Here is a 70,337-nt window from a genome sequence, read left to right as displayed (position 1 = left end):
AATAATTTTTGCAAGCCTGCATCTTATGGTTGATTTTCACCACTCATCATCAAAAGAGCCTATATATATAAAGTTTATGAATGCTTCTGTGTGTATTGAAACCTTATTGCATTTCATATATATTGCATTCATATCTAAAATTGGCTAACTTAACAAACATGCAGGTTGTCAACACAGAATTAACATTCTAAGGATAGATCAGATCCATGATATAATTTTACATGGATGGTAGGCTTTACAGAATATAAACCAAGCTGAGGAACAAACACCTGCAGGAGTTGTGTTGACACTCACATGATGTGAGATTCAGTGGATTTATAACACAATATAAACAAAAAGCATGCATCAAATTGAACTAGTCAAACACCTGCTGCCACATTCATCAAATTTTATATGTTCACTAAAATCAGAATAAAAAGTGACACATACGGTAAATCACTTAGTTACCATAACATTATTTATTGATCTTCATTAGTTCAACAGTAAAATTAGTTGGAATATGCGAAAAGCCGCAACACTTCTAAAAGAAAACAGGATGTCAGAAATTGTTTATCAAGCTCATCCAAAGACTTTAACTTGAAACTTCAAATCCAAAATCTTTCCTTTATCCGAGTAACAATTATATAGTACGATAGAATATGGTGCACTTAATAATATATAGAGAGTGTCCTATGATGTTGCAGAGCAGGACACTGAATGCCAAAAGACCAAAGCCAAAGGTCTAACTCAATACTCAGCACCTGAAAAAGAAACCCCACAAATAGAACAATCATATTAGGAAAAAGGGACTGAGTAGTGATGGTAGAGAAAAGGAAAATGAAAATCTACAGATTCAAGAAGATACAAGTTTATCCTAGTTTCAAATGCAGAGGAACAAAATGGCCCAAACACAATTCACTTTGGTGGGAACAAAACTGATGCAGGACACTTACAGATAAAATAAATAATCTGAATGTTTTATTACATAAATGTAGCCATGAGAAGAATCTAAAATTCATAAATAAAACATAACACACTAGGACCACAACGGAAAATAAGCTAATTGGAACTGCTCCAGGAAATAGTCTTTAATCGTACCTGCTTCCCTGATTTCATGCTGATCAACTCCTTCATTTTCTCCACAGCATATATGGAGCAAGCCCGTAATTCAACTTCCTCCTCACTGCCTGCATCTATTTGACTATTAGCCTCAATCGTGCTGGCAAGGGTCGCACTATATTTCAGTACACCAAGCTGCCGAAGCACAGCTGGAACAATATAATCCGCCATAATAGTAATTGAGCCAATGTCATAAAATTCTCCATATCCTTGGCCACCAAATGCACCCCATAAATCTGCTGCAAATATCTGCGCTCTTTTATACAAGAATACTTGGTGGCCTTTGTATACTGAGTGGTCTCGGAAACCTAGAAAGTTTAACTAATGACAGTCAATATGCTTGTTTCCTGGGGAATAACCCCTACAAACTGTGCAGCCATAAAAAAATATTTTCAACCCTAAAATATACCAGGAAAGTGACGAGTAACAAGAGCTACAAGCTTAACAGCTGATTTTCCACAGGACTCTACAAGATTGGATGCCTTGCCATCAAAGCTTCTCTCCAGCTCAAACCCAACCTAGGCCACAAAAGTTAACATTTTGGATATTAGGTTAGGTCAAATTATTAGTTCCAGAACCAGACTAATCAAGAAATCAAACAACATAAAACTTGAAGAATAAAAACTTCTATAAATGTAAAGGTAAATTTCACCTCATGCAACAAACGAACTCTCTCATCCTCCAGAGGTAGTGGCCTAGGCCATTTCAACAGCTCCCGTAGTTCAGGACCTTATAACAGAAACGATTTCAATCAAATTACTATTCAGTAGAAGAGTGTTACAGGGTCAAAATATAGGATTTAAAAGTGCCAAAAGGCCATTTCAACAGCTCCCGTAGTTCAGGACCTTATAACAGAAACGATAACAATCAAATTACTATTCAGTAGAAGAGCGTTACAAAGCCAAAATGTAGGACTTAAAAGTGCCAAAACATGTTTACAAGAGCTCAATCCTTGTCCATAAATTTGAATTTTTACAGAGTCAAGAGTCTACCTATTATTTGATCTCTCTGTCCTATTATTATTAATCGTTTTTCTTCTACCAGGGACCACGAAGTAAACTTGATATATATCGCAATTTGTGTGCACCTCACATTGGATGTGAAATAATATCTGTATGGGCATAAGAGATATGCGTTCAAGAAAATAAGTACCAGTGTACTTCTGAAGACGATCCACATCAAACACAGATATGTCATTTTGTAGAGCTGCCTTTAGACCTGCGGCCAAATTATCGTAATTTAAGTCCTTATCTGTCAAGAGAAAGTAAATAAAGAAAGAGTCAGCACAGAAATTTAGTAGATCAAACTACAAATATATGTACAAAGATATGAATAAAATGAATCTATAACTCGCCCAAACTTTCATACTAAGTCTTGATGTTTGGAAACATTTTCCCTCTATTATAGTTTTATTTTGCAGCCTTGAGGATCCATCTTCTTCGCTTTTACATTCTTAATTCTAGTGCTTAAAGTAAACCGAAATTTTTGTTTGCTTACAAGCATGGGTACTTTCAATTCAATATGATAAACACAAGTCATGTGTAAGCTATTTAAGCCAATGAACAATCAGCTGCTTGTTTTCAATGCATTTAGTATTTGCTGAAAGGGATATAAAGTTATTTGATATATGATCTTTTTCTTCAACTGCATACACTGCAAGCGACTAAAATATGGTTCCATAAGTAACCATATGAAACTGCACAACAAAGGACTCACACGGGGATGGAAACACACATTGAAGTATTACTTTGACATGAAAAGACTTCAAATCTTTATAACATGGGCAGCAAGGGAAATTAAAATACTCTTTTGTACAATGAAACAAAAGCAGATAACTTAAGTACTTAGTTGCAACACAATGGCCAACAGCTTGGCTCAGTCATAAAACAAAATTTGGAAAGGTGGAAAAGCATAAATACCTCTACAATTTATGCTTTGATATGACTACCTCTACATTTTGTTTAGAATTGAATCCACTATTGTAGGTCATTATACTTGACTTAATCATAGTTTCTTAAACCAACAAGCAACAAAGTAAAAGTAGTAAACTTGACAAGGAATTAGATTGGCATGTTCAAAAAATGAAAAAAAGCAAAGGAACCCATAGTTTAATTCAGTCTCATTGGCATCCATAATTAGAACAAAATGATATACGAGACGTGGTTGGTACCACCTACCAGGCCAAAAGCAAAAATTCAAAGCATCCAACACAAACAGGTACTGAACGGTGAGAGGCCCATTGTCAAAATAGTGAATTCCTTCGAAATCCCAATTCACCTTCGGGATTGTGTCTATAGTCTCCGCCACTTTCTCAATCCCTTCATCCCCAAAAAATTATATTTAGAAAAAACAGTAAATTAAATGAAAAAGTGCACCAAAGCTAAGAAGCATAAAACGGGACATGCATTTGCTCAGCTGAAACAGAGACACAGTGTGGAGAGACCTGAGGAGTCGACGACGACATGAGAAGAATGGCTTGCGACCCAAGCCGAGCTAGCCCTGACATCGTCCATGACCGCAACTCAGTGAGTCAATAAGTCTGCGAGTGCCTGTCTGAGTTGAAACCCTAGGAATTTTGCTTTATATATGGGCCGCCAGAGAGAGAGAGAGAGAGAGAGAGAGGGGTGGCTGTGGTGTGGGACTTGTGCTGGTTTTTCCTCGTTCGAAGTTTCCCGCTTTCGTTGGGGGGGCGCCTTTTCGTGCTCCTCAACAGGATAATAACAAATTAATTATAATAAATATATAAATAATAATAATGCCTTTTTTATATTGGTGGATTTATTAATTTTATATGTTTTTTCCCATTTTAGTACTCTCTGACCCTGCTTCTGAAATTCCATTCTGGGCCACAGACTTTTCCATGTATAGCCAGAGACCAACTCACGTGTGAAAGACCCTATGGGCTACAGGTAGCCAGCGAGACTTTGTGCACGTTTTCCATCTCTCTTTGGGTTGGGTTGGTTCAAAAAAATTATTAAATAAATAAATTCCGTGTGTTGTGCCTTTTTCTGGTCAAATTCATGAATAACTGAACTGACCACTCTCTGTCGACTGACCCAGGGTTGGGATTTGGAATGGAGACCAATTGTGGGGGGCCTGGTTGTCTTTGTACTATGGTCCAATTAAGGTCCCCATTTGTTATGGTCCAAGTATGGTCTGGTTGGATTTAGGTCAAACGAGGGATAAATTTGGTCTCATGGGGTTGGGTTCGCTTAAATTCGGGGTTATTATATTGAATTCAACTAATGTCATGCTTGTTTATTATGAATTGGATTAACTACTACTTTAGTTAATTCTATATTGAATTCTAACGTATATTCTATATAATTCATTTTGTGTTACACAAACACATAAAAAATTATAAATTGAAATTATTACAATACTTAATCATGATAAGTAAATATGTCATAAATTTAAGTGTTATAATTTGAGTGGATCTTATGCGCCATCATTATGTAATGTGGCACTTAATTTGGTCAAATGTGTTTATAATATATATTTATTCTCACCTATAGGAATGATTAATAATAAAATATATAATTACCTTGTACAGGTTTATAAACTATGAAACACAGAATAATGAGGGACTTTTTGAAAATGATGCAAGCACAGTCAAATTTGATCCTCTTTTTGGCTTGAGAGAATAAAATATGTTTTGTTTAATAACTCTTGCAATAATAAAGAATTTGATTGATGATTACAAAGGATTTCATTTGAAGGTTGGATTAGGTGATTGTTAAATTTTAAAGAAACGGGTCAGCAGGCCATTACTAATAGATGATACAGTTTCAAAGAATTACTTATTCTAGGGCAGATTCTTGAGATTCTTCTTTCTTGCTCCTGCTCTAATATGAGTCACTTTAGTGAACCAAGACTTTGATAAAATAGCCTAAGATTTTCACTTATTCTATGACATGTTTACTAATCCGTAATCGGATTAGAAAGAATTTCTCTCCCTTTAGGGCTGGTAAGTTGACCTTGACTCTTCAAAACATTTAATTTTACTTTGGAAAAATAAATCCTATCTTGAAAATTTTAACAACATGCATTTTTTTCTTTTCAAACAATAAATACATAGCCATTTTTCACATGTTTTCATATTTTTCATTATTTTCCATAACATTGCATTAATTGAATTGAAGAGTCTGCTTGGGCACAAAATATTAAAGTAGCAAACAAAGCTTTTCAAATTACCGCGTAGGTCAAACAAACTTCAATTTAAAGAGTTTTGTTTGATACTACTGTTGGAGATGCTCTTACCAAAGAGATACACAATTAATTAGTTCTCTTTCTTCTGTGTGTTGTTTTTTGTTTTTACTTAAATACCAAAATGTGCTAAAATATTAAAACTATGAGAGAATATTTGTTTGTGGGAATTTTCTGTGTATTCTTCTCCTTGTAGGAGGTTATATTTATAATACAACGAAACCTGAATGGGCAAGTAAATAATAAATTCCTAAATCTATTTGCAGTAGGAAATCAGGAATTAAAGTAAATCAATTACAATTATAATAGGAATTCTTGGTGTGTAAGGAAAGTAAGTCAATATCCACAAGTCACGCCAACACTCCCCCTCAGTTGGTGCATAGATGTCGCCAATGCCCAACTGATCTAGTGAATTGTGGAATGCTTTACTGGAAATCGCATTTGTCAAAATATCCGCCAATTGATCCTCGGATTTCACAAAATGCGCAATCTGGTCCATGTGTCGGGGTCGTTAGTCGAAAAGTCATAATCTGTGCAGCGGAAGAAGCATAGGATACAGGTTGAGTAGGAATTTGGATCGGAATCTGAGCCTGAGTCGGGGTCGGAGTCGGAGTCAAAATCGGGATCGGGGTCTGAATCATAGACAAATTCGAGGTTGGGGTCATCATCGGAGTGGGGGTCGGGGTCATCTTCGGAGTCGGGGCCAGGGTCGTCGTCGTCATAGTCGGGGTCGGGGTCGGGGTCGGGGTCGGGGTCGGGGTCGGGGTCGTCAAAAGAGGATCCTGATTCTGGATCGGGTTCGGGGTAAAAGTCTGCATCTGTAGGAGCGGAGCCATCTGGGCACTCAACTCAACGATGGTTGGTGGAGAATGAGAGAATGAGTCGATGGTGCTACCTCTATGAGGGTTGAAAAAATCATCAACCCCCATAACACTAAATAAAATAATCTCTATTACAATAGGACGAAATATAATTGGTAAGTAACCAAAATTCTAATGAAATAAGGACTCGCCAACACTCCCCCTCAAGTTGGGCAAAGATATTTCGCAGACCCAACTTGACAAGCGAGTCACAGGACACCATACTTGAGAAACACCAATTGTAGAGAAGATCTTTTAGTCAACCACGAGTGAAACAAGTGACAAACTAAAACAAAGTTCACAGCGGAAACACAAGAGCAAACCCTAAAAAATAGGGCACATAGCAAAACACAGAAACCCTGTGAGCACGGCAATAGGTAAGGCAGAACACCGAAACCCCATGAGCACGGCAGTGGCAACAATAAATTCTTCCATATAAACGTTAGCTAATTCACTCAGACACAACTTCTCTTCAATCTTCCTCTCCCCTTGAAGAGAAGGGGTCGTCGGAGTCAAGAAATAAGCAACATCTTCATAGAAATATGTCAAGGTAATTGGGATAGGTCAATAAACATATCCCTTTCACTCCCCCTCCCCCCCTCTCAAGGGGGGAGAAGAGCACTTAAATTTCAAGAAGAACACAAGCACAGGTCCCTAGATCGAACCAGGCTCTGATACCATGCTAAAATATTAAAACTATGAGAGAATATTTGTTTGTGGGAATTTTCTGTGTATTCTTCTCCTTGTAGGAGGTTATATTTATAATACAACGAAACCTGAATGGGCAAGTAAATAATAAATTCCTAAATCTATTTGCAGTAGGAAATCAGGAATTAAAGTAAATCAATTACAATTATAATAGGAATTCTTGGTGTGTAAGGAAAGTAAGTCAATATCCACAAGTCACGCCAACAAAATGAACTATATATTTTATTCATTTGACCAATTTAGACAATGGAGCTTTAGTGATATACCCAAAATAGAGGCTGAAATTATAAAAAAACCATACATGAAATACACTTTAGAAACATACCCAAAAACCATTTACTACATACAAAATGAGTGTTGAATTTCCTATAAATTACATGACTGCCACTAACTAACTTTAAAAAAGCCCAATACAAAAAACCCAAAACAAGCCCAACCTAGATTTTTTTTTTATAAAAAAAAAAAAAAAAAACCAAGGGCATGCCCCTACGACCCTTCCTTCTCCATCGAACCTCTGGAAACCATGTCATAGAAGTACATTGTTAATACCATGTCATAGAAGTACATTGTTAATACCATTTCATAGGAAAACATTATTAATACCATTTCATAGGAAAACATTGTTAATACCATTTCATACAAAAACATTGTTAATACCATTTCATACCCAAAAAAAAAAATATTTTTAATACCATTTCTTACAAAAAGATATTGTTAATACTATTTCATACAAATAGAACATTGTTAATACCATTTCATACAATAAACCATTGTTAATACCATTTCATAGAAGTATATTGTTAATACCATGTCATAGACGTACATTGTTAATATCATGTCATAGAAGTACATTGTTAATATAATTTCATAAAAACCATTGTTACTACCATTTCATAGAAAACATTGTTAATACCATTTCATACAAAAAAACTCAAAAAAAAAACCCAGCAAGACATCCGATATCCTGTGCAGAAACCACCTCCAATTGTCCATAGTTTCACCAGAAATAATCGCAAAGGCAAAAGGAAATATATCTACAAGAAAAAAAAAGTACACTGTTAATACTATGTCATAGAAGTACACTGTTAATACTATATCATATAACTATTTGAAAGTGTTACCTTCATTACCTCAGTGATAGTCAATGGTAGCATGATGTGAATGGCCGGGCAATGGCTATGGGCACCTTCTTTCACTTGAGATTAAAGTTGATCAGTATTACAAATTTTTAACCACAGCTCAAACCAAAACACAAGATCAAATTCACAACCAAACCGAATCTAAAATCAAACCAAATTATAAACAACAAAAAATTAAAATCACAATTCAAAACTCAAATGAATATCAAATACAAATTACCTTAGTGACCTAAACCGAATCGTCATCGAGACGCTATCCCCACCGCTTTCACGATGACCGCCACCTCAGTAGCCAACGCCGCTAGATCCATATCCTCCGCAGTTGTAACCTCCATTACCACCACCACCATCGCCGCTTCCACCAGATTGGGCCTCATTGATAGTGATGTTACGGCCGTCGAGGTTCTAGCCGTTTATGCCTTCGATCGCGTCCCTTATGGCCTTTTCGTGGTTGAAAGTGACGAAGCCGAAGCCCCTAGACCTCTCGGTCTCACGGTCGTTGATGATCTTCGATTCGATGATCTCACCGAACAGAGAAAAGGCCTCTGCAACGCATCATTGTCGATGGAGGAAAGAGTCGGCCTCATGGATCAGGACCCGAGTCCACCTCCTGAGTTGTAAAACGACCTTGCCTATGACTAAGATGCTAGAGATTGAGCTATGAGATCTGGAAATAGCTACAAGATCTGTGAGAAAGCAATGAAAATTAGAGATGCGGCTCCGATGGTGAGGTTAGTTAAATCAGCAGCTCATCGATTTCTCACAAACCAGCTCCGAGATTTTGAAGAAGCAATCGTCGATTATTTTAATTGAGCCTTGGAGCTGGGTTTATTTTGGGCTAAAGGGCAAAAAAATAATTCAACATTGCTATTAAATTTAAAAAAATCGACAGTTGTTGATTTTTGGGTTTATTTTGGGTGTGTTTCTATACTTTAAATAGTATAGGGTATATTTATTGTTTCATGTCTAGGAATGGGTATTTCACTAATTTTGTATTTAGACAATGTATTTGTTTTCACTTTGGCCAATTTAGTCCATATATTTTACTTGGCAAGGCATGGACTTAGGAGCGTTACTCTGCCAGACAAACTAACGTAGCAAGTGGAGGGAGTAAGGGGGGACCATTGGGTGAAGGACATCGTTGTGGGAGGAAAGAGACTTTGTATATTTGTGAATCAATTATAAATTTTTTTAACATCAATTTTCATATTATTTTAATAGTAATATGGCGGAATAGACTAGAGCATTTAATAGTAAATTGAAAATACACGAACTAAATTGGCCAAATGGATCAAACATATGAATCATTTTGACATTTTAGCATATGTCGTCAATTATCTTTGCCATGTTCGAGGTGGTGATTTGGCGTCAGTTCGAAAATTTGCTCCACTAACAGCATTAGTTCGATGGACAATTTCAACCTATCAGTTCGACTTAGTTTGGTACCCTCAATAAAACACATTATTTTTATTTGTAGTCAATTAAGAGCATTTACAATCATGCTCCTTATTTTTTTGGGTTAAAATTTAGCTCAAGACCCACAAAATCTATTTTATGAGAAAATATTTTTGCTCACTACTTTAACCCAATTTGTACCCTCATCATCCTTCTCAACACTTGACATGTGTCCATAGGCATAACCATAGTTAACTATTTATTTTGTATTTGTGGAACCATGGTTATGCACATGGACACGTGTCAAATGTTGAGAAGAGTGGTGAAGGTACACCTTGAGTTAAAGTGGTGAGCAAAAATTCTCTTATTTTAGGAGCTCTCTTTAACAAATTCAAACTCCAATTATACTCCCTAGTTTAGTGAGTCATCAATACTATAATTATTTTTTAATTCAATATAAATGGTCCATTTCTATAAAATAAATAAGGTTAATTACATTTTTTGTCACTCGGGTTTGGCTCAAAATCAAATTTAGTTATCGTGATTCCAATTTTTTCAATTTCGTCACCATATTTGCAGCAGTTAACAATTTCAATCCAATGCCTTAATTCCGTCAATTTGTTTAATTAAAAAATATTTAATATTAAGTTAAGCAACAAAGAGATCTCCAAATGTGTTGGGTTTTTGGGTGAGTCTCTCCCACATGTCTTTTGAGATCTTCTACTTGTTGGAGGCCTCAGGGGTTAGGTGGTGGTGGGCACATGGAGAAAAGATGGTAGGGTTAGGTATTGGGTAGGTGGGGAAGGGGGACTGACGTCGGAACAAGGGGAACATGGTAGGAATTTTTTTTCAAAAAAAATTAAATTCAATATTGAGGTTAATTATTAACTTAATATTAAATATTTTTTAATTAAACAAACTCACAGAATTGAGGCATTTGACTAAATTTGTTAACTACTGCAAATAAGGTGACAAAATTGGGAAAATTAGAATCATGATGACCAAATTTGATTTTGAGCCAAAGTCAATGACCAAAAATATAATTAATCCAAATAGATAATAGCATTAATTACAAGGTTAAAATATTGGCAAAAAGTCACTTTTGGTCCCTATAGTTTGTCACTTTTACCACTTTGGTCTCTGTCATTTCAATTTTGTCAATTTTGTCTATGTGGTTTCAATTTGAAGCAATTCAAGGACAATCCTCAATTTCTGTCAATTTTTTTAAACTTATGTTAGTTGTGGAGGGGCAATTTGGTCAACAATTAGTCAACAAATTATTAAAAAATTCATTCATTTAAAAAAAAAACTCTCTCCACCTCTTTCTCTCTCATCCCCTCTCTCAACTACCAAAAAATCATAATATGTTTACTTTTTTTCTACCACTTCCCATCCTTATATCCTCACCACCATTACCACCGCACCCCACCGCCCCCACCTCTTCACACCCAGCCACCCTATAATTCAGAATTTGCGTAGCCCTCAGATATAGTAACAAACACACAAAGTTAGAGAGAGAGAGAGAGAGAGGAACAAACCCCCCACCCCAAAATTCTTATAATTACTAAGTTCTCCCGATATATTATCGATTCCTCATAGACCTCAAATCGTTTATCTCCTTCACCACCTCATCTAATTGCTTTAGAATCTCATCCCTCTGCTGCAAAGCCTCTGTGGAGATTTCATTTGGCGATGGAGTCTTAATCACGACCGGCATTGGATCGTCGCCCTAACGTCCCTGAGCACCGCATTGTTGTCTTGGTAGCTCGTGCTTCTCATTCTGTTCCTACTCTCGAAATCTGACTGCGTCACATCCACTCAGATAACAGATAGATCGTCTTCGTCATCGCCAACTCAAGTTGAGATCTAGTGTTGATGGTGGGTGGGGTAGAGTTGATAGAGGTTTAAGAATTGGAAGGGACTAAAGGAGATCTAGACATGGAGATGGTGGATTGTGGCTTGGAAGCAGGAGATGGGTGCTAGTGCTGGTGTCGTTTTGCACGTGACATTGCCATCAGTAGACTAAGAAGGCGGCAAAGTACTTTCAATGTTGGGCATAGGCCTGGAGGTGAAGGACGATGTTGTCCTGCGGCTAGGCGTTAGAGCATCCACAGTGGGAAGGTGTAAATTAGGAGGTGTAAAGCCACTTTTACATTTCCTTTACACCTCCGGGAGATGCAAACGTTATTTTTGCTCCAATGAGTTGGATGCAAATATGATTTTCTTGTATTAATTCATTTTTTGTGTTAATTTTTTTTTATGTTAAATTTTTTTTTTTTTGTGTTTGGTTTAATTATTTTTTTTAACAAATCGACCTAATTTTTTTTTTTTTGAAATTTCGATAAGATATAATTTCATACAATATGATGTAAATAAAATTAATCTGAATCGTCAACTTTGATATGAATTTATTATTCATCATTAATCAGTATAGTTGTTAGGGCCAGTTTGGCATTGCTGTGCTGTAAAAATAATCATTGTCTGATTTGCTGTGAGATAAATCAACTGTAAGATAAAGCAGTTTGGCGTTTGGTAAACTTTTTGTTAAAAGTGTTGTTGGTATTGATTCAAGCATAATCAGAAAATGATTGCCGCATAATCATTAAACCCAGCGCCTCTTCAAAACTGATTCCTGCATAATCAAAAAATGAAAGTACCTTATTAGCTGCTTTCGCTTATAGCTTTCTCTCACAGCAATTTTTAACGATAAGTGATTTTCTCATGGTTTACCAAACTGGCTGGGCTTCTCAATATTTTTCAAAAATCACTTATCACCCCAAATAAGCAATGCCAAACGGGCACTTAGTTTCATATTTCAATTTAAATGAAATTTGGCCATACATTAAAGAGTTGTTGAAGAAGAACTTTGTACATTTGCATCATTTTAATAAATCTCAGCCATGCCTTGGGCTCACCATTTTAATAACTTCCCCATCTTTTAGGCAGCTTTCCTCTCTCCTCTCTCTTGGCTTTTCTGTTATGGGACCTACTTGGCTGTGTGTAAAACGGGCACCATTTTAGATGTATATTTGCACCTTTTTTCTAATCTCACGGTTGTGATGTACATTTACAGCTGTATACACCTCTCCATTGTAGGACATTCCAACAAGCAAATGTGTATATTTGACATACACCTTCATATACACCTTACCACTGTAGATGCTATTAGGATTGGGAGAAGAATGGGATATAGGTTTTTTTTTATAAAATTTTAAATTAATTTTAAAAATTTGTATTTGTATTATTTTATTTTAAAAGGAATGTATTGTTTTAATAATTTGTGGACTGAATTACCCATTCACAATAAACATAAATTAAATTTTTTTGATAAAAATTGAGGATTATATTTGAATTGCTAAATTAAAATCACAGGGACAAAAACGATATAAACCAAAATAATAAAAATGACAAATTATTTATAAAATAAAATAGAATTAAATTATAAAAAGTCATTAATTGCATTCGCAATGACTGTCTTTTGCCTATTGTGATGTTAGCCCAGGAAGATTGCAATCGGGCCTCTCTTTTGCCTATTGTCCTTTTCGGGATGTGCCAGGCCCCTTTATTCTATCCGCCAATTTTAGGTGCGCATGTTATCTATTTTCAATCCATTCATCCATCTAATATGTGACTTACAGTTATTAGAAAACTATTATTCTCAAAGTTCATCCATCATCATTACTCATCGTTGAGTCATTAGGCAATCAGAGTGTTATTAAATATACATACTTAGCCCAGCTGCTCCAAATCCCCATTTATGAAAATTAAAATAATAAATTTAATTATAAAAATAATAAAAACTAATTTGGCTTCTGATATGAGAAATGATTGTCTTAAAAAGAAAATACAAAATAATAATAATGTGAATAAAAAAAGGAATAAACAAAAAAGGAAGAAAAGAGAGAGAGAAAGAAAAGGGCAAAGAAGGACTGGGCATCGGTCCTTCTTCTACTTTTTGTATTGGGCGATTTGATTGATGGCCATAAGGCCTTCCTTGGAATTCACCGTCTCTCACCACCACCACAACCTACTCTCTCTCTTTCTCGCACGCCCTCACACTGCTTTCTTCTCCCCTCACCTCCTCTCGGTTTCTCAGTCCTCGCGCCCTCTCGTCCGCCGTATTGCGTCGTCGGCGACTCCCGTTCCTCACCGCCATACGACGTCGCACCGCCCACCGAGGCCGCTTCATCCTTTCCCAGAAACCCTGGCGCAGAAGATCTGTAAATCGATTCGCCGCCCTGGCGCCGCCTCCAAGGCTAGGATTTACTCCGATGTCAACGTGATCCGACCCAAGGATTACTGGGACTACGAGTCCCTCACCGTCCAGTGGGGGTAATGAACTAACAACCCTTTTCTGTTTCTTGTTTGGATTGCGAGAAAAAATAAGGAAATTTTGGTTTGGTTGGTGGGAAAATTGAATAATTTAGGGATGTTTTATTGTTCTTGGATTAATTGTGGTTGTACAGGGAGCAGGATGACTACGAGGTGGTGAGGAAGGTTGGGAGAGGAAAATACAGTGAGGTGTTTGAGGGGGTTCACTGCACAGATAACGAGAAATGTGTTATCAAGATTCTCAAACCTGTTAAAAAGAAGAAGGTGAGTTCTGAATTGCATTGCCTTTCCCTTCTTATGTGTGTATATAGGTAGGAGATTGACGTTTTGTTCTTATTATTTGGTTGTAAGTAATTGTGCTCCCTTAGTAACCTTCTTTGGTTATTTCTATTTGTTTCTTTCTTGTTGTCATGCGCGTCTGATTTAGAAATCTTGTAGTTGTGGGATCTTAATGAAGTTAGAGCTGAAATCTTCTTACAGTTAAGTAAAGAAACCAGTATTATCGCATCCCCCCCACAAAAAAGAAGAAGAAGTAAAGTGCTTTTCTTGTATGGCAAATTTCTATAGAATCAGTGAGACTTACATTTTTTATTTGGCATTAAATGCAGATTAAGAGGGAGATTAAAATATTGCAGAATCTTTGTGGAGGACCCAACATTGTGAAGTTGCTTGATATTGTCAGGGACCAGCAATCAAAGACCCCTAGTCTCATATTTGAATATGTGAATAATACAGATTTTAAAGTGCTTTATCCGACGCTCTCAGATTATGACATACGATACTATATCTATGAACTTCTCAAGGTAAGCTTTGGCATTCTGGTTCTGAAATTTTAAAAAAGGATGACTTGTGATTATATTTTCATTCTCTTAGAAGAAGCATGAATTATATGGCCATAATGATATGAGATTTAAACTGAGTTAATTCTTTACATTTGCAAGGTTTGAAATTTCTTTCTAAGGCCATAATAAGGTCGATTTCTTTCTCTTTGTGCCTGGGAGTGATGGTGGAGCTTGTAGCTTCATTCCAATTTTCTTCTTTGCAGTTTTATTTCCCACTCTACACTGGAAAAGTTCAAATTTTGTCAACCAATTTTATAAATAATTGAACTTCAGGCAAACTTGAAGTAACGATCAATATTTTTGAGTTGTAGTATGGATCAATGATATATCAGGCTGGCTGTTACTTAGTTTATGCAGCTTTGGGGAATGGCCTAGGTGCAATTTAAATGTTTCAATAGTCCTACTAGAAAAAGGTGTAGGCTGGGCTAGTGCTGCCATTGCCACTTCTATTTTTGATCCTCATCCCGCCCCCATCATTGCCTTAAAAATGTGGACAGTGGAACTTCTTCACCCCGCCCCACGAGAATATTAGCCCCCTCAACCCTTCCTTGCCACCTTTTTTATTTTTATTTTAAAAGAATGTAAGTAATAACTCTACTTCAAATATGGACAATAACGCTATAAAATACGTTTACACAGAACATTTATATAACAATATAATTTCATAAAGTAACAAAAAAATTAAACATTAGAATTAGTCATGGAATTTTACCTCCCTGCAGCAGTTGCCATTTATTATCCCAAATCCGGCCCATTAGGGGCATGTCCCTGTGCGGACTTGGGTTCATGGCTCTAGTCTCCACTTGAATTTGGTCGGGAAGAAAATATTGACAGAGGCTGTACATGGTCCCCCTAAGCAAGGTGAGAGCATGTATCTTTTGAGGTGATCAACGCTAAGAGTTTCTATGGAATTTCCATGACAGGGTTGACCTTTCTGCTTGTAATTATGAAAATATTGTAGGAGAACATGCAGATAGCTAGAACTCAGGATGGGGTTGAGGGACCTATAGGACTAATATTTAGGCAGCTCCCTTTCTAGACTTGTTTCTTATCTTGAATGTTCTTTATTGTTTGATCTTGAAATCTACCGCCCTTATACCATTACCAAATGAGAAACTTATTGAGACACTTATGTTTCAATGTTCCCATACATAAGGTGCTGTTGGGAGACTGAGAGATGGAACAACTCAATTACACAGGATTTATATAGGACATCTCATAAGAAAAAGAAAAGAAGGGAATAATCATCTCTTCAGGCTTGGAGAAAATCAGACCTTAATTTAAGGCAATTTAAAATTTAAAATGTGGAGGTATTTCTGTTAAATATTTTGTTAGTTTCTGTTTGAGCCAACTAGCTTCAAGAGCCTGGTGCTTATATACATGGATACAGGTTTATGTTTTGTTCTCAATGCTCAAGTGTGGACTTCCATTTTCCAACTCAAAATTTTAGTTCTTCAGCTTGTAGGATTATTTAACTTGGTCATCTATGGATCTCTTTGTGTAGGCTTTGGATTATTGCCACTCGCAAGGTATTATGCATCGAGATGTGAAGCCCCATAATGTTATGATCGATCACGAGCAGCGTAAGCTTCGCCTTATAGATTGGGGCCTTGCCGAGTTCTATCATCCTGAGAAGGAGTATAATGTTCGTGTTGCTTCAAGGTTGTTTTCATATCTTCTGCTTCACAGAAGACAATAATATTTATTCACATTTCATACATTCTTATCTGAAACTGTGATAACTTTTTTTAAATTTTCTGTCGCAGAAACTGTTGCTCTTGCCTAAAACCTTCTTGTATATAGAGAATTTGATTGTGTGGGAAGTTTAAAATTACAATTCTATATTTGAATGTAGGAATGTGGGAAGACACTTGCTGGACATAACTTACCTTATTAAAGCTACATTGTTTTAGGAAACAAGTCCTCTTATCCCTCCACGTCCACCCTCATTTTCTTTATTTTGAGGACTTTTTCCCCAAAAACTACATTCTTTCAACCAAAAAAAAAAAAAAAAAAATCTTTATTCTGACTTGAGGAGTGATATTGGAATAGACCGGATCTGGTATGGAAATTATGCAACGTTAGTGCAAGATCATACCTGCAATATTTGGAGTTATTTGGGAACAGGGGAACCACAGCAAAGCAGAAAATAGGTGCAGGATGAAGGGGATACTTTTAGTTTATACTATGAAATGATGGTTATTATATGTAACATAAATTTTGTGTGTTCAGATTTGTCTTACCGCCCCCCATTTTATTGCAGGTATTTCAAAGGTCCTGAGCTTCTTGTTGATTTACAAGATTATGATTATTCTTTAGACTTGTGGAGTCTTGGTTGCATGTTTGCTGGAATGGTGAGCTTCTCCCAACCTATTTTGTTCTATTAAGGCACCTTATATATCACATACTCCTGAGCTCATTATGGTTATGCTGGTATTTGGCCTAAATATATCAAGTATTGTGTATCCTCTTCCCCATCTAACCCAAAATCAACCCCTGATATGATGAAATTTATGCATTTAGCGGGGGATGCTTGAATATATGCAATAGTTTTTCTATCCCGAAATGAGTACTTAAGATGTGATGGATAATCTTAGTGATGCTTGGACAGTGGATCTTGATCTGCTTGCCTATTTATCCATGGGTGGCAGATGGCAAGGAGATTCAAAATTTGATACCATGTTCAAGTATGTGATGCTCTCTTGTGATGCTTATTCTTGAGCCTTCTGCTGTACAGATATTTCGTAAGGAGCCATTCTTCTATGGACATGATAACTATGATCAGCTAGTCAAAATAGCAAAGGTATGCATGCTAGTTAAAAAGCTTCTTTGTCTTTTATTGTTGTTCTTATTGTACTTCAACAGTTAATCTTTTGCCTCTACTTTGTCAAATTGATTCATGTGCCCATCGCATTGAGAGAACCAATAATGTGGATTACTTGTTTTTTAATGAGTGGAATCCTTCATCATATGCCTATGTGACTGCATTTGACACTTGTGCAAATAAATGTATTTGTGTGTGTTTCTTGTTGTGGTGTATATTCAATTCATATAACAAATGATGTGGCTTTCGAGAAGAAAAGAAAGCACTGTGTGTGTGTGTGTGAAATATGCTATATCATGTCTAGTGTTGCTTTGAAAAAGAAGAAAAAGCAATTGAAATCTAATTCAGTGTCTTGGAATCTTTTCCTCAAACAGGTACTTGGGACAGATGAATTAAATGCTTATCTGCACAAGTACCGAATAGAGTTAGACCCACACCTTGCAGCTCTAGTTGGGAGGTAGGTGGTTTTCTCATGATTTGTTCTTTATTCCCTTGTTACCAGGCACGCTGACTTTTCCCCCCCATAAAAAATTTCTGATGTAGGCATAGCAGGAAACCATGGACAAAATTCATTAATGTTGATAATCAGCACTTATCGGTTCCTGAGGTAAATTCTTTTTCATTGTGTTGGATCGTTTTGTTTTGAGTTGTTCATAGTCTTTAATTACTTGTGATGTCCTTTCTGTAGGCTATTGACTTCGTAGACAAGTTGCTGCGTTATGATCACCAGGAAAGGCCAACTGCAAAAGAAGCAATGGTAAAATCCTAGTTCTTAATCCGGGACTGTTCAAAGCATGGACCTTGAGTAGGGGCAAGCTCTGTATGGGCACCGCCCCACACCCAAATAACTGGCTCTTTCTCCTTCTTACTGTCAGAACCCCACATGTATGCATCCCAATTCGTTACACCTGAACCTCTTCCTCACATGATAGATGATCAGAAGTGAAAAGGCATGATGTTCTTTTCCCAGTAATGGACAGGAAAATCATCTTAAAGAGTACTGCTTCTGTCCATCTAACCAACCATGTGAGGAAGAAGTTACAGTGTACCAAATTGAACTCGATATACATACGAGGTTCTGATTCCCTACTTCTGTAAGAAGTAGAAAGAGCCAGTCTAGATCTATACAGTTAATGGGGTGTGGGGCAAGGCCCATGCTTTGAAAAGTCGGGGGTTAAGAATCCCTAACCATGGGCACTATGCTTATGGTGTTGCAATAATAATATGTTTCAAACTCAATTGTAAAATGAATTGAACTTTATTTATGTCATGCAGGCCCATCCTTACTTCTATCCGATCAGAAATGCAGAAAGCAGCAGAACTCGCACCCAGTAGATTTGAGTTCTAGATGCTTGTCTAATCATGGTGAGTTCTTGGTTGGATCTTCCCTCTGTAATCTGCCCTCAGTTTTTATGGCTTTGGTTGAGTTCAGATATAGGGTTTGCCAGTGTTTGGTTTGTTATAAGACTCTCAGTTCTTTTTATTTGTTAGATTTCTGTGGACTTGCTTTGTCAATTTTTCATGTGTACCCCAAACTTGTGAATGGGTTAGTAATTTGATGTCAGGCTGGGTTATGTAATTTGATTTCCTCCATTCCTCTTTAATCAATGGAAATGATTTGTATTCTGATTCTGACAGGAGTGGGTGCTTTCTTTCTTCCTCCATTCTTCAATCATATGGAAGATTTGTCACTTTGATTGTACTCGCAAATGAATTTTACAAGAAAATGGCAGATAATGTTACTTATAAGCAATTTACTGGCTAATTCTAGCTGATAATTTACTTGAAGCAAACTTTTAACTGGTGATGTTTAGTTGATTGGAATGGAATTGGGATCGGGATCTTGATAGTTCACTTGATCTAGAAGCTTCAATTTCCGAACTTGGACTTGAATTGGGATCTGGTAACTTTGTCATGTGATGATAGAGATAGATTCATAAGAATCTGTCAAGGACTGGTCCGCTATCAGTTCATTTTCAGATTTTAGAAAAAAAGCATATCATGCATTATGGAACTATAGAACAAGATCTCTTTCCCTTTGGAGCGAGCCCTCACCCCGCATGCATGGTTGAATTATTGAATAATACTTGAATTGAGTTTGTATATATTGAAAAATATTAACATATATATATATATATACCAATTTCTTTTCTTCATTTTTGTTATTCCCATACTGATTTATGGAGTATTTATCGTTTCCAACCATTTATTTTTGGTACATTTTGCAATTTGATTTGATTTTAATTGATCAGATCAAGTGCATGATCTTTTTTTTTTCTAGGGATAAAACAATCGAACAATTTTGGCCTAGGGCTGTTGGTATAAGAGCATTTCCAGCAATGCAACCAAGGGGAGGGCTAGGGGGGTGTTTGGGTCAAAAAGCTGTTTCTAGCAACAAAATGGAGCCCGGGTGCAAGGTGGGATTCAGCAACCTGGGCTGGCTTGAGCGCCAGCCCGAGTTTTGGTGCTGACGTCACTACAACGTCAGCCTTGGAGTTCAAATTTTTTTTAATGTTGGCGCGTGCAGCGCATGCCCCAACATTAAAAAAATTTCACACGCCCGCTACAGTTTAGCCAACGACTCTGCCACGTGTCGCGTTTTGGGCTCTTTGATCATAATTTTTCCTCCAATCCAACGACAATTAATTTTTGTGCAATAAAAAAAGGAAAAAAAATTGAAATTTTTTTAAAAAATTACTGAATTTTTTCTTTTCTATAAATACCAACTAATTCTCTTCACTTTTAACACCAAATCCTCATACATTTTCTTCTCCTTCTATTATTATTCACTTTTTACTCTATTTTTTTCACTTTCAAGTTTTATTTTTCTTTATCATATTATGGCTTCTTCTATTGAAACTGGAGGGGCATGGAGCATGATGGAAGATGTTTTGTTGTCTAAGTGTTGGGTCCAAATTAGTCATTGTCCCGTATCAGGCAATGAGATGAAATTCTGTCATATGTGAAAAAAAATTCAAGAATTTTGTGAAAGAGCAATTGGTTCGACCCGTACGAAAATGGCATTAGTAGGTGGAAAATTCTCAATAAAGAGTTGGCGAAGAGAGATGCTTTGGCAAAAGCGACGAACAACCATAAAAGTGGGGAAAACCTTTAGCAATGAGGTAAATTATTTGTAATTTTCCTTTTATTAATTTGTATGTCATATTAATTTTTATTTAAATGTTTCTTGCAATTTATATATTTTGTTAATATTTCTTATATTTCCAATATTTATTTAAATTTTTCTTGCAATATTTATATTTTGTTAATATTTCTTGCATTTCTAATAAATTATTAAAATTTCTTGCATTTGTATTTTTTTTTAATACTTGTTGCATTGCCATTATTTTTTTATATATAGATTATGTAGGCACAAATGTGGTATGGTGCTACTGGGCAAGGCAAAAAAAACTTTCAACCATGCCGAATGTTGGGAGGTGGTGAAGAATTGTAAGAGATTCCGAATTATTCCAACGGGTCCAATAGTGGTGTTGAACAAGACGTTACTCCATGATTTATCGGCATCAGATTCACCTATGGATAGCCCGATGAGTCAAGACTCACCTATCGAAAAGGAGCCGAGGCCTATTAGGAGGAAGCCGGCGAAGGCGAAGAGAGGGAGTAATTTTACCAAGAATGCATCTAAATTTTTGGAGGAAATTTCAAAGCACCAAGCCATGAGAATTGAAATGGACATGAAAATCCAAGAGCACGATAGGGCAACTCAACTAGAATATGTAAAAGAAAGGGAGTATATACGCAAAGAAAAGGAGTATGTACGCCAAGAAAACATTGAAAAAAAAGGATCGGGAAACCATGGCCATGGATACAAGCCATATGTCCCCTGAAACAAAACAATTTTGGAAGCTAGAACAAAGGGATGTTATGAGACGAAGACTTTTTCGTGAAGATGGACCTAGCAACACGGATTGGTTAAATGATCAAAACCATTAAGTTAGTTTGCTTGCCTTTCATTTCATTGTATTTTTTTGTTTTGTTTAATAAATTAGTGGTAATTCATGTATTTTATTTTATTAGTTGTATTGATTTTCTTTTAGTGAATAAAGAAAATATTCAACAAAATTCCTTTTTATTCAAAACATTCCATACATAAAAAGCAAACCACAATCAAAGCATAAAAAATAAACAAACCACAAACAAAGCATTGAAACAACAAAGCATAACTAAAAATACAACATAAACATAATAAATTAAAAAAAACATCTCCACTTCACTTCATTTACCTTCATTGCCTTTCACCGCCCATAAATGCTCCATCAAGTCAATTTGACGTCGTTCATGAATATACGACGATTGCATCTCCATGTAGCGATCAATCATACGGGGCATGAAACTACCATCCCTAACCAACAGTTCATGCTGCACTGGTTCTCCATTTGGCCCCATGGGTTTTCATAAATTGTGTCAAGGCCGTGTTCATGGGATCTGGTTCATATACTTCATCAGCATCGTAATCATACTCATCCTCCACAATCATGTTATGGAGGATGATGCATGTCATCATTATGCTCCTAAGCACCTCCACATCAAATAAACGCGTCGTGCCCCTAATAATAGCACACCGAGCTTGGAGGATACCAAAGCACCTCTCCACATCTTTTCTGTAACTTTCTTGATAGACAACAAATAATTTTTGCTTCGGGGATCGGGAATGTGGAATTGATTTCACAAATGTGGTCCACCTTGAGTAGATGCCGTCAGCTAGATAATACCCATTATGGTAGACGGTATTGTTGATTTCATAGGTGATATTCGGGGCTTCACCTATCAAAACATCATTGAACACCAGGGATTGACCCAGGACGTTCAAGTCGTTTTGAGATCCGGCAAATCTGAAGAAGGCGTGCCAAACCCATGTATCGAATCCAACAACGGCTTCAAGGATGATACTTTTTTGCCCTTTCCTATTTTCATAATCTCTTTGCCAAGCAGTTGGGCAATTCTTCCATTGCCAGTGCATGCAGTCAATGCTACCAATCATTCCAGGAAATCCTCGAGAATCGGCTTTTTTGTAGAAACCGTTGCAGGTCCCTGGGCGTAGGTCTGCGTAGGTAGTCCCTGGTGTACAGAGTTTCCACTGCATCACAAAATCGACTTTATTGAATAAATGGGGTTGCATTCTATATCTCGCTCGAAAATGAACATCAGAGTACAGAGAATGTGGGATAAAATAATCTTCCAGAAGATTCTTACCTCGAGAATGTCTATGTTTGTCCACATTCGGGCCACGGCCTTCTCTTCAACCACTACGGCTCTGGTTTTCTTCATCAAGCAAAGCCACTGCTATGCCAAGTTGCTCATCTAGTTCTCTATGCACCATTTTGCTTGCAGCTTGTCTACGCATTCTTTCTCTAATTTCTCGCTCTTGCCTCTCCAAAACCTCTTGCATGTTTACCATTGAGAATGCAGAATGAAATCTAAAATATGAGAAATGAAAATGTAGAGAAGATTTGGTGTGGGAGGTGTGAGTTAGAAAAATTTAGGCAGATAGAGATGACACGTGGTGCAATTTTAGAGGTTGAAAATTTTATCTGAATTTTAAAATTTATCTGAAATTTGAAACCGAAAATCTTATCCGATATGTATAGTATTGACATGTCGGAACCCAAAATTCTTATCCGAAAATATTATCAAAATTAATTGTTTAAGTAAAAAAAGTTGTGAAAAAAATAAAAAAAAAGAATAGTATTTGCCATGGCAAAGGACAACTGTTGGAAACACACATTGCTTTTTGCAAGGGCAGCCACTATTCCCCCCCCCCCTTGCCATGACAAGGGGCAAACTTCTGAAAGTGCTCTGAGCCCCTTGGGCTAATGGTTCTCTTTCGGCTTCTGCTTTGGCGTTGGTCTCCTTCTGTAACCAAATAAGAAAATTTCATTCAAAAGATTTGATTTTTTGTTGTAAAAAAAATATATATTTCTCAAATAGTTAGAAGATGAAGGAAGCATGACGTCATCTGAATTAGAACATGTTCGAATAATCGAACTAATTAACTGACTTTTTTTTTGTTGTCAAAATTAGGAAGGAGACGGAGTTTTCGTGTGCACACACTATCAATGTGTTATGAGTATTTGACCCTAATACTAGTGGTTTATAAACCAAAACTCTTTTTCACTGAGCTAAACTCGTTGGCAAAACTAATTAACTTACTTGAGATTGGCAAAATTCGTTGGCGAAACCATTTGGAGCGAATGTTTGTCGAAATGCCTAAACAAGGCTATGCAAGCAAATATCTGTTACCAGGTAGTATAGGCTAATTTATTTTTCCTTTTCTAGAGCTTATCTTCTTCTAAGAAGAAAAAACAATAAATGAAAAGTTGTCAATGATAGAAAGCTTTTTGCAAGAGACTCAGAAGATCCCTCTTAGATGCATTTACGAAAAGTTGTTATGTACATATTAAACTGTCATATTCTCGTTGTATGTATTAAACCGTTATTTTTTTGCTTGTACATATTCAAGGGTCACTTAGTCGTTCTTACATATTAAATCATCACTTCGCCATTAAATTTCGTAAAAAACTCTGTTAGTTTGCTGATGTGTCACATGTATTTAAAATATAATATATATTTTTAAATAATTTAAAATTCATAAAATTTATAAAAGAAAACTAAAATTTTATGAATTTTAAATGAAAAAAAAAATTTGTAGGGACTATTTGTGATAGGTGCATGAACCTCAGGGATGTTTTGTGATATATATATGCCATGTCAGCAAACTAACGGAGTTTTTTATAGAACCTAACGGCAGGGACTATTTGTCATCACACATACTAACCTTGAGGACCACAAATAACAAAAAAAAAACATTAAGGATGCAATATGATAGTTTCGTAAACCTTAGGGACGTTTTGTGATAGTAAGCCTATGTTATAATATTAATACAGGTAGACGAAATGTTTATAATTAGAAGTACTTAAGGTATGTTATTAATAATTTACATGTGTTATAACATGGATGAAGTTAATTGGTCTAGCCTAGTGAAAAAGGGCATTGATTTGCTGACCATAGCACTATTTTGCTATCCCCGGAAAATAAAGCTATGACATGTAGAAAAGTTGTCACGCATGTCATAACGTGATTGTTTGGGAATAGCAAAACAATGATATCCCTTTCATGCAAATGTTTCTTATTTGTGAGAAACCCCCTCTTCTTGCAATTTACACTATTAATTATATTAAAAATATAAAACATAGATGAATTGGTAAAACCATATAACCATATCACGATGTCACTTATACATGCTTTCTTCTTTTTCTTTTACTTTTTTCCATTGCCTCTTACCTGGTATAAACTAGTAAGCTTTTTAGGCATTAACCGAAAAAAAAGAGTCCTATAAAACGACCTAGTCTCCTACATATAATGCAAAGTTGCTACAGATAGAGAGAATTCTTTGTAACAGAAACATCGATGACCTTATTAAAGATTAAACGGATCCATGAAAATTCTCAAAGATTGAAAAATGGTTTGTAAAAACTTGGAACATCCAAATTCATTACGCAGGCAACATAAATGTTCATCCTTGTCAATGAGCGAAGCAATCAAATCGCTTCCCTGAAATCCTTGAAGAGATAGCAAACAGGTTTGAAGATTTCCTAAAAACATCCTGTTGACCAACACTTAAGAACAAAATTGCACATGCTAATCCACTACCTTTTGTTACTAGATTGCCATTATGTAGTTATTATAGCTACATGTATTTATTGCAATTAGTTATGTTTGCGTATGCATTCGTTTTGGTTGTGGGATTCGACAGATAGATATACTTAAATTTATTTGATACGTGTAGTTTGTGAAATTCGACAGATAAATATACTTAAATTTATTTGATACATGTGTTTTACAGATGATTACACATAGTTTAAAATATTTTTCATTTTCTTTAGTTTATGTCATAATTATTGAATATATGTATATATTTCTTGTTAATTTATTTATCATATAATAGGTGATCTGTCTAGTCAACTTCGGTTACATATTTTAGTTCACCAACTGAAAGGGGAGGAAAAGGTATATATTTCTCCTATCAATTTTAGAAGATAATTTGGTCAAACTTGAAAGAGAAAGGGCAAAACAAAGAGAAGGGAGATGATCATTGATCCTGAAAGACAAAGATCCCCCCTCCCCACCAATTAGTAAGAGAAAGTGAAAGTGAAAGGACATCATCATCTCTAACCCAAATTTAGATTGAAGGGCATGGTGTCCTTAGTTTGATGGGTCCTGGTGCCCTTTCCCAGAACTTCCAACCCAAAAGAAAAGAAAAAAAAGTAGAAAATAGAAAATGCAAGCCTTTGTTAGATTGCCTTTCTGTCATCACTTCCCCCTACTCTCCCTTCCTAAAACTGTTTCTAGGGCTTTGGGGTCCTCCAACCCACCCACAAATCCACCAACCTAAGGGATATGTCCCAATGTTTTCCAAAGGATAATATATATATATATATCTCTCTTCCCCAATTGAAAATTACTGTTCCACACTTTTGACCACAATGGGGGTGTAATGCACTCACTTTGATTGAGGGTGGGGATGTGCAACATAATAATTGGAGACAAGGTTAAGACATAAAACTTAAGCTTAACTAAGCTAATGAAACATTTAGCATATAATCCGATATTGGGAAATGGTATAGAGGGGACCATACACCACCAGCCTTACAACTCATGCTCACACCATAATCTATCAATTTTCTAATTTGGTGTGAATTTATTTTTCGTATTTTCAGATGATACCCAATATTACATGACATTATTAGGGAATAAGCAACACACCAAACCATTTTAAAAAGAAGAGAAAAAGTTGGTTTTGGTTTTCCCTTTGAATTAGGTCAAAGTATTATAGAGACTTAGAAGTTGGAATTACAAGGCAATGTCGCTAATTGTCTGTTCATCTGGTAATTTTATAATACATGTAAAAGGAAAATACTAGGGTCCAAGTGAGTCTACGTTTCATTATAAAAAATTTAGTTAGGTATATAATTGTTGTTTAGCATAAATATACTGTGCCAAGGTCAATGACTGGTTGGACACTTGGGTAAAATCCACATGAAACCTTACAAAAAATGTGGTAACAAAGATACCCATGATTGGATTGGATGTAAAAATTCTATCTACTCCTTTTGTTTCTTTTGGATAGAATAACTATATGTTTTGGTGAGGAGGAAAAAAATAAACCCAATTGCATCTACCCATCATATAATGATACATCCATTCCATACCCTCTATCTCCATACAGTTATTCTCCTCTATGGACATTCGCACATTATTGTCAACAAGTATAATATTATATATATATATATTCATGCATGCATGGAACGGATCATGATGGGTCTTGAATCTTGATGATGATGTGCAAGAGGCTTCTGAATTTGTTCTTATCCAGATTCAGAAATAGCCAAGATAGGTCTGTCTCATGTTCCATGCTTACCGTTTCAGTACGTTTTGTTTTGTTTCTGTCTGGTTTTGTTTTTGTTATAAGAGCTCAGCTGTATTATCCAGAAACAGCCATATATATATATATATCACGACTTTGGGGTGATGCAGAGACTCCTATCTATCGATCCCACACTTGGATTCATATGTAAAAAAATTGTTATTCTTTAGATAAAACTTTGACCCTCTTGCTCTTTAGTGAAACAAAGGAAGACAACAATAGCTGTCACTTGGCAGTGTGCAGTAATTTATAATTAATTTACCACTCAAGTCTGAAGAAGGGTAAGTTTTTTTTTTTGTTTCTGCGTTACTGTGTGCTTGTCAAAATGAGCCCTCTATATCCAGCTGTAGCATGTTTTGATTGGACCGACTGGGACAAAGATGAAAATCCAACGCAGTTGTTTTAATTGCATGAGGTTGGCAAAAACAACTGCATTCAATGCTTTTTTTGTTTTTCTGCTGTTATTTGTCTAAGATGCTTCCAGCGTTTGGACGAAGGTTAATTTGTAAATAATAATGAAACCAGATCTACACTAGGTAAATGATGGTGGGAGTAAAGGAACTTTAATGCAGCGAAACCATGGCTATTATGAAGATCATCATTACAAGACGCTCATAGTTTGAAGAAGGGAGAAGATAAAGCATTGGCTGGTACATTATTTTTTGTTTTTCTAGACAAACTAGCACACAAATATTTATGTTCCCAAATTGTAAAACTGAATCGTATATATTATGGACAAATGTTACCAATGTATTAAGTATTGTAAATTGATTTCCGGTACTAACCAAACACTCGTTTGAAAAACTAGATTTGATTTGCATCTTCATCCAATTAACTAATAATGTCTTGATTAGTATATTCAATCAAGGTCCTTAGTTGTCTTTATCTTGTCAAGTGCATTGACTCAGGCTTCCTGGCAGAGTGAACAAATTATAAGAGATTTGATTGTTTTTTGTTTGGGACAGAGGTTGGGACAGAATGAAAGGTCTTGTCAAAGCATGAGGATCATCAGATATATATCGTATATATAAGAGAGAGAGAGAGAGAGAGAGATGGGTGATGGGGCAAAGGCACGTCTGAGTGAGAAGGGGACATGGTGCATAATCTTGGGGATTCGTCTGAGCCTGGGCCGCACCCTAGTGTCGGACTCTTACCATACAAATGCCCAAAACCATACAAATAAAAACAACTGCAAGAAATGACAGCTCCTCCAAATACGTCTCCCCAGCAGTTCAATTTCAAATTCTCCATCTGATCTACCCATTTTACAGCCCCATCAAATCTCACCCCTATCTCTCTGCCCTAATTGTCTCCCGCCTCTGCCATATACACCCCCAACATTCAAAGCTGTAAACTCAAGCAAATGGACATGGCTCTACTCTATGGCAGTATAGCACATTTTTCAAATGGAAATAATTTGGCTTCATAAGACAAAATAATAGGGTAAACTGACAACACTACTTTAAACAAAAACAAAAGTAAAAAAATTATTTTATGAGCTTCTATATATATGGCATCCATCTGATCATCACATTCACATGAATTCATATGGAGCAAGACATGTATAAGCTGGTCATACCACGTAATCATCATATACTCATTTCCTTCTTATACAAGAGTTTCATATATCTTAAATTTTAGTTGCTATATGGGTTTTTTTTATTAAAGAAAATCCATATTGGGTTTATGATTAAACAGATCATATTAGGTCATCATGGGGGGGGGGGGGGGGGGGGGGGGGGGGGTAGAAGCAGAAGGGTCAAGCCTCTAGCTTGCATGTCACCGACCCGAAAAACATGTTACGAGAAGGGAACAAGGGTCTGTTTAAGGTGGCTCAAATGGCTATAAAAAAAATTAGCATTTTGGTGTAACTTTTAGACCAGGAAAATCCAGCTTTGCCGGGGTCAATTTAAGGTCTCGATGCCAAAGAAACCTTGGCAGGTTGACTAAGATTGAGTGAGCCTGTCCAAGAACTAACCCAAATGATCATGGCCACCACCACCTTGCCTTTTTTTATTCACACAAGTTATCAACCTCAGAATAATAAAACGAAGAGGCCATGCCATCAGTGAGTGAGAAGCTGCATGGCAAGGGCACGGCTGTTTTCCTCGAGCCACACTCTCCACTTACTAATTATTTTATCTAATCCAAAAAGATTAAACCTAAAGCCTCAAGGGTCAACTTCAAATTCTACTTTCCAACTGTCCTAATTAGTTTTTAATTAACCCCTAATGACAACTTTGCTATTTGGTCGTTTTCCATTGGGGCAAAAGACAATTTGCTTGATCATCGAGGAGAACATGTTTGCCTAGTTGTACCAATTTTATATGCACCTAGGCCTTCAAAATTTTGACACGATTTCGTCCCTCTCGGTCTGGATTTCCCCATGTGATGTCCAAGATGAGACATGACCTAATTCTGCTAGGACGTGTTCGGCACCGGCCCTACATGTATTATGTATATATGATTATGGAGTAAAAAGGCCTGTACGGAGCCGAAGATTGATGACAATGGAAGGGAACAAGATCCCTAAACACAAATGTTTTCGATGCAATTGTCGTGGCATTTGTCCCTAACTGTTTTCTTTTCTCCATTTATTTTATCATCTAGGGTGAAACATGTAAACATGATACGTGTCGCAGACCCATGTTCTTCTTTTTGACCAGCCCAATAAGATATTAACTAATGCAAACTGATTTTGTAGTTTGCGCATGAGAGCCATGAGGAAGGGGAACGGCATATAATCTCTTCAAACAACAATGTGGTCCTGCATATGCCCTACCTAGCTACCTAGCCAACTCTTGTTTTGATTTCTTATTGTTATTCTTTTCAAGGGCTTTATAGTTGATTGGCCAAAAAAGGCTTAATCAATGGACAAATTGGGGCTATAATATGCAACAAAAGCCAAAAACTTCGCACGAATCATGTGTTCATATTTGTATCATACATATATAATATGCTCATGATCATCTCTTTCATCATGGGGATCAATTTTATCGAGATCGGATCGAAGCTTAATTCGTGTTTATTTACTAATAAATTAGATTCTGAATAAAATCTTTGGTAAAAGACATTAATCCTCTGAAAAAGAATTATTCTAAAGATTGGTACTTAGTCAATAATTAAAAGTCCTAATACTTTTTATTAGGATAAAAATCATTTCAAATATTGCCCATGATTCCCAATATTCCAATAGAGGCTCCATAATCGCATTGACAGAATAATATGGTGGATAGATGTACGTAGTTGGATTCTTAGGATCACCCTTAGTTAAGCTACAATAGATAATTTAATGAAGATTAAGAGAATCCCGTCATCATCATGGGTTATTTACATCATTGTCACTTTATTCTAATCCCATATATATACAATGTTTTTCAAAGTATGTACATGTAATATGCTTCTTCTATTTTGACCAGAAATCATTTGAAAATAAATAAATAAATAAACAAGCATTTTAAATCTTTTAAGCTACAAATCTTATGTGTGGTTAGTTGACCATATTTTATGGATGTAGATTAATATTCTTCACTTCACGGATGAGTCTACCATCGTTGATCTCGTCAAACTTTTATAAATTAATCATCATCGATCGTTCATTATTTCATTATTGTTAGTCTTTTTTATATAATAATTCTAACGGAAATTGGTCGTTTATGTCACTAATTGTACCGCAAAATATTGCATTTATTGTATATATAATAATAATAATTATTATTATTTGAAAAACTCACACACACTACACAGATATTAGGACTCGAATTCAAAATTTTTACTAGATAAACAATTGCTCCGAACCACTACACTAGTGATTATTAAAAATTAGATGATAGCTAGAATACCAAATTTGGAATCTTTGACAAGATAGACAAGATTAGAAGAACAGAAGGAAGACCCCATTGAAGTAGAACACAATATATAAGTAGAGCGTACTTGATGTGGATTCTTTCTTTACAAGCAAAATTGCTAGATATCTTTCTTTAGCTTTTAGAAGAATCGATGACGTCGAGTGCAAAAAATGGACTGACTATAATAAAATGGAACTTTTGTGGCTGTTTTTTTGGTTCTTTCAAATGTTATTTGTATATATCGACAATGTAGATCACTATCCTAACTACATCAACTACTATTCAAATTTAACATAATATCATAATGAAGCAAATAATCCTTGTCCGGCCAAATTAACCATATACGTGCAAGTGCTTCACGTCATCCAATATAATTAGGTGTGTTTAACTCAGTTTAGTCCGTCAATTTAGACTAATCTACCCCACAGATATTTCAACTGGACCCACAAAAAGTAGGGTCCCACTACATCTTAATCTAATACCTATGTATCTGTATGTCTCTTTATATAGCATATCAATCATATATACATTGTTATATGCAAGCCCCCTCCCCAACTTAGACCAAAAATGTCTTTATATGTCTAATATAATTTAATCTAGTGTACAAAATAATGTGTCTAAAAAATGCCTCGCGTGCCTATTATAAAAAAATGCCTCAATTATTTTAGCCCATTATCAGAAAAGTGAAAACAAATCAAATTTACACTATTCTTTTGTGCCCCCACTTCAACTTCTCCTTTCAAAACCCAAAAGAAAATTTATTTTAATAAAACATTAAAAACTTTATGTGTAGCTATATATATACAGCAAAAGGCAGAGAATAGTAAAACAATGAAAATACTAAAAAATGTCATTAGTTAATGCAAATATTAAGAATTGAAATTATTAATTAAATGGGGATAATATGATAAATTCACACTTTTTCATATTTAAAAAATTAAAATTAAAAGAAAATTCAGATAATGAATCAATATTTTTATAAAACACAACTACTGTTATAAAACTAGAGGGAGAAAATGTAGAGAGAAGTGATATGCTAAAGACAAAGTTTCACCATGTTTATTCTTTTCTTAATCTTTGGTAGAACCACCTATTTATAGGCTTATAAGATAGAAGATTGAATACCATCATTTACAATATACTTATAGGTTACAAGTACTAATTACAAATACTTAGTGCATAGGTTACATAAAATCCAACGGTGGAATATTAAGAGGTATGGTGGTCATCCACCAACTCATGCATTTATAACACTCCCCCTTGGATGTCCACCATACAATGACATTGTTTCCTCATTAAAAACCTTGCTTGGAAAACCCAGTGGGACAAAACCAAAGCGAAGGGAAAAAGAGTGAAACTTTCTTCTGAATCATTGATATGGTGTTGGATGAGCTTATATTGCCTCGTTAAAACCTTGCTAGGAAAAACCCAGTGGGACAAAAACCTAGTCGAAGGGAAAAAGAGTACAACGTGCATCTGCCTTGAATGTAGTAGAATTGGGATGCTCCCCCTGATTAATATCTCTCCTTCTCTGATTTGAGCAATACAAGCAACATTGTCTTCATACATGATCATCTATCACACTATTCAACCTGCTTTTCACTTTTCAAATGATTGAAATCTTTAGGAGTATCAACAACTAATTTAGTAGTTAGAATATGTTACAACAATATCCAATTTGAATTCAAAATACTCAAACTCTTAGTGTTAACTCTTAATTAAGAATATTGTGGTACTTTATATCCTTCAAGAGGTTGCTTCTTCCGATATATCTCAAATATTTCATGAGCTTGCGGATTTCCATGTACCATATAGTCTTAATAAATATGCATTTAACACATACTATAAGTTCTGCGTTAAAGTAACAACCACACTTATAGAAATGTGGATGCATTTACGATGAGATTGGAGACTAAAACCACATGTCTCTCCCAGGAAACCTTATGTCATATTAGTGATCTTATTTCACTTCACAAACACCAATTCGTAACCTTCATACTGAGCATTTGTAATTTGGTGTTTGAGTTATAGGTTCAATATCCAACTCTTCTTATTTAGTGATAAATGGAATTGCCTATTTTCATTTTTGGCCAATCACTTAACTTGTCGACATTCATGAAACGTGATTTAATATAATCATAGCCCTTGATGATTGTAGTAGCTATTAATAAACCAAATGTATCATCAATTTGTGATCCCACAATTCTTATGTGCATGCACATGCATAATTTATAATCATCTCATTACTTTGGGGTACCAATGCCTCTTCAGGGGCTTATGTTGTCACTTATGGGACAAACATCTCTTTTACAATGAATTATTTAGAATATGTGGATCATAACCTCCTATAGAGCGTTATTTTTTATAGGGCTTGAATTTTTCAAATAATCTCCATTTCTGAGGAGTTAAGTCTTTAGAACCTATATTTCTGACATGCTTCAGGCATGCATTATATATATAGTCACCATGTTAATGGATTGTGATACGAGAATATCAATCCATGTTAGCATATGTACAACTTATATATGCATTATCTTGATGAGACAAAAGCGAATTGAGTCAACACTATTTCACGACGTTCTTTAGGAATTGTCATTTCTCCCCCTAACGGCGGGAAAATTGTCTCAAAATGTAGGAAAATAAACTCACAGTCGTTATCAAATATGTGACCATTTTAGTAGGCACATTCAGTAAAACTGGTGAAGTGATCCATAATTAGATGTTGTATAGGCTCACAAATATCCCCTTGAATTATTTCAGGAAAGATGGCTCAAAGTCAATTTTTGACTGAGATGATCTTATGACAACTTTTATTTGTGAGCGTTCTTTGTAATGATATTGTTGGACAAGACAATAATTTGAGTCTTTAAACGATGTCCTTACAAATTTATAAAAATCTTACGCATCATTGTGGGACATGGATTGCCAAGATAGTCATGTCACAACATAAAAGTTATTCGGTCAATGAACTTCTAGTTCATGACATCATAATCTTCAACTATAATAGTTGTGTAATATTGGGGCCTCAAGAACTTTTGGTTCATAACATCATAAACTTCCTACCCACAAAAGAAAGTACGAAGTTTCTCCAATAGACGCATCTGGCTATCAATATTGGGGCGGTAATACAAAACATTACCATTGTAAAACGAGATTAATTAATAACCTAACATAAATAAAATATAATATAATAAAATAAGTAAAGTGGTATAAACAAGGAATAAAATAAATCAATTAAAGATTATGAAATTCCAAGATAATCCAATATTAATGTGGATTCAATATGTAGATAAAACTACAAGTTTAAGAATTGGATTTCCAACCAATTCAGGTTCATATAGGCACAAATAAGTAATGAACTTCAAGTTCATATATAGTATTAAGATCCATGAAAAACTATGAACTTCAGGTTCATATCAATATATATTCGAAACTTCAGGTACGAATACGTAGATCTAAATAAATTGAATTAATAGTTGTGCTTTGAACTTCATACTCAAATCGATGTATATGCACTCGAAACTTCTGGTTCAAGTTCTTGACATATGTAGGCCTCATGGAATTCTGATTTTGATTAATACAAAATCGAGGAGTTTTATGTCCTTATGTGCTCTTTAAATTCGCGGAACTTCACGCCCTCAATTATTTGGAATCAAAGAACTTCAAGTTCTGATTCAATCAAAAGGACTCTATATCCTAATCTAGTTATATGATGAGGATCACGGAACTTCGGGCCCCTGATCTTTTTTATAATTCAAACTCATCATAATAATTAAGATCATACTTAAAATTAAATAAACAAACAAATAAAAATAAAAACATGGCATTATATTCATGTGTAATAAGAATAAGAATTTTTTTCTTAAACAAGCATGATGAAGTCTGATGGTGAGTACAAAGAAACTCTATACCATGTGATGACTCTAGCTCATATAAGAAGAAAGAAAATTCAGAGAAAGAAAACATACCAAGAGCAATGTCGTGCTGATAACGTGTTATAAAACTAGAGGGAGAAAATGTAGAGAGAAGTGATATGCTAAAGACAAAGTTTCACCATGTTTATTCTTTTCTTAATCTTTGGTAGAACCACCTATTTATAGGCTTACAAGATAGAAGATTGAATACCATCATTTACAATATACCTATAGGTTACAAGTACTAATTACAAATACTTAGTGCATAGGTTACATAAAATCCAACGGTGGAATATTAAGAGGTATGGTGGTCATCCACCAACTCATGCATTTACAACAACTACCTATTATTTTTTTAATTATAAAATAAATTTAAAATTTTTTAAAAAAAACCTTTCACAAGTACGGAAGCGCATGTAGAGAAGCAAGTTATTAACTTATAATTATACCAAGGTTTTAATTTTAAGAGAAAAAAAAATGATTGAACTGCCCAATTAATATTAATTTGTACGTCCAATTTATGGTGACGTGTCTACTTCCTTTGAATTACCCAATCATTGTCGAAACCGTTTTATTTTTGCATGCAATTAAATGCTCGCTGCGGATTAAAGTGGCAGCACTTCCGTGCTCCGGCGGTCCATCGTCCACGATGCACACTCCACGAAAAAGGGAACCGACGGTTGAGATTTGACCGTTGATGCTTCGCATTTTCAAATCAACTCAAAGTCTATTTTTCAGTATAGCCTCTACGGGTTTATCAATTAGCATCAACGTAGGCTTCCCATCGAGTATAGTAGGACTGCGCGCCTGCGCTGCTTAGCTGTCCGTGAATCACACAATCGTGGCCGTCCATATGGATTGATGATGATGATCGAGAAACGCCACGCTATCAGTTGTTAAAGCTAAATCCTCTTTTGTAGGGGCCGTAGCATAGCACTCACTCACTTCTCACACTCAGACTCGGACGCATCAGTAGGCATCAGTCAACTATTAAAATCGACGGCCGAGAATCCAGGGAGTTGCCTTCCAAAAAGAACGGCATCCGTTGCACCACGTCGTCGAGTTTGTGTTAGAAAAAAAAAACAAGGAATATCTAAAAGCTATTCATCCCATTGGTCATGGCCTCATTAACATAGCATGACTATACCAACACATTTACTTGTGGGTTAATGTGAGTTTAGCGAGTTGGTCAATGCAATACGTTCTTGTTCGAGTTTAGAGAATTTTAAAATATTGCTCTTGTTAAAAAATTAAAAAGTAAAATCATTATTTTCCACATGTCAAATGGTATAATGACGATGATGATGGTCATGCATGATGGATAGATGGATAGGGAAAGAGAGGGGCGGGGGACTAAAATTTAAAAGGATAATGATTAGAAATGGAGTAATGATGGAGCGCCTCCCTCGGTGTAAATGATTAAAACCCAAAAATAATAAAAACCCACTCTATGACTGCGCGCAGCCATAGCCGTCATTTCCTGTATTTTCCTTTGCTTTTCGTTATGATTTCTATTTTGCGTATTTATAATTAACTTAAACTCATTATTATTATTTATTTGTATAGTAGTGCTAGTGTTGGAAAGAGAGTGAAAAAGCTAAATAGACAGGGACAGAAGAGAAAAGGGATAAAAGAAAAAACACATAAAATAGGTAGCAAGCAAGCAGCAAGCACCGAATTAAATAAAGGTTGCTGGGTTTTTGTCACTAAAATTAACTGAATGAATAAGAGAAATAAAATAAAAAAGAAGGTGGGGGGATTCTAGAGAGAGAGAGAGAGAGAGAGAGGAAAAGGAAAAGCCCAAAAATCAGGTATTTAAAGTGGGGCAGAAGGGCACTTGCTGTATCTCTGCAATGATGATCTACTCACCACCTAAATGAGAAAAGGAGACGAACGAACAAGCGCACACCCTTAAAACGCCTCTCTCTCTCTCTCTCTCTCCAAGAAGTTCCATCCCAATCCCAACCATTACCCCCAACCTTTCGTTTTTTTAATTTCTGATTTTTATAAAAGAATTTGGGGGTTTTGGGGTTTTTGATTTGGAGCTGGCTGGGGCCCGCTTCAGCCTCCGGCCTATATATGGTTCTGTTATGATGTGCTGAGAAGCAAAACGTGAGCTGTGAGGCCCTCTCTCTCCTTGATTTTCTCCATTTTCGAAGCTTCAGCTCAGCTTTTCTTGCTTACATCTCACGTTATGCCTCCACCTCACTCGCTCCTCCACTCTATGTTGCGCCCTTGAAAAAACCCCAGCCCTCCTCCTTTATATATACACCCTCAAACCCAGAAGAAAACACCAACCCTTTTTGTTCTCTGCTGGGTTTTCTGAGCAGTCCGCGACGTTTTGTTAGGTACACCCACGTAGAGGAAACCGATATATATATATATATACATATATATATATAAACACACACATACAATATGGTAGAGGATCATAGCAGGAGGGTTAATAATATAGTGGTGTTGAGAGAGTTCGACCCGAGCAAGGACTGTGAAGGGGTTGAAGAAGTCGAGAGGAGATGTGAGGTGGGTCCCGGCGGTGAGCTCTCCCTCTTCACCGACCTCCTCGGCGACCCAATTTGTAGAGTTCGTCACTCTCCTGCCTATCTCATGTTGGTAAGTAAATAATAATCACCCATATTAACGTGGGTTTTATTTAATATTTGATTTTTTGATGTCCCTTTTCAAAAACAATTTTTTATTTTTGGGTATGTACGAATAATAATATTTGATGGTCGTTTTGTTTTGGATATGTGATTATTTTTGTAGGTGGCTGAGCAGGTGGGGGAGGAACAAGAGGAGAAACAGGTAGTGGGAATGATTAGGGGTTGCATCAAAACCGTTACATGTGGCAAGAAGCTCTCCAGAAATGGCAAAAACGTTACCCATCACAACAAAAACGATGACGTACTCGACGACACACTCAAGCCGCTCCCGGTTTACACCAAGCTGGCTTACATCTTAGGCCTCCGCGTCTCTCCTTCTCACAGGTAAATAATATCCCAACACACCCACCTTTTCATCATCCCACCCAACACACACCCAATAAAATTAAAGTTTTTATTTTTTGATATTTTTCATGTAATAAAGTTATTTATTTATTTTAATTACTTGTACAGGAGGATGGGAATAGGGTTAAAGCTGGTGCACAGAGTGGAGGAGTGGTTCAGAGAAAACGGAGCTGAATATTCGTACATGGCCACAGATAACGACAACAAACCCTCCATAAACCTCTTCACCGACAAATGCGGCTACTCCAAGTTCCGTACGCCCGCCATCCTCGTCAACCCGGTCTTCGCCCACCGGGTCAAGCTTTCCTCCGGCGTCCACGTCATCAAGCTCTCTCCCTCCGACGCCGAGTCCCTCTACCGCCGCCGATTCGCCACCACCGAGTTCTTCCCCCGCGACATTGACGCCGTCCTCAACAACCGCCTCTCCCTCGGCACCTTCCTCGCCGTGCCACGTGGCACCTTCACCGCTGGAAACTGGCCCGGGTCGGATCAGTTCCTGGCCGACCCGCCCGAGTCCTGGGCCGTCCTCAGCGTCTGGAACTGCAAGGACGCCTACACCCTCGAGGTCCGCGGCGCATCGCGCGTGAAGCGGACCCTCGCGAAGACGACGAGGATCGTGGATCGGGCCCTACCGTGGCTGCGGCTGCCGTCGGTGCCGGAGCTGTTCAGGCCTTTCGGGTTCCACTTCCTGTACGGGCTAGGAGGGTCCGGCCCACGCGCGGAAAAGTTCGTGAAGGCGCTCTGCGACCACGCGCACAACCTGGCGAAGGAGCGCGGGTGCGGGGTGGTGGCGACGGAGGTGTCGAGCCGCGAGCCGCTGAGATTAGGAATTCCTCACTGGAAGAGGCTATCGTGCGACGAGGACTTGTGGTGCATCAAACGGCTCGGGGAAGACTACAGTGACGGCTCTGTCGGTGACTGGACCAAAGCGCCACCTGGGATGTCCATTTTTGTCGACCCCAGAGAGTTCTAATAACGCAAAGAATCCAAATTAACTTCTTCTTTTTTTTGGTTCTTTTTAAATTTTAACTTTTTCTATTTTGGGTTTTAAATTTTGGGCCTGCCTGACCCTTGTGGGTAGACTAAGCAAATGTTGGGGTGGGAACAGAGGAAAAAAGAAGATATGGGTTTTTTTTTTAGTTGTAAAAGGGAATATCCAAAAAAACCCCCCTCCAACTTTTTCCTTTTCTTTTTTTCTTTTTTTGGGTTAGCCATGTAACTTTTTGTAAATGGATGTGGCTTTTTAGATCCTCTTCTAGCCAAACGCAGCCTTTGGTTTCATGTGGGGTTCCTTATCTATCTTTTACCAACTTTTAAAAAAAAAAAACACACAAAGGGTTCTCTATGATCTCGAAATCAGATTGAGGAAATCTTGGCTTGCGTGACACTCACTGTGTTATTATGTAATGAGAATATCCCTTTATAAAATTATGCATGCAAAAAAGCTCAACCCAAAATCACTTTTGGGGGGCCATATAGTAATGGTACCATATCATTTGTCCTTGATTTGATTATATGCTATATTAGCTCTAGGAGAGAAGGGGGGAGAAGCCTTTTTCCTCAATTCACTTTTTGGTTAATTAGGTTCTTATGATTTTGCATCTTTCTAGTTAAGGGGGTAGTGGGAATATTTTTTTTTTATATATATATAAAAATATGCTTGAAATGGACTAGACTCGGGCTCGGCTGTAAAATGATGAGGGGTAAATTCGTCTCTTTGGCATTTCTAGGATGTGCTACTAATTTCACACATTCATGTTTAGTACTAGCATACTCTTTTTGTGGATGAACTTTCAACTTTTGTGGTTCGGTGGTGTCGGGGGATTCTTCTTTCTTTCTTTTTGGCTTGTCGGTTGTTAATTTTTTTTTTTTTTTTTTTTTTGATATGATGATGATGAAATTGATGGGCGATTTTGGCTTTTAGCTTCTATGTGGGTTTCGCATTATATATATTTGCACTGAAAAGATGATAACGAGTGGTATAAAGTTTTCACTTCGGAGTTGATGTTCCCACTATTTTTTTGTCCAATTATACTTTTTTTTGTTGTAAATTATATATTTTTATTCTTTTTTTATTCACTTACATGTTCTCTTGTATGTTATAATAATAAATATTTATAATAATTTCGATGTTATAATAACAAATATTTATAATAAAAAAAGAGTATAAGTGAACAAATCAGCACCTTTCATTTTTAGTTTTATTTATTTATTCTTTTGTTGCTTTCTTGTTCATTTTCTTTTCTCCATAGGAGCATTAAGCAGCAGCCTTCGCTTTCTCTCCTCGTTATGGTGCTTCTGATTTGGACTTTGGGACAATTTGGTGGGTGCATATCATGCCTTGGATTGTGACATTTTTTATATAAAAATTATGAAATATCTCTCTCTCTCTCTCTATATATATTAAAAATAAACAAGTACAAAAATAGGGATAGAGAGATGTTCCATTGTGCATTGATGGGTTACGTGGCCTTTTCTCTAGCAATAGCAAAAAAGATGACAAAAAGCTTTTGCATGAAAAGTGATGGTATTATCCTTGAATATATCAATATGAATATGAATATAATAATGGCACGCATGCCCCCAGTGTTTGTTAGCAAGTGCTTCAAGATAGCTCGGGGCTAATATATTTTAATTTGATTTACTCTCTCTTTTGGGGTCCGACTATGTGACGAGTATAAATATTGTTGTTGTTGTTGTTGTTGGTCCACTATCAACATATTTAATAGTATTGTGTCTTTTTGTTTGTTTGATTTCTTTTTCTGATGGTGATTTCAAGTGTAACCCTACATGCGATTATTCATTTAGAGGGAGACAAATAATTAAACGTATTGGGCAGTGAAGAATCTATGAAAATTGAAATGGGAGATGGGTGAGAGAGAGAGAGAGAGAGAGAGAGAGAGAGAGAGAGAGAGAGGTGTTGCATGCAATGAGTGCCATCAAATGAGTCTTGTGGCCTTCACGGGGTTTATGCTATCAAGATCATATGATTTATGAGGTGATGAGGAGGAGGGTTGGATTGGTTGAATGACAAATTTATGTGAATGTGTTAATTAGGTCAAACATCTATATTTAAACTGCATTCTGAATAAAGATATATATAATTAACCAAAAGGTTAAACCATTTGGTAGTGGATCATATTTAACCATTGTGAGTATCTTTTTTATAAACACTTACCCTCACGTTTAAGCCCTAATTAAAATGAACTAGCTATGAAGAAAGTGATTGTTGACACCCAAAAGTATGGCCTCAAAAATATATCGAGGAGGCAAATCAAAACCAAATCACGATGGATATAAATCATAAACGAACATAATCCAAAAGCTTAAGCATGTCCATATTCGTATCAAACCAATATAAGTTGTATGTACATTTGTAGTAGTTTTTGTTTATGTATGTCTACTCGCACGCATATATAATGCATCTTAATGATATAATAGAATTCCTGACAAAGTAAAAATATAATTACATATTAACGAGATTAATTATTTTAGGATTATCAACCAACACTCAGTAAAGTTTGAATTAGGTAAGTTGGATTGAAAATGTTAGGCAAAGTTCTAATCAACCAAGGTTGTTTTGATTGATAGATGTTAAACTTAAACCTAATTGTAATAAAGTAAGATATCTAGGCGGAAGCTCTCACTATCCAATTCTAGTCTTTTAAGTGTAGCAGGAAAAAGATTTTGAAAAGGAAAAAGGCATGCAGCTGCTGCCTGCCTACCTACATATCGAAAAGGCTAGGAAAGAGATTGAGCAGGTGAGAGTTGCTTTTGTCAAGTCATTCTTGGGTTGACCCCATATTTTATTTCTTGGTGTGGTTTTGTTTATGTGTAGGTGTGAAGACAGTGATAAAGAAATTACCAGTGGAAAATATGGTAAAAAAAAAATTGGTCGGCTTAGTGTAGCCTTATCTTTGCTGGTCTTCTTGGCAAGTCAATGGCCGAACGGCTAAAGTCTTTTTAGTTTATGTTAGGTGGAATACAAAATGAAAGACTGGTCAGAAGAGCATCTTCTTTTGAGGTGTTCCACTTTCTTAAATGGATTTTGCTTTATTTATTTATGTTTTTTTTTTCTTTCGAATCCCACAAATATTAGGGAAGATGATAAAAACCTACATTGACTAATTGCTTGCCTAACTCCTAATCATAAGAATATTTTTGGATTCTTATGTTAAGATAAATGTTCCCTTGTATAGTCGGACACCATCTTGCCGAACTCCTAATCATAAGAAGATTTTTGGATTCTTATGTTAGGATAAATGTTTTCCTTGACATATAGTCTAACATATAATGTTGTTTGGCTAACAATTTGAATCATTTGGTTAGATGATTTTTTATATACTAAATTTACAATTTAAATTAACAACCTCCCAGTATACCATGTCAAATATATGATAAGAGAACATTATTCTTATGTTAAATTAATCGACAACTTTCGTTACTATGTTAGAAGGAGTTTTAAGTTTTTAGGTTCAATGGTCCCTTAACTTTGACCCGATTTGCGTTTGGGTTCCTCAATTTCCAAAATCATTCACGTGGTCCTTCAACTTTAGTTTTATTATGACAAATGGTCATGTCGTAAGTTTTGTTAACCTTTTTTGTTAAATGCAAGGGCAAAATGGTATTTTTGTATTATTTTTAATTTTGAATATTCCAACAAAGCCATGGACAACCTTCACCCGACACTGAGCCAATTAACCCACCACTCCGGCCACAACTAATGGCGCTCCCATAACCCACACCCCCATCCAAACCATATAGGCAGTAGGTTTTTTAGTTTTTATTTTTATTTTGTGGGTGAAAGGAATATTCAGATGGTGGAAATTATTTATAAATAAAAAAAATCATTTTGTCCTTGTATTTAATAAAAAAAATAACAAAATTGACGGCATGACCATTAATCTTAACAAAAGTGAAGTTAAAGGACCACGAGAACGATTTTAAAAATTGAGCGACCAAAATGTGAATCGAGTCAAAATTTAAGAACCATTAAACCTAAAAATCCTTTAAAAATTTATAGACGACAGTTGTTGAAAAGGAGAAAAGAAAAAAAAAAGAGGTGAATATTCGATAATGAACTTTTGGAGAGGGGCTTAAGTGGCGGCACTTGGTGGTTGGGCTACACCGCCAAAAGGGATAAAGTAAGCGTGGGCTAAACAAATTAGGCTCTCAGCCTTCCACGGGTTTGATGGAATGGGATGAGTACGACCCATTTAGGTAGAAAATGCCAACATTGTTTTTCTCGTTTCCATATTGGCTTTTTGATTGCGGTGGTCATTGGTCAATAAAGATTTCTTTGTTCGGCTGCAATCACTTTACACTGGGCTCAACCTTCCAGGGCACCAACGGGTCAACATAGAAGAACATGAAAAGTTTAGATGTTTACCAAACCATAGGGACCATCTTGGTCCAAAAAAAGAAAAGAAAAAGGACTATCTTGGTCTTGGCCTCAAGGCGTGTTTTCTTCGGTGCTTCATTGCACCGAGTACGAACAACGGTAATGTTTATATTTAAAGTGGTAGTGTATGTGCTTGGAGTGATAGTGTGTGTAATTACCTTTTGGAGAGTTCTATTTGATATCCAAAAATTGCTCAACAGCAGTCGGAAAAGTGGGGAATGTTGAAGTGAACCAGAAAAGTTGGGGTAAAGTTGGATCTAAATGTTGGCTAGGTAAGCGTTGTATCGTAAGAGGAGTGGTTATGAACCCGGTAGACCATCCCCATTGGGGGTGGTGAAGGGAGGGCCCCAATTGGTAGAAAAAAACCTACAATCCCTTGGGATTATTCTGCACTTGGAAGAAGAAGTAGAAAAAGGAATAAATATAGTGATAATTTGATTCTTCGTCGCCGTAGTAAATAGGCAAGAAAATATAATTTGTTTCTTCGTCTTTACAAAAAATAAATAAAAACAAAAATATGAGTAATTAATGTGACACGTTCACTAAAAAAAAAATCCTTTTGTAGCGAATTATTTATTAAGAAAAATAAATACACTTAACACAAAAGTAAAAAAAGAAATAATAGTAACCTGGTCCCGAGCGTTTACCATTATACCTACAATAATCGGGCATACTATTGCTATCCATAATAGAAAGGAGCAATGGTATTATGCTTGAAGTGGTAATATGCTAGTCCGGCGGTGACTCAAGTTACCACTTCGAGGGAGCAATGTACTAGTCGGATGACGTGAAAGTGCGTTTGCACCAAGTGCAGCACTGCACTGAAGAAAATCCGCTCTCAATGGGGATCGAAAAGAAAAGTTTGAGCTGTTTCACTGACTGATTGGAAGCATTAGGATTTGATCAAAAAGTTGTTGGGCTTAGCTCAATGAACCAAAACTTTTCTATCATGCATGAAGCTTTGGGCCAGGACCAACCAACTTTGGTTACCAAAGGACTGCAATTTTGGGCCAGAAACCACATGGTGGCAGAGGCTAATTTGGCAATTTTCCCTCACTCAAGGACTGGGGTGTATGAGAATGATATTGCACTAAACAATTGCTCTTCTCAGATTAAGAATTAGATGAGTGATAACAATTGCCAATTGACACTGTAGAAAATACAAGCCCAAGGAAGATGTGCAACTACAAGAAGCTTATTTAGATCATAGTACATCAAAACTGTGTCAGTATCTGAGCCCAGTTTAGAACTGAAAACCAACAGATAATCTGGGAACAACAATTAGATAATGAACACCTCTTATAAGAAATGAAATTTCTAGGCTCTTTTGTTACTCTAACAATATGACCTCTTTTGCTCAAAATCCCAGTGGAAAATCAGCTAAAAACATGTCAGTTGATTCTAACTCCTGATGTCAAATACGTGAGATGGAGTTACAGGTCAAGAATGTATACATTTGATCTACTGAACATGCCTGGAACTAAGATACTGAATGCCTCCTACTCCTCGACCGGGTGGATTTTGTTTCTTCTGCATTGGTAGAAGTAGAACCAGGGCTCTCCGATGTGTTAGAACTGGTAATTTCACCATTCCTTTCTTTGCTTGACCAGAGCTTAGAAAATATCTTTTTTGACATGAGCAAACCTTTCATTTTACTGGCAGCAACTTTTTCAGAATTATTTGTAGCACCGTGATTCGCGTTTCTATCATTGCCTACTCCCCGATTCGCATCACCTAACCTTAGAGTAGCAAGCTCCCCTTTTAAAGCTTTGATTTCCTCCGCTGTCGGCACAGCATCCCAGTCCTCTTCTGTGTTGGTTGTAGTGGACCTTGAACTCCCATGAGACCCACCAGGGAGCAAGGCCCTGATGGACCCTTGTAGATCAGGTGTGCTGTTGCCGCCGGATGCTGAAGCCCTAATCTGTTCAAAGAAAAGGACCTGCACAACGACTCTTAAGGGCAGCCGCTCATTTTGTACAGCATGCATGCAGGCATCTGTTGACAACTTCCTGCAATCCATCAATTTGCATATTCTCTTCCTCTCACTCTTGCTGATCCCTGGGTGTTCCTGCACCAACACACAACGTATCGGTTACACAAATGTGTTCAAAACTGAGGAAGTACCCTGCTATATTTGCTTGTACGTAAGTCGCACACATCGACTAGAAATTGCATTTACAAAAATTTAAGTCATGAAACATAATAAACAAAAACTAAACATTTGTATTTTTTATGGTGAGCAATGATTACCGGCAGTTGTGCAGGATGCCTTGGAGAAAAAATATACAAAGAAGTCTCAACAACCAAAAAAAGAAAAAAGAAGAAAGGGAAGAAATGGAGGAGTAAACAAAATGCAATTTGTTAGTTATAGTTACAAAAGTGTCATGACTAACCTTTAGATACATGTCAATGGCACGATAAAGTCCATCATGGGTTGGTCTTGAGAAGTTTGATACCATTTCAGCAAGCCTGACAAACTTTGATGCAGGTAAGTTGGGATCACGTGAAACTTCGGTAAGGTAGCCATCAACCAGTTTTGCCACCTTCACCTTGGAAGTATCTGATAGGAACCTGGGGCTTCTAATCTCCTGGAATTCAGCTTCCATTGAAGGATCAGTTTGAGCACTTCGATCAAGTGTCACAAACTCCTCAATTAGGTTTTGCACTATATCAACTTCATACATCAGTGCTTCCTCAGTTGGGGCTTGAATTAAAAGATCAGAAACTGTAGCCTCATCAAGCTGCTGACCAATTTTGCTAATCAATTCACTTTTTTCCATTTCTCCACATTCTAACGATATTGCTGCTTTTAACAACTTAAGTAAGAAACTGCAAGGGACACTGCCTGCAGGAAGTAAGTGGATTACAGTCTCCACCAATGATCTATTCTTTATGACATCACCACCCTGAATCATACCCTTGCTAAAACCCGATAACCTTCTGGTAGAATATGCCTTTAAGGCTTCCCCTATCACATCACCAGAGAGTTTTCCCTTGGTCTTAATTATATTTATCACCCGCTTGTATAAATCAAGTTGAAGACCACAGAGGTCTTCTACCCACCAGTCTTTTGGAACTACTTGCTGTTTTCCCACACCATTCCAGTGTTCATTCCCATTATCGGATGGTAGCTTTTTTAGGTTATATGTATATGACCATTCCACCTTGGAGGTATCAATGGAAGCCTTGGAAGCTATGGAATCAAGGCAGTGGCTCACCACCTTAACTTCTTCGGACCATGGAAGAAGCGACCTGGTAGTCTGAAGAACAATAATTGAGTCTTTCCAGCTGCGGAAGATGCTAGAGTTTAGGAAGACTTCAACCTTGTAGACAAGGTTTCCTTTCTCAACAGTTTCATACATCTCCAGGTATTCTGCTGCACATCGAGTTGCAACCACATTGTATGCATTGAGAGTGACCGTCATGCCGTAACAGAACTTGGCACATATTTCAAAAGCAGCAGGTCCACCAGGAATATCATGGATGTGGATCTCATCACTGTTTTCATTTGTGGTTGCGACCAGTTTCTGCAGGCGTGCACTCTTGGACAAAAGCGGAAACTACAGAAGCATCAAAGAATATTAGAATGAATGCATTAAGGAGCTTACCAACTAAAAAATTGTTGGTATCCCAAAACCCCATCACTGTGTCTTAATCCAATGCAAGTTTGGCTTGTTTCGTTTGGCAATCAAACAGATGCCATTGCAATGGTTTGAACCCAGCCTTAACTAGGGTGAAGTAAATGACCCAAAGCAATAGTGAAAAATGGGTTTAATAGGATCAAAACCATGTCGCCTTGGAATATAATTAGAGAGAATCACGTGACAGTGTATATCCCTAGTCAGGCAACTCTGAAATTGGAACAAATTGACCCTCTCACCTAGCTGGGTTATGAGTTCAGAAAAGTACATTACTGTCTACCCATCAATCCATATTAAATGTTTAGAAAATAGCAAGCGACTGACCAAAATATAGGATCCTGTTTAAGATCAAACAGATTTTATACCTTGTGCAAATAAAATTTCACATCTCCGACGTTAACAACTAGGTCAGTTGCCAACTCAGTTGCGACGTACCTGTATGCACAAATTTTCACATGTCAACCACAAACTTGACGAAAACTATGCCTTTACTTGAATGAGAATAATATGAGCATACACATAACAAAAATTAGAAATTACATTGGCTTTGTTAAACAGAAAGTTAATACAGAAATCATGTAAATTTTCTTTTAATTTTAACAGACTTCCCTGCCCATAACCTTTTATTTTGACCATAACTTCGCAAATCTAGTTTAGAAAGCTAAAGATTGTTGATCATTAACAGTAAATTATCAACTTTCACGGATGAAATTAATTTCCCTTACCAATGTGGGATGGCACCCAACAAGGAAAAGTAATTTCAGATGGAGCATACAGAATGTATATGTACGTATGCTCATACATACATAAATACATTATAAAGTTGCATACGTATATTATTCCATCCTCAAAGTCAAAACCTTTAATACAATGACACAGTTGAAGTGAAATCTTAGTTCCTCATGTAGCTACACAGACAACAGATCAACGCTTGAAAAAGTCAATGAGTCTAAACACGAACAGGACTATTAAGACATTTTGAATTGTTAACAAATCCATGTTGAGAAAATTAAGGTCAGAACTGTATTATTCACAGTTCTACTTATAACCTTGTGCCTCCACTAAAGCTTTTAAAATTTACATCTGACTTTTTCAGAAAAGTAAATTGATAAATATCTCCCAAACAATGGCGCATATAAATATCAAGGAAAAAGATGAAGAGGGCTAAATATACTAACAAGTTAGCAACTGGGTTACTGGCAAGATTTTATACTCACCTTATATTGTCTCCATCAGTCTGGAAGAAATCAGGTTTGGATCCAAGCTTCATGAACTTCATTTTTGGCAAGGAAGAGATCTGCTGCTATGTTTTCCTTCTTCTTGATTTCTATTAAGCCTGCAAATGTCTTCACCGCCAATTTGATATCAAAGTTCCCCAGAAAATATAAGGAAACCCCCAAAAGTGGTGATTAAACAGCTGAATATCTTGGATGTTCAAGGTAAAAAAGAATAGATCTTTGGAAACTTTGGTGTTCTTCTTAGTATGACCGAATCTTTCCCACAAACCAAGGCTAAAGAAACTAAGAGTAAATGGGATCAAGTGATTTTTAACAAATTGTTCACTTGAATGATAAGAGACCAAAAGGAGAGGTTGCTTCCTGAAATGGCTACACAACCCAAGGACCCCGGAGAAACAGGGCCAGCTCAGGAGACATAAGCCATTACCAACTGACCATCCCAAACATATATAATTCTCAAAGCCAGAAGAAGAAAAAAAAAAAACCCCCCACTTGCTTAAAACTGCCACCACCGCCCTTGCCTTATTTGTTTATCCTTCTCATTCTATGTATTTGCCTTCTCAGTTCCTTGTTTTGTCTTTCCAAAGGGTCAAAAACTACCAAGACCTTTTTCTGGCCCACAAAGTTTCAGAACCCGAAACCCACAATCCTCATTCCTCTACAGAAATATTCCTTCCTCGCTTTGAAGTTAGAACACCTGCAATAGCAAAACAACATATCTCGATCTTAGTTGAATTAACCAACAAAAAAGCATCAATTTTTGGGGTGTACAAGCGAGCATCAGTATCAAATACCAACACGTTTGTCTCTAACCACAAGTGGAACTGAAAGACTATCAGATTTAGAACTCAGAATTTGACACAGAATCAAACCCGAGAACATCCCATGTCGTTTACCAAATAAAGCATTGAAATTCCACCCAAAGCAACACATGCTGTCATGCACAGGTTGAATACGCAAACCAAATACATACCCTTCTGCCATATATTACAATAAATGCAAGAAAATCTAGCACAGCCGAAGATCAAAATAAACAAGGAAGAACCAAAAACCCACCTCAAATGAAGACCAGAGAGACCAAATTGAGCAAAAAATTCTCAACTTTCAGAAACTAAATGACAGTATGAAGCATAATAAAGCATTAAGCAAACAAAGAACGGAGGAGATAAGGAGAGAAAAGTATGTATTCAATCCAAAGCTAAGAGATTTAGAGAGTCTGAAGAACCCACCTTAAAAATGTAGGAGCGGAAGCACTGGTTTCTCCTTGTTCAAATCATTTTGGTAAAGTACCAGGAATCAATCTCAGTGGCACAAACAAACAAACACAATGTGTAGAGACACTGCATGAGATGAAAGCACGATATCCTTAGAGAACCCCACAAAGCTAATAGCCCAGAAAGAGACCACCCATAAAAAGATGAGCTGTTTGCTTATCTTTGACAGCCACCAGAGCTACACAAAACACAAAAAGCCAAGCTCAGTCTGCTACCACTTCCCACTCTCTCTCTCTCTCTCTCTCTCTCTCTCTCTCTCTTGTAACCCCCTTTTGAATCAGCACCACCGCCCCCACCAACACATCATTTTCCGTTCCCGACACGTCTAAATCAAACGGTTAAATATGGAACCATACCACTTTTATTTTTATTTTTTATTTTTATTTCAAGGAAAACATAACCAGTAACAAGAACTTATAAATGGTCAAAGATTGAGCTTTTCTTATAACATATTCTTCGCTTGGTACGCGAAAGTTCAAAATAATACTCTTTTTCGTTTTGTTCTTTGGCTTTAAAAAGGCTTTGAAATGTTTTTGAAGTGGTATTTAGCTTTCACTTAAATAAATAAAAAATTATATTTAGAGAAATTATTGAGTGATACCGAATAAGTGGAAACAAATTGAGTGAACACAATTTAGGTACGGTCTTAGGAGTAGGCAATGGGATTTAGATTTTCATGTGTTTACTATCACATAGGTATTAGCACTAAGAAATTATTCGTATTCCTAACTTTCATTGCATTTATTAACACATCAAGAATCAAAACGTATGTGAGTTCTGCATAAAAATTCAGAAATTAGATTAATTAAGGATATTCTCTATCTCATTTTGACCTTTCCTTAGTGTAACTTGCATCCCTTTCTTCTTCAACGTGAAAAAGAAAGAAAAGGATTATAATAAATAAAATAAAATAAAAAGCCTCATAGCAACTTGGTGGATGTATATAGCAACTTATTTGTGTACATTTAACTATTTGTTTTCTTTATAGACTATAATTATATGTCTCACTTACCTTCATTCCTATTCATGTGTGGCTATTATTAAATTTCCCATTCAGTGAATGCGCTTGAAATCACAATGCCAATTGATGCCATTGCTGCTGGTTTGCTGATTCAATGAACCAAGAACATAACATTAACTGAAGTCAGTCTTGTATTCTGCAAACATCTGATAGCTAGGATTATCTCCATTGTTTATTGTCTGGTCCAATCAAAATCATGGACATTTCTATTCTACTCTTTATAGTGGACAATACAAATTGGTGACCAGAACGTTTTTTTTCCTTTATCCAATCTTTTTTGATTCCCTCCACCTTTGCTCACATGCAATGCTCCAAATCCACTTCTCCAATGTCACTAAGAAAAAAGAACCAAACTTTTATTCAGTCACTTGGGTTAATTTTATCATATTGTCCTCGAAACACATCTCGATAATAATGCTTCAATAACTTATTACTTTTACTTTGCATCGAGAATCTAATAACCTGCAAACAACTTCTTTTTTAATTTTTTAAAAATTATTTTCTATATCTTTGTAATTTAGCACACCTGCTCATATACAGCACATCAGAGAGATTTTAATATCAAATGTGAAAGTTTGCATCTTTATTAAGATCTATGAAGAAGAAGATCTATATGTGCAACAAAATTTGGGTCACAATCTTAGGAAAGATCTTGTACATGAGAATTGGTCGGATTTGAGACAAGCATTAGATGGTTTAGTCAAAAGGGTTACATAATCCCACATTGCAAAATCAGGTCCTGCAATCTGCCTAGCTAGCTAAGTTTGGACTTGTCAATGGCATACCACAGAAAAATTTGCAGGGATGTGCCCCACAATTGAAGAAGATAGGGGAAACATTGTGGATGCCAATCGGACATGGATTGGCCTTTGTGAACTTTGTCCCATACCATGTGGTCTTGCTAGTTGAGCTTCTCTGCCCAACATTATCTAATTGTTACTTTTCTTCTTTCTCTGATAAAATTATATTTCCTTTCAGCATGATGCAAAGTTCCCCAGTCTAGGGCAAGGGACCACTTCCTTAACCCTATTTATGGATCTTGTTTCCTGTCTGTTTGATTGACAGAGTTCAATATTCATCTTCATGTAGATGATAGTGACTTTCCAGATTCTGTAACAACTAGATAATTTTAACACTAGGGTTTCGAGTGGAGACATATGATCCTCAAGCATATGAAATTTCTGGTTCAAAAGCAACCAAATGAAAGCAGAGATGAACTGCACTTACAACTCATCACAGGGCTTGTATTATTTGCAGACAACATAACAAAAGAAGGAAGCTTTATGTGAATTGAGGTAATTATGGCAGGGCACATGGGAAGAGATTCTCATACTAATTTGTGTTAATGGCATTGGAAACTCAATTATCATATACTATTGTGAGGACCATATGGACTCATTATGATAGTTGCTGTGATCTCATGACAATATAACTTTAATTATTTGGAAAAATCTTCCTGACATTCTTTACAAAATTATCAACATGATCGTCACTGATCTGTGTGATTATTACTTTGTTGCTGAAATCTTTTCCAAAATTCGTTTTAATATTGTAATGAACTAAAGCTGTTCCATGAAGCCGTCCTAGCTAGATGATAAAACCAGACCTGCCAAGATTAGGCAACATACAAATTGCAGTTAGAAAACGAAAAGTTCAATTCATGCCAACTAGTTTGTTGTTGTTGACCCCAAAAAGATGAAATTAGAATCTTTCCCTGTTGGCTGTTGCAATTCAGGCCTCTCTCTCTCTCTCTCTGTTTGGTTTAGGATGTCTTTTTGGTGTGATGCTTGTTGAGCACATCATTTAGGAACAACTTTTATTTCATTAGCAAGTCAGGCATGAAATGATTATCTTTAATTATATATTGTAAAGTTACTTGAGTTTGGCCACAATATTCATTTGTAAGGCTGGTTGGCCATAGCTGGTATTGTTTAGCAGTTGGCTCTAGTGACTCTGTGATTATGATTGTAACATAGACAGATATACATTGTTGGCTCATTCTCTAATAGCTTAAACTTTTAGCGTTATTGGTTCTAAATTAATTGATATTGGAACTAGTTTGCAAGAGGTTTTGTGTTCAATCCTCTTGTTCCCCACTTTTTTCTTGGTTTGCAGGGTGCATCGTAGGGGTTGCGCTTATATACAGCTGTCTCTTTTTGTATGGCTAGCCGCTGCAAAAGGGTGAGGCAGGGTGTAAACTTGATATACACATTGGGGGATTAGTGTTGTTGGTCTACTGAACGACATGGTGATTGCTTGGACTCCACATAAAATCACTGCATGCTAATTATGCTAATTACCCCCCAAAAAAGAACTTTGTTGGATGAATCATGCTAATTAACAACTGTGCATGTGAACCATTTAGATTTTCTATCGGTATCACAGTGCAATCTCAACCATCTAACGACTGATATGTAAAAGTCTCTCAATTTAAGTTATATGTGTATATTATATCAGGACAGGACAGGATGGTGACAAGAGGGAGAGGACCCAGATAGGCTTTTGTTCTGTGCTGAAAGCATGCGCGTAGAGAATGTAAAGGAAAAGTGAAAAGAATACATATGGAACCTATATCAGAAAATTCTTGAATAGAATATTTGCAGCTCCTATTGAAGTTTGAAGTAGCCCATGAGCTGAAAAATAAAACAAACATGGCACATTTGGTAAAAGAAAAGAAAAAAAAATGAAACAAACCTGTCCAAATACAACATGATTCTTTTATTATAATTGGTTACTTACTTGCTTTACATCAAATAACCTTAATTAAGCGTTAAAGCACTCTGTGCTGCTTAACTTTTGCAGGTGTGGTCCAAGTCCTGAAAGTTAGGCTTTCATTTTTAGCTTTATGGCTTTTGTCGAGTGCCAAAGTACCAACCAAAAACATGAACATGGTTTTGCTCTCTTATTAAAGTACAGAATTGCAAAACCTGTTGGCCTCATCTCTGGAATTTGAATTACCTAAGCATTAATTGAATCTTGATCTAAAACATGATAAACAGTTGTGTTGGTCCTTTTTCCCGTGAACACTCCTTCTGATGGTTTTGATGACTTTGATATGATTGCTTTGTAGAGTGAGGAGGTCGTTGGATCAACACTAATGTCCCGATTGGATTTTCTGGCTCACGAAGAGGATTCTTTCAACTTCTGAACAAAATTGAAAGTTGAATCAGATTAACAAGAACAAGGGAGCTCGAGCTGGGCCCTTATCGGCTTGTTCCTTCTATCTTGATCGAGAGTTGCGTAGGCATGCCACTATTAGGTATAAGACCAGCCCAATAGACCTGGTATGAGTGGTGTAAGATGTTGATTTGTTGTGTTTAAGCTTATTCTAGACTTCTGCTCAAGCCATTGTTTTTCAAGGGGGGTACTGGCTTGAATGAGTTCTTTTCTATGCCTCAATCAAGAAGACTTCAATATTCTTTCATTTATGCGTGTTGGTCTGATAGATACGAGCAATACCTAATCAAACAAGGAGGGAACCAGAATCATGGTTAATGATACCCTATTTGGGTTCAAAAACCTAATTTAAATTCAATCAGCATTTAGATCAAGTCAAGATTCCAATTAATTCGGGCCCAACGATATAGTTTGAGCCTAAATTAACATTTTACTTTAGGACTAATTGGGCTGTGTTTGGGCCTAGACCTCTGCTTTAGGTCCGAGTGATGAATTTAAATAACACGAAGGCGGAAAATTAAATTAATCTATAGAGATATTTAAAATATGTAAAAATAATTAAATAGTAGATACTTAATGAAACAGTTATGATAAACTCTGAGATCTCTTTATCTGATTTTAACTTGATAGCAAGGAAGAACAAGAGTTCTGAATTTATCCATTTAGCTAATTCAAAATATCGATTACAATGCAAAGAAAAATTAGATATTTCTCTATCCAGTTAGATGCATATATGAATTCAATTTGATCATTTGAAAGAAATCATACCATGGAGATGGTATAGCAACAAAAAGATGAACACATGAGTTGTCAACTGGTTATCTGGAAATTAAGCAGGCTTCTTTGAAAAGATCTTGAGTTTTTCAAGTATTTTCGAGATGTTGCGTCTAGTTTTTGGAGAGAGAGTTTTCTAAAAGATGATATTTGGTTGCTATCCAAAGTCAGCTATTGATCTATTGATCTGGACTGGTTCATAGGTGAAAGGATGGGATTTCTCTGACAAAACTGCTGTTTTTTTAAGGTGATCCTCTGACTTGAGTTTTCTGAACCTGAAAATCTAGTTGGCAATCAGCTCCTTCATGTAATGGTGGCTTTTATCCAGCTTGTTTTCTTGTTGGGCGAGAAGATGGTCAAGTCGCCATTAATGTTGACAATCCGTCTTCAGATCCTCACATGGGTTAATTAATAAAGTTTACCAATCTTTTTAACTTTAGTGTGGCTCAAAGGCTTAGGCTTCCTGACGCCATAGGTTTTTATTAATGTTTGTTCATTGTTGCCCATGATCAAAAGGGTTCCTTTTTATCTTTTTCAAAGGCAAGGAAAATGAAATATATTGGGTCTGGGCTTCAACAGTTCTCTTTTTGAGAAATAGACCTTTTTTGGTCCATTTTCAAAATATGGTACAAACAAGTTGACTTAAAAGCATCTCCCTCTCCTAATGGAAAATGACATTAACTTGCATACTAGAGGTCTCAAGTTCGAACCCCCATGATATCTTAGTTGTGTGCGTGTGTGTGAAATCATCATCTCTGTAATTTAGACTATCGCTTGTATTGAGGGAAAAAAAAAAAAAAATCTCCCTCTCTAACTTGACATTTTTAGCATGTAAGAAAATTAGTTGAAACTCACTCTAACCATATTATATCCTCTGTGGAATATAACATTTTTCTCTCATATTGTTATTTTTGGTTGTTTGACTTTGTGATATTATTTATTATTTTATTATCATTTTTCAGTTAATGTGCCTAGAAAGTAATAATCTAATGGAAATATTTTTGCTCACTATTTTAATCCAAGGTGTACCTTCGCCATCCTTCTCAACACTTGACACGTGTCCACGGACCTAATCATAACTCTTTGCTTTGTATTTGTGGAATCATGGTTATGCTTATAGACACGTGTCAAGCATTGAGAGAGGTGGTGATGGTATACCTTGTGTTAAAGTGGTGAGTAAAAAGTAATATTTTAATTTGACATGTCAGGTGGAATTCAAAACTCTATTATATGTCAAATTGCCACATAAACCATCAAATTCAAATTTAATGTTTGATATTTGACATCTCTCTTAGTAAATCAGGTGTACAGCCACACCAATCAAAAAGTATCAATAAATCATAAAAGAAAGAAAATATTAAATTAATTTTAATTGATAGGGTTGTCCACCTCATCTGCCACATAAGGTGATATGAGAATGTGGTATACAAATGTGATAAGAGGAGCATTACATAACACTATTTTAGTACACCTGGGGCTCGTTTGGTACACCATATTAGACTCTAGATATGAGTAAATAGTCCATACCAATTGTTTGGTGTCGACTTGTATTATTTAATTACCTGACTATTTTAAACTGTTTGGGCTTTTAATACTCTCATTCCCTGACTAACTAATACAACCCACACACCACGGTTTAGATAATACACGCTTAATTATAAGGCCAGGAACAAAAGAACACACGTTCTACGTGAAAAATCAGACATTATTTTTATCTTCTTCTTCCTAGGGTTCTTCTCTGCTCTCTCCTCCAATGGTTATTCTCTTCACTCTTCTCTAGGTATCCATATCTCTCTCTCATACTCTCTCCAATATACTTCTCATCTTCACTCTTCGTCTTCTTCAGAGACTATTTGGTGACTGTTTGTAGAAAACACAAATTAATAATTTGTGTGAGGTGGTTTTTTTGTTTGAATTTTAAACACCCAAGTTTGCAGCTTTGCTTGGTGTTGAAATTCATTCTTTCCCATTTATGTTGTCTCGATTCAAAGCTTAGCCAAACAAGTTTGGTTCTCAATCCTATTTTAATTTTTAAATTGATGGGTCAATTTAATTGGCTCTCGATTCAAAGCTTAGCTAGATTCCAGATTTTTTATATTAATTTTTTGATCAAAATCCCATATTCCAAATTTCAGTTGGGGGGTTTTGCATCAATGATGTGGTGGGCCGGCAAGTAAGACAATGAAGGAAGTAGATAGAGGGAAGAGAAAATCATGAGAGAGGTTTCTTGTTTTAGTATTAGGCAGCTGTTGGATGTATCTAATGGCTAAAATGATTTGTCAATAATTTGGCCAAAATAAAAAAAACAAAAAAACAATTGTGATATGAATCTTACCAAAAAATTTCGTGTTATTTTAATTTCAATTTCCACATAAATTATTAAAGAATTTTTTTAAAAAGTCTGATCCGATGTTATCCAACAGAGCACCAAACACATTAGAACTTAGTCAGATTATTTATCTGAAACAATACTAAACGTCTTATAATATTATGAATAAACAGTCGGTATTCTCCGTAACAAATTAATACTATTCAACATAAATTAGTCAGTACTCTCTAACATACCAAATGAGTCCTAGGGTAAAACTTTGGAAGTAAAATTTGGTGCTGGGTGTAGTTTGATTAAATTGTTGGGTGCATTTATAAGCCTTCCTTTTGTTTTGGGCCCAAGCATTTGGAAGCTGTAAAGAGTTAAAAGAGGCCCTTTTTCCGTCCAAAAGAAAGGCTTTGAGTTTGCAAGCCGAAAACCCTCTGAACCGTCAAAGCGTCCTCTCTGATTAATTCTGATGAAATTGCGCAATCGTTGAGTTCCACGCGTCGCCGTCGACCCTCTTGAGTCGCCGTTGAGTTGCATTGGTGCCATCTGCTGGTGAGTTTCAGATTTTATGGAAATTTTCCATTTTACATGATTAATTTGTATAATATGTATTTTTTATTTTGTTGTGCAAATTCTGATATGGATGTTTCCGTACAAACTTGTAATTTTTTTCGTCGGTTCAAATTCTGAGTTCCCTTCGTTTTCTCTTTCAACGGAAACAGTTTGATGATATGTGCAGTTCCCATCTTTTTCTTTTCGTTCTTTTTCGTTCAAATCATAATACTTTGGACGAAAGCTCATGTTTTGTTTTTTGTTTTTGCAAATTTTGATATGTGCAGCTCCTACCGCCTAGCGATTTTTCGAACATTGCTTTTTTACTTTGCTTTTCGTTTGAATCTGTTTCAGGTTTTTCTTTCTTTGCTTAATTGGTGTTTACAGGACCGCACTAAAGTACTTCTGTTCAATAGTATAACCCAGTTGAGACCGACGTACCAAAAGGAGCCTGAATCACAATCTTCATCCTAAGTCCACATTAGCGCCTAGGATTTCAGATTATTAACTCTAATGGACCCTAGATACACAGGAGAGATATTGAAGTAAGTCTTTTCAATTGATTTTTTTTGGTATGAATATTAGTTACATGTTTTTGTAATTTTGTTTGTTTTATTTTCTGTTTATAGGCATTTGGAGAAGCAAAGTGAGCTACTTAAGGAAGCCAAAATATCAATGTCTGAAGAATTGCATCAGTTGAAGGTAGTCCCTTAATTCCTCAGTTAGTTTTATGATCATGTGCTTGAGTCTAAAATAAAAATAAAAATATGCACGTATGTTCATATGGGAAATTATGATGTACAATATGCAGATGCTAGATGGTATTGATATACTGTGGTACGGTACTGAAGATTCTAGATGTACAATTTGCAGGTAGAAGAAGAAATGCTGATGCGCAAGTTCTATGAGATCATGTCAGCTCATGGTAAAGTTAAAAAGGTCAGTTCTTTCTCAGTTCTATCTTTTTATGGTTTCGTTTACATGATTGCCAAGATTTGGACCAACTATTTTGAATTTTCTGAATTTTCTGAATTGATCATCTATTTTATTTTACTCTCTTCATAAGGGAACCAATAGTAAGGCTGTAAAAGGGATATCATGAGCATATCCATAAATTATTTTTGAAATTCATAATGGTTGGCAATACGGGTGATAACCTTCAGTTACACATAGTGTTGCTTGGAGAGTGGTCACATTTTGATTTGAAGTAGATTTCTTACATATCAAAGGGAACGCAACAAAATTTTAGGGACTCAGAAATAACTGATATAAACCAAATATATCAGCAACTTTTGATGAATCTAGCTAGTGCCCTTGTGGTGTATAATCAACCTCTGACAAATTCGTGATTGCGATTGTGGTGGAGAAAAACCAGTAGTTCTTTTTGTTTATTTTTGCGTTTGGTATTTGAACACATAGTTTGTTGTTTAGTCAACATGTAAGGTTCAAGTTGCTTTTTGCCTGTTTTACCTTTTCCTTGAGTAAGTGAATACTGTTGTTTTAGTCTTGGCAGTTACTTTGATTTATGCATTTCCTTTTTGCCTATTGGTTTGTCTGATCTCTGTGCATTTTTGCAGAATGAAGATCCCAGTAAAGTTTCAGATGATGGAGAAATTGGAAACTCCACTGCGATAGTCACTACTAGTAGCAATGAAGAATGCAGATGACTTTCAAGTTCTGTTTTCACATTCTCGGGTGACTGTAAATATGCCGCACCTCCTTTTACTACTTAAGCAAAGTTTTGATTGATCAAATTGTTGTGGAGAGCAAATGGGACGAGTCAGATCCCACATTGAGGGTTCAAGATCCACAAATTTACATCACGCTCAGATGATTCTGGTTTCTGTATCAGTACGGTGCACATTGTACACACTCTTGCTTAAATCAATTGTCTTCGAGACTAATGATTGATAAAATCCCTAATGGTAAATATAATCTCTTCCTCTCTTTTTCTTCTGCACCAATTTTGTTCAATTTGTCAGGTCACTTAGCAGAATCAGTGACCTTATAATTGATATATATATATATATATATTTAAATATTTATTGTGCCCCATGAGTTTTCATTAAGCTCTTCCAGCTTCTTAGTATGCTTTGGTTTATCCTTGGTTAATCACCTCAATAATTTCAGAAGTGGTCAAACCGTATCAATGATTAGGTTCTGTTAGTGCTTCTAACAATGAACACATAAGCTGCATCTCTGATTATAGCAAGAAGAGGGTACATATCAAGGATTACAAGTCAAAAGAGTCTGCCTATTGTGCATGGATACCAGATGACTACTTTGAACTAAATAATTTTTCTTCAAATCCAGACTGCTAAACTAGTATCAAAATCCAAGGGTTACAAAATTACAAGGTCACCTTAGAATCAGATTTCCTAAAATTCAAGTCCTATCGTGGAAAAGCAGCCAACAGTCTGAGTGAGTTGCCCCTCCTAATGCATTCATGTGAGAACAAAACGACACTGAAGATAACCTGCAATTAAAAAAATAAAAAAAAATCCTCCATATAAGCAAGCTTGCAAAAGAGGAAAATCACGAACTATTCAACAAGAAAAAGTCTTACTTGGGTCGTTGTTGATTAACATGGCAGTCCCACCAAAACTGCAAGTCCCTACATTCCTCTTGTTCTTCTGCCAGTAGCTATTGAAGGCATAGGAGGCATGGGCTACAACAGAATCAGGACTGTAACAGTTGCCATCCGGCATAATCGCATTGCAATCAGCACCACCATCTCCGCAAGCATAGTCCATTGCCACCTGCAGAGTGTCTGCAGGAACAGTAGGCTTAGCCACACACCACAGCTTGTTACGCACCACTCCCACTTGAGGGGCTGGGGCCCCTGCATCATGTCTTGGGTTACATGGGGGCAATGTGAAAGGAGAAGGTGGAGGGGCTTGATCAGCAAAAGGAGGGTTTTCTGGGGCTGAAGAGAAAGACATTGAGGGTGGAGAAGCTATTTGGGCTTCTGGGGAAGGCATTTTTGGTGATGGTGGTGAGGCTACTTGGGCTTTTGGGGAAGGCATTTGTGGTGATGGTGGTGAGGCTATTTGGGGTTGTGGGGAAGACACTTGGAGTGGTGGAGAGACTATTTGGGGTTCTGGGGGATGAGGTTTCTTGGCTACATTGGCAGGAACAGAGAAACCAATAGAAGAGTGAAGTGGGGGTTCAGAGATTTTTGGTAGTGGGGTTGGTCTTGCTGGAAATGGGTCTACAGGTCTGGAATCCATGAAAGAAGAGAGCTTTCTGCTCCAGGGTTTTCTCTCTTCTGGGTTGCTGAGTATGACATTGATCTTGGTGAGGTCCAAAAATCCAAGCTTTTTTAGGGATTCTGAGTGAAAAGACACCAACTTCATGGTTTCATCAGGTAAAGGTGAGAACTTTGGAGGTGGGTTCACAGAGTAGGTTGAGTTTGTACCTCGGAGAAACTCTAGCACAGGCCTTACAAATTTCTCAGCTACGTCCTCTCTATAGAAACCAGAGTCTTGTTTTAAACAGCCGGAAGAGAAAGCAGCTGAGACTTTGATATCTTTCTCAAGACCCCACCTTGTGAGAGAGTGATAAATGTTCTTGAGTGCTGGTAGGACCAAACCCAAGTTGTGCTCTTGCTCTTTCAGGCACAGAACAGTGTTGCCGACGACAATGGTGGTTATGGGAGTGGCAGGGTAGTGAGCCAGAACATGGGTTCTGAGAAAACTTTCAGCCATTAAAACTGAGCTTGATATCTCGGTTATCTCTCCGGCATTTACAGAAACAGCTAGAGGACGGCCGGAGTGAATTGATTCTTGAAGTACCCCAGGGACTGTGTCGTAGAGGTTGATGAGTTGAACAGATTCTTCCCCTTCACCTGCAGAGAAATAAAAACCAAGAATAAGGCCTTTGTTGTAGGACAGCAAAAGAAGAAGAGAGAGAAAGAACACCCCAAATGGCAGTGACGAGTAACAACTTTGACCATTAAAAAAAAGGACATTTATTTGAACTGGTTGAAGCTTTGCTTACCAGTTACACCCAAAGAAAAGAGGAAAAGAAGGTGAAAGATGAACCACACCATCTTCAGCATTGGTGTTGCAGAGACCAAGAATCTGTGAGCAGTGCCTTGAACTCTCTCTCTCTCTCTCTCTCTCTCTCTGTGTCTCTCTCTGTGTATATGTGTGTGTATTGAAAGACTTTGGTTTTCCCCTACATGACTTGTTCTAGTGGTAAAAACTAGAACAAAGAAAAAGTGGTCTATTTTAGAGAAAGACCAACCTGTCCAATAAAAAGCATAAAAAGCAAAACAAAAAAATGGCAAGAAGCTGTCGAGCAGCAGAGTATCCAATACCAATACATTGCCTAGGGAAGTAGGAATGAAGCAGAACCAAAATTACATGGGAGGGGCCTTTTTGTCCTTCCATTGGGACGCGTGGAAGAAGATAAAAAGGTAGTGTGGGGAGTGTGAATAGTGACAAAGCCCAGGAATCCAAGACCAACAGAGATGTATCTCTCCGCTGTGCAGCATCATTAGTAGCTCTCTGTTTTGCTTGAACAAAGAATAGGAGAAGAATTTTCATGTAAAGGATATAATTGTGGCGTATTTTAAATTACGCCCGCATTCTTTGTGTCGAAAAATTTAAATGTAAGACAATGCATAATTGACTTGAAATTTCTCTCCGTGTAGATAAGTTTTTCTCCCACAAAAGACTTGTGACCAAATAGAGCAAAATGTATTTCTTTTGCAGTCACGAGTCAAGAGTGGCCGTTTTCTTTGTAAGGTCAGTGGGACCAGTAGGCAAAAGAAAGCAACAGGTCCAGTGGGGCCCAACAGTAAAGGACAAAAAAGTATTGGATATCTGGGACCCGCTTGAAAAGTGAACTGACAGCTTGGGGGCCAAGCAAATATCAGACGATAGAGACGAGGGGAGGAGAGGAAACCTGTTTTATTCTCTCTTTTTTCACTTGCTAAAGAGAGACCAAGAGTTGATTTTGAATTAAACAAGATAACATAGCTGATCACTGTCAAAACAAGAAGATTGTAATATGATGGTGTTTAAAGGGTTTGAATGTAAAATTTAATCTACGATTTAGATAATAAATCTTAGAGTAAAGTGCATTTTTGATCTATATAGTTAACAATAAACTCTAACGAAAAATAACTTTGAAATAAAGTGATTTTGTGTGCCTACCTACCTACCTCTACCACCACCTTGTACACAATGTGCGCAACCAAAAGTCAATAGCCATCCAAGCCTTTATGGTTTCTTGGGGAACCATTTAGTTAGAGCTATTTCCCAAGCTGAAGCACACCTGCATTATACACTTTGTACACATGAACCACAAATTTTGTGCAATACAAGTTGAAATTCCAAATCAAAAGGCCCCTTATCAAAGAAGATGAGTCATGCGTAACAAGAGGCTTGTAACTCAAAAGTATTATGAATAATTATCCCTACACATATGAGGTCCTAGGTTTGATTTCCCTCTCTCATAATATCGCTTATATTGTAAACCAGAGAGAGAGAGAGAGAGAGAGAGAGAGAGAGAGAGAGAGAGAGAGAGAGAGAGAGAGAGAGAGAGCGGAGTTCAAGGCACTGCTCACATATTCTTGGTCTCTGCAACACCAATGTTGAAGATTGTGTTGCTCATCCTTCACATATGAGGTTATAGGTTTGATCCAATCGTTCAAAATTCAAATAACTAATTTTGAAAATAAATAAATTGGGCCTGAGTTAAAATGGGACTTGGGTCATGGAGCCTAATCTTAGGCCTAAACTTTCCTACTTATGGGCCAAACGAAACTGGGTTTTGGACCTCTAGCTCTTTCTGCAGTTACATAATAAGACCACAGAATTATGTGGTGCAAATTGCGCAAACTATTGTACCTGATATAATTCCTGACCCCCCAAGAAAGAAAAAAAGGTACTAGTTGAAAATCATTAGGGTTGTGACCTAATCTATCAAGCTAATAATGTATGCACCTAAAAATACAAAAAAAACGAAAGATGATATTGGGACAGACTTGACGTGCGTGTTTAGACTTTCCTTAATGATTAACGTTTGGTGTTTTGTTTTGTTTGTTAATGGGAAATTATTGCCTCTCTGCCAATTCACTTTTAATCTTCTGATTGCATGGACATGAAGCAAAGCTAGATCCTTGACTTGGCCTATCAGATTAGAACCCTCTACACTCACTCTACTGCCTCATTTTTAAACCCTAGGAGGATAGGGCTTTTTGCTTGCCCTTAATCCTTAATTAGTAACGTTTTATTTGTTTAAAGAATATTCTAATTCCTTCTTGGAAATGCTCTTGTTTAGGATTATTATTATTATTATTAAATTAGGTCCATAACCACAAGCTTAATATTCCAAGACACACTGTAGGACCCAAGTGCCAAAGAAATCCACACTACTTTGCTTGCCTCCAGCACATTCTCTCCCTCTAATTATTGATTTCTTTGTTTGGTAATGCTGTCACAACGACAATATAATTTTTTTTTTAAATTAAAAAAAGATTAAAAAAAGACTACAGGAAACCTTTTCAATGATTTAAAGGGTGTCATTAGAGGTCCCATGACTAATTATTAACAATAAAATATGGCTTAGGACATAAACTCAAACACCAAGTAGAAATGTCGGTCAATAGGAGGATCTCATAGCAACTGAAAGAGCCAATCAACTGGTAAATTGGACCTGTTTGCAAACATAAAAATATAATTAATAACTGTCCCTTTTGGTCTCTTTCTTTCTTATGTATCTGTTTACACTCCGTCGGAATCAAAATCTACCATCCCCAAAACATTCATGAATTTCATATGCTCTAAGATGGTGACATCTTGTGCGTTTTCACTTGTTGGAGGATCATGTTTTTCTTTATCAACAGATACATTACAGGGAGTACAAAAACAAAAGTTTATGGATACGTGTCGAAGTGTTATTTACTCGTAAGCATGAATAAGTCATTACATGTAAGAAGTCATGTATTATTTTTTTATTTTTTTCTATTTTTATTAGATGATGTAGTAACTGTGAGAGAGTTGAAAAAATATTTCACTCACCTAGTGCGAGAGAGTTGAAAAAATATTGGGAGAAAAGATAGATTTTTAAGCATCTTGAATATATTCTCTGTAATGTTTTATGGAGAATACGTTAATCTAAACCGTTGAATTCATGTGGGTATATGAATGGTATAGCTTGTCAAATATTAAAAATATTAATTGAGCACATGCAAGTTATAACCCTAAATATTAAATCAATCATTTACATTAAAAGTGTGCCCAAGGATCGTGTCCAAGAAACAAGAAGACAGAATAAGGGAGTTGAGAAATGCTAAAGCACAATTAGAGATTAGGACATACGAACATTGACAAGGAACTTGCAAGAAAGTTTATTTATTTTATTTTTAATTCAACAACCACTACTTATTTAGTGGTATCAAAGAAAACACATATAAACATTGTCCTACAAATAAATACCATTACAAAAGAAAAAGGGACAAAAGATGAAAAAGTAAAAAAGCATATGCTCTTGGGCGTGTGCATGTCTCCCCCCCCAACAATAAAAGAGAGATGCATAAATAGATAGGGTCGGTGGATCAATCTAGCAGAGAAAGAAACTAAGAAAGCACAAACCAACAAAACGTTAACTTAGCCCAGTTCACTTTGTCCCAAAATGACATTTTTGCCTCATCTCCCAAACCCCAAATTAGAATAACCATACGTACTCAAGTTTGCTTCAAATTTTGTACACCCTCTATAATAGAAATGATTACAATATATGTGTATACGCAAGATATATTCTTCTCTTAAGATATGTAGTAGAGGTGAAGTAATTTGTTGCTTTGTATTTTTGATATTTCTTGATCTTCTGATTTTTTCATTCTTCTTTTGTTAATTTATTGTCCATATTTGTTGAAAATTGCATGTTCTCACTTATCTTTTGTCCATTTACAGTCATTTGTTGCAAAATTGTATGTTATAGTAAAAAGTATTAAAAAAAACAACAAAAGAGAGTGTGAATGGACAAAATGAGAGTGGGAAAATCAACACCCTTCCTGCAATTTCTTTGAGATTTACTCGATTTCAACCTTCAAAAGGGGAAAAATGTTTGATTTCCACTAGTATTGATCCAGAATTGAAAGAAAGAAAAATCAAGAAGGTAATTGAACTCTAATTAGCCTTTAAAATCCCGAATTAAGTCGAATTTAAATAAAATAAACCCTAATAAATTTACTTGTCTACTAACCAAAAATAGTGACGGCTATCGATATCAAAATTCTATATTGAAATACCCTCAATTTATTCATAAATTCAAGTGTTGAAATGATCGACACTGACATTGACAACAGTTTCAACATAACAAAATAAAATGCCCAGAAAAACTTAAGTAGAGTTGTTCTTGCTAGGTGATTATGTACCAAGCATTAAAACAAGAGCACACACAAACCTTAATAGTTATATCGTAGAGAACCCAAAAGTGATTGTGTCTAATTGACCAACACCCATCAAAACACCCATCAACCAATAACCTAGAACAAGAGGCATATTCCATGAAAGTGCCACTTGGGGGTTGTTCTATGGACCACATTTTGTGGCATTGCGGTCGCATTGTAGGAGATCTCAACTTGGAGCTGTGGACTTAAAGGTAGTAAAAGTAAGGGGAGAGTCAGGATCCAACGGCACCAAGTGGGAAACATTAATGGAATATGTGCCTTGCCTCCTTGGGCCTCGGCCTCAACGAAAGGTAAATAACAATTATAAAAATAAAAAAATGGACAACAAAAGACATGAACGTGGTCCTTTTTAAATCAGCACAACATGGTCATCATCGTCCATTTATTTGACTGCAACAACCAGCAAAGTAGATTCTCATTCGTTCCTTACCAGTCACCACACCTAATACTGTAAAATAAATACCGAATCAAGAATAATAGCTTGATATTGCAGGTGGGCATAAATGAAAGCATGAAATGTTGAGATCCCAACTGAAGTGGCAATATTCTTATTTTGAAAATCACTTGTGATCCTCAGATTTCATGCCACTTAGTAACTAAAGTTAACTATTACCCTTCATGCCTCTAGTGTTGGGGGTTCTTGATGAAATTACTCTTTCGCATGTTTAGAAAATTAAATTGTTTTCAGATTTAAAGAGCGAGATAAAGTTTCGGTTTAACAGTCGGGAGGCGAATTAAAATCTTGTATCTAATTCTCACAGCTCTCATTTGCTTGGCTTCTCACAACAAATGTGAGTTTAACACTTATTAGTTGTGTCGGCTTCTTTTATTTCGAATTTGACAAATATCAAAGTCTCATTTATTGTGAAGATGAGCGCCTCCTCAATTTTAAGGAGCCAAACAATACTATTTTAAGAGTATCTACAATCATGCTCTCTATTTTTTCGTTAAAATTTAGCTAAAAACAAAAAAAATTATTTTAGAAGTTCTCTATAAAATTTCAACTTCAATCATACTCTCTAGTTTAGGGAGTCATAAATGCTAGAATTGTATTTTAATTCAACATAAATGGTTCATCTCTGTAAAAAAAATAATATAAAAATAGACAATATTGATTAAAGGTTTTAAAAGATTCATTAAATTATAGGGAGCCACTAGGAGTTCATTCTCTCTCCTTAGATTTAGGAGCTCCTGGAGGTTTCTATATTTTAGGAGCTGTATAGTGAGCATGGTTGAAGATGAGTTTTCTTACTTACTCCCTAAATTTTATTTAAGGATGTGATTTAGGGAGTCCATTATAGATGCTCTAATTATAGTTTAATTTGATTTGCATCATCACATGACCATAACATAGTTCTAAACTAATTTAAGAAAGTAAATTAGTTTTATAATAGGTGGGTTACCTATTATTATTTTAAAAATAACCCCAGTAATAAAATAATTATGTATATTTTACACGTTAAGTTTCTTTAAATATAAATCAATAAGAAAAAAAAAAGGGAATGCGGCTACTGCTGAGGTCAGCGGCTACTTGGGCATCCGCATCCCAGATCTTGCAGCCAAAAGAAGCTTCCCCACTCACTCACTCAACTCACCCCCTTTCTCTCTCCTCCTCCTCCTCCTCCTCCATTTTCTCTCTTTCTCTCTCCTATTTCAATTTCTGTCTTTCCAATCCAACCAAAACAACACAAAAACAAATTCTCAAACCCAACAACAAAATCCAGCAGCGAAAGAAGAAGAAGATGATGAATTGGGTTTTTCTGAAACAAAAGCAAAACCAGAAAACAACACTCACCCATTAAAATTCAACATGAAATTGAGAGCTCCTGATCATCATCTTCGTCATCATCACTCAGCCCTCTTCTTCTCCATTTTTCTATCACTAATCTCCCTCTCCCTCACTCCACTCCATGCTCTTCAAACAGTCACGGCAATTCAAAGACGAATTTTGCACCAGCCTCTGTTTCCAGACAGTTCATCTCCTCCACCGGAGATCGAGTCGCCGCCGATTCCACCGCCCCCGCCTCCGGATGTCTCAAGTGATCCAACCGACCAGCCTTTCTTCCATGAATTGCCATCTGGGTCGACCCCAGATCAGCCCCAATCCCCTCCGCCACCGTCAAACGCCACCGTTCCGATCCCACAAGCATCGCAGCCGACCAAGGGAACCAAAAGAGTCGCCATTGCCGCCTCCGTCGGAATTGTCACTCTCGGCATGCTCTCTGCCCTCGCCTTCTTCCTCTACCGCCACCGAGTCAAGCACCCGTCCGAGTCTGAGAAACTCGTCAATGGCGGAGGACCCGGTTCCCAGAGATTCGCAGACGACTCGAGAATCCCACCTTCCAGCTTCCTCTACATTGGCACAGTCGAGCCCAGCCGTACGTCGACGACCAGCAGCGAAGCCGTGAGTGGACCCACAACGGCCGAATTGAACCGGTCGCCGTACCACAGGCTCAACTCGGTCAAAAGATCGGATCGGTATCGGCCGAGTCCCGAGTTGCAGCCGCTGCCTCCTCTGTCCAAGCCTCCCCAGAACCTCAACTCGCCTTCTCCCGTGTCGTCTTCCGATGAAGAGAGCCATGAAACCGCGTTTCATTCGCCGAACTGCTCTTCTATCAGCTATGACGACAGCTACTACACGCCGAGGCAAGGCAGTGTCAATGGAGGCGCCAATTGTGCTCCGATTCATGTGGCAAATTCGATTCCCCATTCCAAAAGAACTTCTCCAAAATCGCGCCTCTCGGTTTCTTCTACCACAAGGAACCAGGTTGCTCCGCCACCTCCGCCGCCACCACCGCCACCACCAATGCCAATTCAGACGCAAGCCCGGGATGCGCAACAAAGAGCTCCAACTTATTCTCATAAGAGGCCAAAATTCTCTTCCCCTCCGCCACCACCACCAAATTTGGCGCGGGTATCTAGGGCCCCCGTTCCACCTCCGCCGCCACCTCCACCGTCTCGACCGCCGATATTGAGACAGCAGGAAGTTGGGGATTCGGAAACAGTTACAAAAGTTTCTGCAATGTCAGCCCAAGTGTCAGCCAAGACACAATCATCCGCATCAATCCCAATAGGGTCTTTTGAAAATGGGACTAGAAAAACTGCTGAGCCAGTTGCTGATGAGAGTTTGGTGTCTTCGGAGAGTTTTGAAGCTGATGATGCTGGAGGGGCAAAGCCCAAGTTGAAGCCTCTGCACTGGGATAAGGTTCGGGCAACCTCGGACCGAGCCACAGTATGGGACCAGCTGAAATCAAGCTCATTCCAGTGAGTAGTTTCGGTTCAGTTGGCATTGCTGCATATTGTTTAGTTTTTGTGTTTTTTAGGCTCTGGTGTGCAAATTCTGATTTTGGTGATGTATTGGTTTCTTTGTAGATTAAATGAAGACATGATGGAGACTCTTTTTGGCTGCAATTCGGCGAATTCGGTCCCAAAAGCGAAAGAGCCTATTAGAAGATCAGTTCTACCTCCTGTTGAACAAGAAAACAGGGTTTTGGATCCAAAGAAGTCGCAGAACATAGCTATACTATTGAGAGCACTGAATGTAGCAAGAGATGAGGTCACTGATTCTCTTTTAGATGGTAAGTGATTTCTTCTTCTTTCCCTTTTAGGATGAGTAATTAGCTCCTTCATTCTCCTTGGTGATAAAGAAATTTTTTTTCAACAAATTCAGTTAATATTTTACTCAATTTACTGAAAACATAGCAATGTCTACCAAGAACAGCTAACCATGTGTCTGTAGATTCACTTTCCATTGTTCCTGACTCATGAAACTCATATATATTGTAAGCTCTATTTTGCGTGGATATCGTGAATTCTTAAAGCATTTCAAAATAATGAATTAAATAAGTTTCTAATAACACAAATCATTTTGAGGTACGCATTATATTTTAAGCCAATTTTTGGGAAAGAGAATAAGGAGATAGAGGAGGATTTCAAAGACAGAAGTCGGAGTTAAAAGTTGAAGTGAGAAGAAGAAGGCATTATTGTTACTTGAATAAGAGTAAAAGCAGTTTAACAAGTTACCCTCTAAAGATCGGATAAGAGTAATCCTTGAAAGCAGCAAAAGTGTAGTCATACCCTAAAGCCATAAGACCAAGTTACTAGCATCAGGCATCATTAGTGGGCTCACTGTTGATTGGTTCCAAATCCTACCATTAACCATTCATCATCACAGGCCTCCAGCTTCTAATTTTTTTTTAATCTTTGAAGTTGACATTTTAATAAACCAGTAATTTTTCCAACAAAGTTTTTTCAATTCCCTACAACCTTCCTTGTGAGATATAATCTATTGTCTTAAGAGTTTTGCATTGGAAGCAATAGGTTCATGCATCCATGTTTTATCTTTGTCAACAGGAATACATTGCCCTGTTGGATGAAAGCGTTCAATACTTTGAAGTTTTATCCTATATTTTAACTGCAAAAGCAATAATTACTGCGACTGATGTTTAAACTAGCCTGTAGTCCTACCAATGGCATTCTTAAAGGTATCTGGGTGTGAGCGAGTCTTGGTTTACTTATAATTATAGCCTCATAGAATTTAGATTGACGTGTGAAATTCAATTTGTACAAGCAGCTTAACCCATTATGTATCATATTCAGATAAACAGGGTCAATCTTTGAAACATTCCTATTCATTAGAACTCAAAATACAATTATACAAGCACACATAAAAGCTACATCCAGATGTCACCTTTTGCATGAGTCAAAAAAGAGCCCTGTAGGTGGATAGTAATCCAACAAAGAATTTTTTTTCTCATTTATCATTGCATATTCACCCCTTGAAAGTTCCATTACGTGATGTAAACATTTAGCAGTCACTAGAGGATGCAAGAGTTTGTTAACTTTCTCTCTCCCCTCCCATGTTTCGATGGTATTATTTACATCTGCTGCATCATGTG

At 36.7% G+C, this 70,337-nt stretch overlaps 8 protein-coding genes across 11 annotated transcripts in view; 5 read left to right on the top strand and 3 right to left on the bottom strand.

Annotated features, from left to right (window-relative positions):
* LOC18772580 (formamidase) overlaps positions 1-2,531 on the top strand; it is a 7,884-nt gene extending 5,353 nt beyond the window's left edge. Inside the window, exon 7 of the mRNA XM_020566192.1 lies at positions 2,143-2,531. Coding sequence (XP_020421781.1) covers positions 2,143-2,223 — 81 coding nt within the window. The 3' untranslated portion in view covers positions 2,224-2,531. The remainder of the gene's footprint in view (positions 1-2,142) is intronic.
* Positions 444-3,811, bottom strand: LOC18773964 (UPF0553 protein). Its single transcript, XM_007205562.2, has 7 exons — positions 3,542-3,811; positions 3,276-3,416; positions 2,251-2,349; positions 1,751-1,827; positions 1,508-1,616; positions 1,078-1,406; positions 444-740 (listed from the first exon to the last, which is right to left on the bottom strand). Exons 1-7 carry the CDS (start codon positions 3,609-3,611, stop codon positions 648-650), a joined length of 918 nt encoding a protein of 305 aa, XP_007205624.1. The 5' UTR covers positions 3,612-3,811; the 3' UTR covers positions 444-647.
* LOC18775489 (casein kinase II subunit alpha) lies at positions 13,220-19,263 on the top strand. Of its 2 annotated transcripts, XM_020566055.1 has the most exons (11): positions 13,220-13,738; positions 13,873-14,002; positions 14,347-14,541; positions 16,085-16,242; positions 16,844-16,934; positions 17,318-17,383; positions 17,779-17,861; positions 17,948-18,011; positions 18,093-18,161; positions 18,680-18,769; positions 19,043-19,263. In XM_020566055.1, the coding sequence occupies exons 1-10, from the start codon at positions 13,383-13,385 to the stop codon at positions 18,737-18,739; spliced, it is 1,272 nt and encodes a 423-aa protein (XP_020421644.1). In that variant the 5' UTR covers positions 13,220-13,382; the 3' UTR covers positions 18,740-18,769; positions 19,043-19,263. The 2 variants fall into 2 exon arrangements, with proteins under 2 accessions (XP_020421644.1, XP_007205248.1); XM_007205186.2 differs by having other exon boundaries at positions 18,680-19,153.
* Positions 36,163-39,106, top strand: LOC18771980 (probable N-acetyltransferase HLS1). Its single transcript, XM_007208550.2, has 3 exons — positions 36,163-37,224; positions 37,378-37,598; positions 37,728-39,106. Exons 1-3 carry the CDS (start codon positions 37,030-37,032, stop codon positions 38,590-38,592), a joined length of 1,281 nt encoding a protein of 426 aa, XP_007208612.1. The 5' UTR covers positions 36,163-37,029; the 3' UTR covers positions 38,593-39,106.
* On the bottom strand, positions 44,106-49,673 carry LOC18774514 (BTB/POZ domain-containing protein NPY5). Of its 2 annotated transcripts, none has more exons than XM_007204917.2 (5): positions 49,129-49,673; positions 47,879-48,596; positions 47,027-47,096; positions 45,414-46,580; positions 44,106-45,088 (listed from the first exon to the last, which is right to left on the bottom strand). In XM_007204917.2, exons 2-5 carry the CDS (start codon positions 47,938-47,940, stop codon positions 44,501-44,503), a joined length of 1,887 nt encoding a protein of 628 aa, XP_007204979.1. In that variant the 5' UTR covers positions 47,941-48,596; positions 49,129-49,673; the 3' UTR covers positions 44,106-44,500. The 2 variants fall into 2 exon arrangements, with proteins under 2 accessions (XP_007204979.1, XP_020422077.1); XM_020566488.1 differs by lacking the exon at positions 49,129-49,673 and adding an exon at positions 48,956-49,116.
* On the top strand, positions 56,822-58,978 carry LOC109949904. 2 transcript variants are annotated; one of them, XM_020566798.1, is made up of 5 exons: positions 56,822-57,014; positions 57,402-57,559; positions 57,644-57,716; positions 57,888-57,953; positions 58,592-58,978. In XM_020566798.1, the coding sequence occupies exons 2-5, from the start codon at positions 57,528-57,530 to the stop codon at positions 58,679-58,681; spliced, it is 261 nt and encodes an 86-aa protein (XP_020422387.1). In that variant the 5' UTR covers positions 56,822-57,014; positions 57,402-57,527; the 3' UTR covers positions 58,682-58,978. The 2 variants fall into 2 exon arrangements, with proteins under 2 accessions (XP_020422387.1, XP_020422386.1); XM_020566797.1 differs by having other exon boundaries at positions 57,369-57,559.
* Positions 59,188-61,605, bottom strand: LOC18774054 (glucan endo-1,3-beta-glucosidase 12). The gene is made up of 3 exons (XM_020566796.1): positions 61,014-61,605; positions 59,581-60,861; positions 59,188-59,490 (listed from the first exon to the last, which is right to left on the bottom strand). Exons 1-3 carry the CDS (start codon positions 61,072-61,074, stop codon positions 59,459-59,461), a joined length of 1,374 nt encoding a protein of 457 aa, XP_020422385.1. The 5' UTR covers positions 61,075-61,605; the 3' UTR covers positions 59,188-59,458.
* The window catches only part of LOC18772332 (formin-like protein 6), a 5,382-nt gene continuing 1,857 nt past the window's right edge, over positions 66,813-70,337 (top strand). Inside the window, exons 1-2 of the mRNA XM_007207079.2 lie at positions 66,813-68,703; positions 68,812-69,017. Of these exons, the coding sequence (XP_007207141.2) occupies positions 67,250-68,703; positions 68,812-69,017 (1,660 nt within the window). The 5' untranslated portion in view covers positions 66,813-67,249. The remainder of the gene's footprint in view (positions 68,704-68,811; positions 69,018-70,337) is intronic.

This window comes from Prunus persica, chromosome G6 (genome assembly GCF_000346465.2).
Source record: "Prunus persica cultivar Lovell chromosome G6, Prunus_persica_NCBIv2, whole genome shotgun sequence".
Classification (NCBI taxonomy): Eukaryota; Viridiplantae; Streptophyta; class Magnoliopsida; order Rosales; family Rosaceae; genus Prunus; species Prunus persica.
Note: the sequence above shows the minus strand (reverse complement) of the source record. Positions and strands in the feature narration are given on the sequence as shown.

Excerpts from the sequence above, each read along its gene's own strand:
- LOC109949904 (XM_020566798.1), top strand. The coding sequence starts at position 57,528 with ATGGACCCTAGATACACAGGAGAGATATTGAA. Across the intron at positions 57,560-57,643 it reads TACACAGGAGAGATATTGAA|GCATTTGGAGAAGCAAAGTG; the intron begins GTAAGTCTTTTC and ends TTCTGTTTATAG. Across the intron at positions 57,717-57,887 it reads AAGAATTGCATCAGTTGAAG|GTAGAAGAAGAAATGCTGAT; the intron begins GTAGTCCCTTAA and ends TACAATTTGCAG.
- LOC18774054 (XM_020566796.1), bottom strand. The coding sequence starts at position 61,074 with ATGCTGAAGATGGTGTGGTTCATCTTTCACCTTCTTTTCCTCTTTTCT. Across the intron at positions 60,862-61,013 it reads CTTTTCTTTGGGTGTAACTG|GTGAAGGGGAAGAATCTGTT; the intron begins GTAAGCAAAGCT and ends ATTTCTCTGCAG. Across the intron at positions 59,491-59,580 it reads GTTAATCAACAACGACCCAA|GTTATCTTCAGTGTCGTTTT; the intron begins GTAAGACTTTTT and ends TTTTAATTGCAG.
- LOC18773964 (XM_007205562.2), bottom strand. The coding sequence starts at position 3,611 with ATGGACGATGTCAGGGCTAGCTCGGCTTGGGTCGCAAGCCATTCTTCT. Across the intron at positions 3,417-3,541 it reads TGTCGTCGTCGACTCCTCAG|GGATTGAGAAAGTGGCGGAG; the intron begins GTCTCTCCACAC and ends TTGGGGATGAAG. Across the intron at positions 1,617-1,750 it reads GAGTTCGTTTGTTGCATGAG|GTTGGGTTTGAGCTGGAGAG; the intron begins GTGAAATTTACC and ends TTTGTGGCCTAG.
- LOC18771980 (XM_007208550.2), top strand. The coding sequence starts at position 37,030 with ATGGTAGAGGATCATAGCAGGAGGGTTAATAATATAGTGGTGTTGAGA. Across the intron at positions 37,225-37,377 it reads CTCCTGCCTATCTCATGTTG|GTGGCTGAGCAGGTGGGGGA; the intron begins GTAAGTAAATAA and ends TTATTTTTGTAG. Across the intron at positions 37,599-37,727 it reads CGCGTCTCTCCTTCTCACAG|GAGGATGGGAATAGGGTTAA; the intron begins GTAAATAATATC and ends TTACTTGTACAG.
- LOC18774514 (XM_007204917.2), bottom strand. The coding sequence starts at position 47,940 with ATGAAGTTCATGAAGCTTGGATCCAAACCTGATTTCTTCCAGACTGAT. Across the intron at positions 46,581-47,026 it reads TGAAATTTTATTTGCACAAG|TTTCCGCTTTTGTCCAAGAG; the intron begins GTATAAAATCTG and ends ATGCTTCTGTAG. Across the intron at positions 45,089-45,413 it reads CCATTGACATGTATCTAAAG|GAACACCCAGGGATCAGCAA; the intron begins GTTAGTCATGAC and ends GTGTTGGTGCAG.
- LOC18775489 (XM_020566055.1), top strand. The coding sequence starts at position 13,383 with ATGGCCATAAGGCCTTCCTTGGAATTCACCGTCTCTCACCACCACCAC. Across the intron at positions 14,003-14,346 it reads AACCTGTTAAAAAGAAGAAG|ATTAAGAGGGAGATTAAAAT; the intron begins GTGAGTTCTGAA and ends CATTAAATGCAG. Across the intron at positions 18,162-18,679 it reads CAACTGCAAAAGAAGCAATG|GCCCATCCTTACTTCTATCC; the intron begins GTAAAATCCTAG and ends TATGTCATGCAG.